Source organism: Chelon labrosus, assembly GCF_963514085.1.
Source record: "Chelon labrosus genome assembly, chromosome: 20".
In the NCBI taxonomy this organism is placed as follows: domain Eukaryota; kingdom Metazoa; phylum Chordata; class Actinopteri; order Mugiliformes; family Mugilidae; genus Chelon; species Chelon labrosus.
This window is the reverse complement of record NC_140353.1, coordinates 13645413-13717013: the sequence shown is the minus strand read 5'-3', so window position 1 is coordinate 13717013 and position 71601 is coordinate 13645413. Positions and strand designations below refer to the sequence as shown.

The following is a 71601-nucleotide window of genomic DNA, read 5'->3' as shown; positions in this document are numbered from 1 at the left end:
GTAAATTACATCCAGATGGGAGATTAAAGCTCGCTGAGTAGACGGCTGCCCCGAGCACCACTGGTCCTCCTCCTCCTCTGCAGGAGGAAGGAGAAATCCATATTTCCTGATTGCGATTGCGGCTCTCCCCTGGGCTGGGACATTACAACCAGAGAGAAATACCACAACAAGGCAAATAGGAGCCCTATCAGTCAGCAGGTCACTACCACTGCATGGAATCACAGGCAGACATCTGAAAGAAGAAAGATGTTCAAGAGCTGCATCTCGACAACACGAGCAGTCCTTTGATTCTGAGAAACTGAAACCCACAGCTGATAGTCACTGCAGACGCTCTAGACATTTAGGAAACCTTCCGCTTATGACACACCACCATAACAAGTGGAAGTGTGACGTCAAACCGGCTGACTTGGATAAAAATATGAGCAGGAATAAAAAAAAAAAAAAACGCCCAAGCAGACGTGCTCAACACAGATGGTCATACTAAAGTGTTGTTTTGCTGCTGGTGGCGATGTGAAGGAAGCACCTGTGTAACGCCATGTCCTCACAGATACTCCAGTGCTCGCTGCTCAGCACCATCAGAAACATGCTTTGCTGGCGAAGAGATTAGAGTGGCAAAGTCTGGTTTCTATGGCTTTATTCACGTGCAGCATTTAAAAACAGATACAAGGAGTTTTGCAAAACCAGAGAGGCTCATAGTCCTTATCATTTGCTGATTTTCTTAACATAATAGAAATATTTCTGAACAGTTCTGAATTACGCAACTGTCAATGAGTGATTTTCCCTGAAGCGCTGACTAATGAAGTCAAGTTTAGTTACGTTCATACAAGACTTCACCAGCATTTTACAAACATATTGAAAGTAAAATAGAGCAATTGTGCAAGAAGCATTCCAAGGAGTTTGGTTTAACTTCGGGAATTTAGTCAAATGGGCAGGAGGCGACAGGTGCTGTGTGAAAGGCAACTTATTTCAGAGCACACAAATCTGCAATACGCCGTGGCTTAAAAACACACACACACACACACACACACATGGTGTAACAGTGGGAGATTTATGCGCAAAGGAAATAACAGTGATACAGTGAATAGGAAGACGGAGAGTGTCAAGAAATGTGTGAACATTTCCTGGTCCTTCAGACAGCTTTAGTAACAGGGTGAGCAAGAGGACACTATTGTTCGGAAGGGAAACGCAGGTGCTTCCATTCTCAGTTGAGAGCCACACGGCCTATAAATGTGACCAGGTCATTTTAAGGAGAATGAATCACGGCATATATAAAAAGAACGCACGTATGACTGCGAATCACTGCTGGGATTCAGGTTTACGATGCTTTAATTAAAAAATGCTGCACACCTTTCTCCATGGTGCATCATTTGTGTACTCAGCCGCACTCAAATCACACTGTGCGATCTTTGTTCTGACGTCATTTCTACCTTTTAGAAATTAAACAGCAACAGTTAAAGCTCCACTGGACAACAACAACAAAAAAAAACTGCTATTAAAAAGTTGTAGTACACGAGTGGTTCCCAGCAGTGGGAGGCGCCTGAGTAGGTTATGGCACCAGTTGTGTAACAGCAATGTTCAGCTTCAGCAGTGGCCCTAAGTTGTAATTCATATCCCTCTCTCTTTCACAATTTTTCCTTTCTGTTTGTGCCCAATATGGAGGGAAACACGGACAGAACAGAGACTTTAATCGTTGCACCTCTTCTGGCTTAATCAAATACACTGCTGTTACACGCACCGCTGATGATGGGACATATGGTGGTGGACACTCCTTCCTCACACACCCACGTTGAGCTTCAATGTAAATCTCTTGTTGTACACTCGAATCGTTAAACAGCTGAAGTTAACCCCACCCCGCTCTTGGCCAAGTTTTATTGCAGACATGAATGGCTGCATGAGTCACGAGGCTGCTGTCAGCACCTCCAGCTGCGGCGGTTAAAAGAAATGATCAGTTTGGGGCTCACTTGTATGGGTAGAGAAACCTTAAGAAATACATTTAAAAATAGCAATCCCTTGTCTGATGGATCCGGTATGACCTACGTCAACCAGTGGACTAGGAGGGAGCTGCTGGTTTGGGTGTTGTTAGAAATTATGTAAGGTCTTTGGTCTTAAGCAGGAAAGGAAAACAAATCTTTTTAGACAGAGCTGATCTTTCCGTGTAAAGTAGACGACCGCGAGTTAAAGGATCATCCAGACCTCAGATCCTCTCAGACGGTGTGTGATCTGACAGATTGGATGTTGAATCCCAGAACTGTGCTGTTTACATTTGCCATCGGTCTTCAGGGCAGCAGGGGGCATTTAACCTGCTACAATGCCGAGGCCCCTGGATTTTGTCACTCATGTTTTGACTAAGCAGGCTATGAGCTGATTATGAGGATTAGAGGAAATGTGGTGATCCCATGCCGCTCCCACTCACTCTCAACTTAGCAACAGCTGCAAAGTCTCCGGTTTGAGAATCTGGTGGGACGTGGGGCTTTTTTTTCTCTTTTTTTTTTTTTTACAACTTTGAGAGCCTGACTGGGTCGACGTATAATACAATTCCATATGTGGCCTGCAGCCTGGCAGAAGGGGTCGATTCAACAGGCATCAGCAGTGTATGAAGTGTGACAGTGGCAGTGAAAGGACAAGAGAATGGCCTGGTTTTGCATTAAACATGAGAGTCACCAGAGAGAAAAGTGCCAGCTCCCAGCCACCTTGGGAGGAAATCAGAGACTGAGACGGTTCAAGGGCTGGAGCGTTAGATGGCACAAGTCCCACTGTCCGATGGCACATCCTCGTACAAGTATTTCTGGCACAACGCGGGCCTTTGAATGAGTCCTCACTCCAGTTTCAACTTTTCCTTGTTCTGGCCGATTTTCATTAAGGGACTCAAAGGCAATGCCAGGCAACAGAGAACAGACCAGCTTTGTACTCATCCACTGTTGCCTGACAGCGATATGACTGGCCTGAAATTAAGTTTCAATTGATTTCTACACACATACACTGGTTCATCTTCATCATTAAAATTCTTGCATGCATCCATTAAACATGCAGCTAAGGACAAACCAGGCAGGAAGGCAAAGCTGCAGATAAAAAATGATCCCGTTTCATACCATCCACTGTCACCAGTCAGACTAAACAGCTCACCAGGATCTGCTACTCTACAGCAAAGCTGGACAAAAAAACATAGACATTACCAAATGTTTATTGAAGATTCCCCCATTTATTTAGAGAGTGTCTCACCAACATGGCAATCAGAGCCTTTGATGGAAATCTCAAGTGAATAAAATAGGTCTCATCATACAAGAGTGAAAATAATCCATGTCTGTGAACGAGGCCTGTAAACTATGTAATTATGAGCTTAGTGCGCTTCGCCAACTATAACAGTGAGTCACTTTGCATCATGTCCTCCGCAGGGAGAGTGATGCAGTTTGTCACGTTCCATCTTATGAATGAACTGTGCTGGATGACGCTCATTCAAAGCGGTTTGAAAGTGTCAAGGAACAATGGATCACTTCTACTGGCCTCTGATGACTCCATATTTCTTTAGGACATGTTCGGACCGGACACGTTGGACTGTTTTAGTCAGCTCTGCTGTTTGAGAACGTGAAAATATTCACGTGAGTCTGATTTTGCGCTAAAACCGAAGACCCCTCCGTCCGTCCCCATCTCCTTTTGTTTCCCGTGCGTAAAGTTTCACCGTGTACGCAACTCCTTACCTGTGCAGGTGAGAACAGCAGATAAAGCGCCACCACGACCTCGATGACAAAACCGAGTTTCATTTCGGGATGTCTGCCTCCGGAGAGAGGGTGACGGATGCACACGACAAAACGAAATCCAACAAAAGTCCACAAGCTGCTCAGAAAAAAACGACGAAGATGATGCTGAGCGGGAATTTCCAAGTCATCTGCTCCCGGTTTAAAGCTGAGAGTGAGAGGAGTCACGTAGCTCCGCCGTCGCCGCGTGTAACCTGATGAAGTTGTGCTTATTAATGAATAAGGCCCCGGAGGCGAAGTGGAGGTGGTGAGGCAATAAAAGAAAGCTGCCAGAAAACGAAAGAGCTTTTTAATACGCACAGCACGCTTTTAAAAATCTAAAATCAAAGCTTCAAAAGAAGTAGTGGCAGCCAGTGTAGACAAAGCATATTTAGTGGAAACAAAGTTTTAAAAAAAAGTATTTTCTGTCCAAAAGTGAGGATCCTCTTCAGGGATACGCATAAAGTTGCGCGGAGAGTTTCAGTTTTCGCTCCTGCTCTGAGCTCCGGTCGGCAGAAAGAAACACTTGCGTCTAATTGTCCAACACTACCTTTTCACGGGCTGACCATTTAAATCTCCTCCCATTCACTGCCTTCCTCTCTGCTCTTCTCTCCACAGGACTCACTGATGTGGTTTTATAGCCCCTTTAGGCTGCAGCATATACTGGTAATTTATGTGATGCTGTAAATGGTTATCATTGCGCTTGTGCCACTGCTGCGGATGCTTTATTTGTGGATTCTAGACTATACAGCACAGGTGATTTACAGCGCAGAGTATACACAGACCGGCAGGGAAACATCTTCCGAGCACTTGGGACACTCTGAGAGAGTTATTCAGGCAAGGTAAACATTTAGAGATCTTTTTCACTGGTGACACGGGCGGTGCTGGCTCCAGAGAGTTTCCTCTGAGGCTTTAGTTGAGTTTGCAGAGACAGAAAGAGAGATTCCATTACTGTTGACACATAGACTTACTCCTCAGTGTGGGGCTTCTGTGTTTGCAGAAACCCTGGAACGAAAGGATTCCTTGTGGGCTTCCACACATTCCTTCAAGGCTGCTGAATAGCTGCACTGCCTTTTGCTATTGAACAGACCACACTCAGGAGTGTGGTGTTTCTAAACATCTCAGACACTTGAACACCCCCGCCCCATTACCAGTTTTGCCAGAGTATCAGTGAGCGCTAACAATCGAAGATGATGAAAGACATTTCCTCTAATTATGCCCGGCGACGACTCAGTTGTCTTTTCCTAAACTGTATCTCTACATGGCGATGATGGATGCTCTTTGAGGGAGCTGGGAACTGAACTCTGCAATTATTTTGTCTCGCTGCTTTCCTATGCGCAGCCATTGTCTGGTTAGTGAAAGTTTTTCCAACAATGTCAGTTTTCTTTTTCTGACTGTCTAATTATCCGTCATAGTGCAGTGACATTGCAAGTACAGATGAGGCGAACATGGCCCAGAAGCCATTTTCTCCCTCTCAAGTTGTGAAATTGTTGCCTCCACTTTTAGAAAAGGGGTTATGTAACGCCGTAATGATACAGTGCAAGTGAGCTTCAAGTTTTGCTTTCAAGATATTTTTAATAGAAGAGCAAGAGACCGTTGCATCTCCTCACTGCTCCGCCAGCCGCGCAGACTTTGTTTGCCCGTGCAACGGAGACAATCTCTCACCACTCTCTTGCCATCTGCTCAGTGATCTATCTGTGTTTGTGAGGGTGCACCGGCTGATAGGGCCTAATAAGATCACTCAAATCGTTTACACTATAAATACATGCTGATAAGACACGCAAGCCTGGTCTGAGCGATAATGTGTGCTGTCCGAATGTGTAACAACCTTAAGGGGTCTCTTTGCTTTTGTGAAAACCACAAAGCTCGATAGCCTCAACCATGCGTCTCCTTGGTTTGCATCTGCGACAAAAAAGTGTCCAAACATTTAACATTTGTCCCTATAAAGACTGAATCCGAGGGGACAGTATCTATTTAAATAATGCCTCTTTAATGAAAGGCAGTTTTTCAAAAGAAATTAGCTGCGGTGTCATTCCTACTGGGCTCATTATGATCAAAATATTAAAACTGTTTGAAAGTTTCAACTGAGCCAGGAATACAGGGCATTGGGTTTTTTGATAAGGCTTTCTGATTGAAGGACTGTCAGCTGTTTGAATAAATCACCAGTCTGCAGTGTCTCTTGATGTTGTGAAGACTAAACGAGTGGCTCTCAGGCGCTGGAGAGCAGAAGCAAGTAACATTTCCCTTTTTTGCGGTTGACCCCTCGTTTTCCCAGATCACGGAGTAAAAGGTAAACAGATGAACAACATTAATGATGTCCATTCATCATTGTTGGGGCGGCTTTGGTTTCCTCCACAGTGGGGCCTTTAAGGGGAAGGTGGAGAGCCAGAGAGCCCCTTACTTTGAATGATCTCATTAACAATAGTTAGAGGCCCACAGGGAGACCAGCATTGCTGCTAAAGACAGGAGTTAGACACAGTGTCACTGTAATGCTTGTAGATTCATTTATCTTCTGCCAAGCGTCTTTAAACGAAGTAGCTCAAAATGCGTGTGGTGCAAAAAAAAAAAAAAAAAAAAAAGAAGAAGCAAAGTATGAATGGGGCCTGCACAAGTGGATTCTGGGGGATGATGTAATATGATTTTAGTCATGATGGACCACCTGGACACCGGACTCAAACAGGATGAAGCAATAGTCCACACCCTGACCCTTTCTTCCTGTCATTAATTAGCTATGACGAACTATGAAGGTTTTGTCCCGGCACCGGCCTCATTATTGTGAAGAAAAACTATATTTGAAACAACTTGTAAATAGGAAGTGCTTCGGCTATGAGTAAACAAAGCTGCTTACCTTTGCCTTAGGTGATTAGCGTCATATCACAACAAGTTCATTCATTTCAAAGATGTCAAATCCTGTTTACACCTCGGAGCCACGCTGCCATATTTTTGTCTCTCAGGCACGTTTTTGTTCCAAGGTTGTCAGGTGTCATCCTGTTTTCATCCTCAGTCCGCGCCTGTGCGAGCATTGTCTCGCTTTTAGGAAGTCGGTCGACACGTTAACAGACAAATGGAAGTTATTTCAGTCTGGATGTCTCATGAATCAGCCATTGCAGAAGTCTCCAGATGCCGGTTTTCTTTAAACACCTGCGTCTTGGACATCACAATGTCAGGCGGCTGTTGCAGCCCGCAGGCTAAATGTGGACTTAATTCCTAACGTCAGGAGAAAATACAGCTCAATCTATTCAGCTATAGCAAACTGTGCAGCTTCCAATCAGTCATGAACAAAAGGAGAAATGAACAAAAAGATACTGTGCTCTAACTAAATGCTGACGAGACATTTTTAAAATATATTTATTTGCCCCATTTCTGAGATTTAGACGAGAAGACAGAGCACACTTACTTAGCTCTCTAAATAAGAGCTCTGTGTAAAGTCAGGAAGGGATTACTTTAGTATATTATAAAAACTAGAACCAGGAAAGAACAGTAAATAACATCCTCTTTGTAAGTAAAGAAATATTAATACTAAAAACCTTATTGTGATATTAAATAGATATTGCAAACGTGTTAATTTGTGGTTTCATGTGAAGCTATGTGCTAATCTGCATATAAATATACAGTATGTGAACCTAAGAAGTTGTTACAGGACCCAACGTCCTTATATATACATTATCTTTTTGTTGTTTATATAATGGAAAGACTGGCTCATAGTTACTGATCTGCAGAGAGACAGAAGCAGCTCTCTGAAAGGATGCCAAGTGTTTGTCTAAGATTAAATTTCATCACCTCCAGGAGCTGCAGGCGAAATTATAGAATGGGGAAAAACAACACCGAGAGTGAGTTATCATGGCTTCTGTCATTGCCAGTTGTAAAAGCTGTTAGCATTATAAATGAAGAGCAAGCGGTGCAAACTGTGCGGAAGTGGTCCCGCAGCCAGAGAGCAGGTTATAACTCAGGCCTGCAGTGATACTCAAAACTCCATTAAGAGGTCCCACATGTGGAGGACATTCACGGGTTCATGGGTTGACGCTGTTGGTGGTGGTTCAGCCTGGGCCATTAAACAGATAAATGAGATGTTTTTAACATCTCTCTCATGTTGAAGCACTCCCTTGAAATAATAGGCCCAAAATTACGTTAAATGTAAATATAATGTTCACTTCGGCGAGCCCCAGCAGGTGTACTGATCCTCAGTTTACTCTGTAAACAAGCGTTCTTGTAAACAGGTTTTTCGTCAGCTATCTGACATGTTATGAGAAGATCTAAAGGAGGCTGAGGCTCATGGACTTTACCTTTTAATAGCAGATGTTAAACTGGGATTGATTGGCAGGGAGATTAGATTTATTCTTAGAAGAGAGAGACGCTTAAGAAAACATGAACTCAATCAGGCAGCGAGATATACTGGACTGGAATCACATTTTAGTGCTGCAGTTTATTATTTCAGGGTACGGGAGTGGTTTTTTTAAAGACCTCAAATTAGTTTATTCGCCCTGGGGTTCTTTGCGTGGAGTTTTTAAAGATCTCCTCAGAAAATACATCTGCCACATATATAAAATAAACAGACAGTAGTACTGGCGGTGACTGTGTGATATTTGTGCAATTAGTATGAAAGTGGCATTTACATGTGATAATGATCTGTCGCCCAACGACTGCAAAACCAATAAAAGAAACCCAGTGTTCAGTGCTAATCCAATTCTGAAACACAATGGTTGCTCAGTGAACTTCTCCGGATTCATTCGTGTCGGCCAGTAACATGAACACAAACGTGCAGCCAGATCAGATTTTGGTCAGTTTGGTCAAACATAAACCAGCATGCTATAACTGATCTGGACATTTGTCACTAAGTTTTATTGCTGTGAATGAACCAGGTAGCTTTGTTTTAATCATGAAAAGAACAGAAATACATGTTTTTAAATGTGACTGAGCGGCAACTTTGCGCATTTGCACTTCATTTTAATGCGCTGACACTCACCCATTGGCAACATTATTGTAGGAATAGATCAGCATTTGGGGAGATAGATAAACCTAAATACTTGAAACAGCCTGACCCAGTCAAAGTTCATTCACTAACCAACATACAATATCTCATTTGTTTAACTGATGCAAAAATAAAACCAACAGTATGACAGATCCCGATTAAACGTATTAGCAAGATGGATAATTATGGCTGCACAAAGGCTGATCTTTAAAACATCAGGAACAATGACAAAAGCTGAAAATGACCATTTAATACGAACAAACTGACAGAGACAAGTTTTCAAAGGAGATGACTTGGAGGTATAAATGACCCGAACCCTAAGAGAAAAAGTACAGAAGCAGGCCGTGGCCTGAGCAAGTGTTAGGTGAAGTTCATCTGTGCGCAAGTGTTTACACAAACTGTAGCCAAGTCAAACTGCACACAGAGATTTATTTACATGTGGAGAAATACATTTACTCAAATAGCTATAGCTTGTAGAACAAGAAACTAGGAAATGGGAGCAGAGCAGAGAGGGGGTGGGTGGAGGTCAAAGAGCTAGGGAAAGTTAATAACTTGAAATAATAAATAATACATCCGACTGATGGGAATTTGGCGGCGGTTCAGTTTATTATCGTCAGATGATTCTTTGTGCTTCACAGAAACGGCCGAGAAACTTGTGCGGCGGTAGCTACTGGGACAGAAGTTTTAATTAGTCAGAACAATGCTTATGTTTATTGTTTTTACTCCCGCGATTAAGTGTCTGGTCTCGAAGTGTGGCCGTCAGGGAGATGGTGGAGACAACCAATCTCAGATGGCGCTCTGCCTCGAGGGGACAGATAAACAAGGACCACCAGGGTGGATAAAACAGCCACACAGTGACACCAGGTCTAACAGGATGGACATGCGCTATAAGTTAAAGCATATGCAGAGACGACTGACCGGTCCTGAATCAGATCCTCTCCTTGCTCAATTGAACGAGCCACTGTGACAGAATTAGTTTGACTTCCATTAGTAAGGGAGTCTTTCCAGTGGCTGAAGTGTAATTTTCCATTGCCCTAAATAAGAATATAAACAAATAAATACACACGTTCCAGGATGGTGAGGCAGGGGTTGTGAGAAAGGAGGTCAGCATCATTCTTTGTCTGACTGTGCAGTTTCTGATTTCATCTCTATTGCACAAGAACAAACCATCACACAAATGTCCCTTAAATATTTAGGAATGGCTGACTTCAGGGTTTAGGCTGTATTCCACACCCAAGTAAGCAATGATCATTAATGTGATGTTGAGATTTTTACAGCTCTTACATTACACCGCCCAACACTTTCACCATGCTTGGCTGTTCTCTTTTCTTTAGGGGCTGACTGTGAGGTCCTTCCAATACACATCTCTGATGAAGACCAGAACATCCATCCTGTCTCTGAGACTGTGACATCCCTGAAATATCAGGCGTGATTACAGGCATGACTGCTTTCAGACTATACAAAACTCTGCTACCAATGGTGAATGCTTTTTATCTCCTTGACGCTCTGCTTGGAAAATTATTGAAAACTAAAGCCAAACCGATCCCAGCTGTAAGATCAACAAAGCTCAGAACATGGGTCTTGTCTGGGTGTGCCGGAGCAGATCTCAAAGACTTGTTGGGGGTTAGGAGGTGTTGTGATAAGCTTTGAACCTCAGTGGAAAGAAGTGGTGTTGAATGAACACAGACCTCTAACTGTCTCCCCACACCCCAAACCGTGAACGAGTGAAAATGTGCAGTGCTAATCAGGTGAAAATAAACAGAGCAGCACCCCCGGGCATCATGGTAACAAGAGGAATGGCTGCAGGATGGTGGGGCCTTGACATCATGAGACACAGTCAATCCATATTCAGTTTTCTACGCTTAGATTTCCCCACAAAATAGGACGAGTTGCACGTGGAGGCATGAACACAATTAGACAAGTAATCACATTTTGTGTGCAAAACTGGCTTGTTGAGGGCAGAGACTCTCTTACTCAAATGGATTACTCTGGATTAAAGCCAACGAGGCCTGAGGGAGTCTGCTTACAAATGGTGAGCCTCGGAGGAGCCAGTGTAGTCTGTCTGGGGGACTCCTTCCAAATCTCCAGGATCGGGGGAAATTTCCCATAGAGATGAGAAGCAGATGTCTCTCTTTTTCGGTCTCACTCTCTTGCTGTCACACAGACTCTGTTTCTGTCTCCCTCCCTCGTACAGTCAAACCTGGCCCTCCTTCCCCCCAGGGATGGGGGGAGGAACATGAGCACCATGGGAAGGGTAGCTGTCCTTGAGCCCAGTCACATGACGAAGGAGCCGTTTTTGTGGGAGGCACTGCCTTTAGGTACAGATCTGTGAGCACATGGAGCCGGTCCAAGAGCTCCCAACTTTCTCATGGAAAAGGCAAACAAGGCGATTTGATAAAAACGTCATGTTCTGACGATTCCCACTTAAGATGGACAACTGCTGGCTTTAGGTGGACTGGAGTAAGTCTTTACTATTTTGTTCCCAGTGTTGATCTAGTGTGTGACCCCTGACTTCTGCCTGGAGGAGGACTCATGGACATCAGATGGGAGCGACTGGTCCACTCCCCCTCTTCTCATCCTGCATCTGGAGCTGCTGCTTTCTCAATAAATCCTCTCTGGCTCTGCCCATAATGCACCTGCAGCTCCCTGGGGCCCCATCCCCGGCTTCCCTAGAGCCCAGCTCCTTTGCTCCTGTGACTCAGTACTGACGTACATTCTGTGGCTCACAGCGTAAACAGACAGAAATGAACTGTGGGCCAGTCACCGGGTGTTTGGTTGTGGTCTGTAAACAGATCAGCAAGAGGAGGAACAGGAGCTCCCAGCGGAGATGAGACTGACTGGCTATCCTGAGGCGGGAGAGCAAAGGGACGAGATATAAGGCTTATGGTTGCCTGTTAAATGTCCAAGTTGCTGAGCCATCATCCAAGATAAGGTTTTTGGTGATTCTTTAGCTACCCTGACCCACAGGGTAACCCAGTGGTTAGAAAGATCATCCTTCAACCAGAGCACTAAGGTAAAGCTGCTCAGTTTAAAAAAAATAAAAAAAAATAAGTAAATGCTGCTGACTGATACGTCTTTTGGAAAGACAGCGAATCCCTACAAGTATCTTCAAAGCTGCTCTTTGGTTGAACCTGCAGTTTGAGTAAAAGCAAATGAGAACAAGTCTTTGGAGATAAATAATCAAGTCGGACAATAAACAAAATGACAAACGTTCATGTTATTAAAGGGGAACTCATCAATCTTACTCATCGGTTTGTTTACAGGTCTTGGGGAGTTCCCCAAGCCCAACGTGGAAAAAAAAAAAAACTTCAGAGGGAGGCATGTCTGATAAATTGCCTCAAGTGATGTTTACGTTTATAGCCAAAAAGTACAAATCTATACAATGATTACCTAGACATTTCTAGCCAACATCTTCTACACAGTGCCCTCAGATATCTGACCAGAAAGGCAGAAGTTAAGGTATAGAAGACAGATGATTATCAGTTCTGCTGCATTATTTCTGACCGTGCTGGTCCCAAATACGAGCGCTCATTTTGCTCCTTAAGTCCTAGACTGTTTTCTTCAAAGATCCATTTCAGAAACTCAGTCAGGAACCCTTATCCTTGTCCCCGGGCAAGAGTGTATTTTTCAGGGAGGGTGGAAAGGGTTAACAGCTAGTAAACAATCACGGCACGAACTTATGAGCATGTGAGAAAACGTATAGGATCATGGATGTTCACAGTATTTTGAGTTGGAAGCGAGAGACCGTATTTACAGCTCTTATCGACATCCGTGCACGCAAAGCAGGGCCTTGGTTACATTCCATTAAATAGTTTGTAAATACACTACAACTATCTTTACACCAATGCCTATCCATCAAATCTGTTTTTGGAAAAAAAAGGCATGTTTAAATTTTTTGATGAAAGCTTTTACTCCATGCATGTGAGGCGTGAAACGCTGGTGTCAATTAAAAGTGAAACCGTTTACAAAAATATAAACCCCACTACGCGGCACCGGGCTATAATGAGCAAAGCTCGCATGAGGCTAAAGCTCGAGTCATGGTTGAAGGTTATTGAGGAAGATTACTGAGTCTGGCGGTGTTAATAAGGCTGTGTTTACATTCTGTGGCTCAGTGTTTAAGTAGACCTGAATGACCCGGGATTAAAAGGAGGCTCGCGGTGGCTGCTCGATGGCAGACACACACGCATGACAAACTGGTGTTGATGTGGGGGGGGGGGTTGAAGGCTCAAGATGCACGGGGCGTCTTCATATCAGTAGAAGACATGTCAGCCACAGAACGGTTCTCTCATTAGTTACACTTATCATTTGGTAAATATAATAAATAACTTCACAGCTGCACCAGAAAAAAGCACACCGCAAAACCTGACCTGGCTAATAGAACTTGGATCACCGTGAACTTTAGCTGACGCTCAGCTAATGTCAGTACGGTGCACTCATGACAACAGATCTGATCATCTGTGATTAATGTTGCTTCAGTTTGACATTAGTCATTAAAGTAAAAGATCCCCCAAAGCGAGAATGTGTTTCACTTCAGTGAATGTGATGGTTACTACTAATAAACAAGGATTGTGCACCGCAAGTCAGATGAGGAGCTGTGTCAAATCTTAGCCGGAGGACGATAGGGAGAGATTTAATTGCACGTTACCATGCATGTTTTGATCCTGATTCTTAAGGTGGTAGTGCGGAATTAAAGAAAGACTGAGTGACTGATGAGAGCTTTAACATTTCCTGACAAATGACATTAAACATACACATGTAATGGCTGACGATAACGTGTGTCAAATCGCGTCTCTTCAAACAGAAATGCTGGTGTCAAAAGATTCTGATGATCATCAAGTGTCTTTGTGCCGATGATCAGAGGAGAATCACAGTCTATTGTTTACACCTGATTCTGTATTCTCCCAACACACAAAAGCAAGCACTTAGTAGTGAACTCATCTATCATTTTGACATATTTTGGAAGAGAACAATTGCCACTCTGCTCTAATGTTCCACTGTAACCCCTGGGGTCTCTCTATTCGCAGTCCAATACACCTGGCTGTAAAGAAACACAGGCCCACGGGCACCTGCACATCCAGCGCGCAGCAGATGGAGAGATTAATCACGCCGCAGCTGAATGCCGGTGATTTAAACTGTGACACTGTGGTCATAACACGCAGAAACATATATGCGGGATAGCCTGAAGAAATGGTGCAGCAGGGGACTAAATGGGCCATTATTTGGAATTCAATGCGCAAACCAAAGGGGGTTCCTCTTTCTCTTGAGAGGGGAAAGAGAAGTCCCACATCTGCCGCTTTTGATGGTGCAGCTACAAGTGGTTCCCCCCTCCCTCCCTCTTGACCTCCTCCCTGTGGTTTTCCTCCTCTTCTTATTATTCCTGCTTCCTCCTGAGAGGACATATTCCCACAGTGCGACCAGAAAGAATCTAGGTCCTTTCCATCGTGACTTTGTCCACTTTCACCGCAGAGATACTCGGCCACTTTACGGCTCTGCCGGGGGCGAGGTTAGGGAGACAAGCAAGGGGCTCGCCATCCCGAGGGACACGCCCACTCCTACCGCTGTCCCATCTGTCCTCAGTCTTCCACACGAACAGATAAACTCTGACATGGGTTCTTGTAAGTGAGTTTTACACACCAGCAATTATCCACGTGCCCCCCTCTTCCTGCACATTCTGCTCCCTGTGTCTCCTGGGAAGGCTCTTATCAATGTGAAGAAGTCACTGAAGGAAATGCCAGCTTAACTTGAGGAGCCTGCACACTGCTGTTCATCTTACTTCTACACTGACAAGGGATTTGGCCTACCGGCGCTGAGGGGAGAGGGGGGCGGCATGTCTTGTAACTATTAGACAGGGTGCCTTGTGGCATTGTGCATGGTGTGCTACAACATCTGACCTGTGCACTCTGCTGAGTCTAGGATCAGGTTACAGGCCTCACAGACATGGCACAGAGCTTGGAAGCAGGAACAGGCTGAGCATGCAAGCTTGGGAAATGTGCTCATGAATCGACAGACCTTTTTACTCTGGGCAGGAAGCACAAATCTGCAGATGTTGAACAGCTGTGAGGCATCAGACACTGCAGCATGGGAAATAAGTAATTGTGAAGTATAATATACAGTCCGCACACCACAGTTTTAAATCAAATAGCCCGCTGGACAGAGGCCTATTGTATGAATCGTCAAACTGACATGAACAAATTGGATTTGTGAATGGAGAGGCGTAGTAGTGGATATAACATTCACTGTTCATGTCTTGTGCATTTTTATGTGTATGTTCTAAACCTCTGTAAAGGGCACATCTGACAGTTGAAACACAGCATATTTATCTCCTGCTGTGGAAATGAGACAGAATCCAGGGTAAGTGGGGCAGAGACAAGAGAGCGCCGTAAATTCAAAGATGCACGCAGATAGGAGCAAAAATACTACACTGGTTGTCCTATCCGACGCAGATGGTATCTCAGATGATGTGATGCATACAAGCCAAGGGCGAGCCTCTTGAGAAATTTGCAATAAGTGAAAAAACTCAAATTAACAGACAACAAATGTCATTCCCATGAACTGTCTCGCGGAGGTCGAGATTTTGTTTGAAGTTGTTTTGGTCAGTTTTCTGCTGTCAGTTTGGAAATGATCAATCATACATGTAACTGGGCGTGTTTCCTTCTGAGAATGAATTTACCTTTAATCGCAAGCAGAAAATGGGAAACATTGTGCAGGACTTTACTGAAAGTCACAATAAGAAACACATGTTGTACTGCAGCATGAATATCAGAGTTTTGGAGCACAAGTAGAAAACAGGCTTAATGAAAAGATCTTTGCAGTCAAGACTAAAATATGAAAGTCTATTGTCATTTCGTGTTTTTGTTTTGCGAAGAAATCCTTGCTAATACTTTAATGACACATTCTTGTAAAAAGAATATCGCAAGCATCTGCTTGAAGCATATGTGATCTCAGTAGTACAACAAATTTAATAGCTTCAAAGCCTTTGAAAGCCAGCGGCTGTGAATTCATGAAAGCCTAACATGGTCTTATCAGATTGGTGAGTCAAGCTATTTAAAAAAAAAAGAAGAAGAAGAGGAACGGAAAAAAAAGCACCATAACAGTAATCATTCATCAGTAGTTATTAACATAATTCAGAATGAGCCATTAGGGACAGAAGGCATTTCTAGGTTCAGCAGTTCACAAACTATTCTGTGCTATTCAACAACAAAATTAATAAAATGCAGTAGGGCTGATCTTGTGTTTTCTTTTCCAATTAGAACATAAAGTGATATTGTTGCGTACATGAATAAAGCGTGTGCACCGAAGGTCCTCTGGCTGAATTATTCCATCCACGTTGAAACACGTGCGTTTATAGTTGAAATGTGGCTTAAATTGCTCAATGAGGTTTGATAAATTGTGCTATCACAGATAATTACAGCCTTAATCTGCCTCAATTTATTTAGCATTTCATTGTCACTTGCACTAGCTTGTAGAGACAGTATACTACACGCAACTATCTCAGTCTGTCAAAGGTAATATTGGTCGTGCTGTACTGATCCGTGTCTTCCATGTGACGTGCTTCATCTAGATTTTTATCTCTATAAATTGGCGTTTGGACTAAGTTCAGCTCAGGGAGACCTGGCACTCGCTGCAACATCTGAAATTACTGCTAATCTCAGTTCCCAGAACGCAGCTGGGAAACGCAAACTGGCTGTGCAGTTGGAGCAACCTCACTCGTTCAGCCACAAAATTGTGTTTTTCATAAGGTGCCAGTGCGATAAGTTTTGGCATGTGTAAAGAATTGTAGTCAGTTCGACCACAGAGAAGTGAGAAGCAGTGATTCCCCGTCGGATGATGAAGTCATGAGACTCCCGTTTACGCAAGAGAAGGTTTCATCTGCCCTTGAAGACAAGGTCATAGGATTCAGATTTAATTTGGTCAGCTCAAACAGGCAGCTAGTGTCAAACGATTGTTCATATGTGAGAAAGATAGGAATATATGCCATGTTTATCTATGTGAACACCAGGATTTGAACATAAATCTGATCTTTAAAACCATGTTTCATGTGTTCTCCGTGTTCGGCCTTTTTATCAGTTAATCCAGCTCTCACTCCTGCTCATAACATAAAAAATGACAGCTTTAAATCACCCAAAGGGAGCATGATGTTTAACCAGACACAGTCTTCTCTGTTTAACACAGTGAATCAGTTATCCTGCATTAAGTTGTTTCAGAAGAATGTGGACATTTACTTGGACTTCACTTGCATGTGATAGTAAAGATGACAGTTTTATTTATGTCATGGGAATGTTAGCACAGGACGATAATGTGGTGTACAGGACTGAGTTACACTTGAAGTGTCCTGTTTATGTAATGTGGAAGTGTAAAAGCCTTCTCTGTGTGGCGATATTATAATCATGAGGACGAGGTTATTGTACAGCTGAGCTTCCTTTTGGTCACATTGTGGGTTTTCCATGAGAATTTGAATCTTGTTTGCAAACCTCAGAGTCGTAATATAGTAATGAAGCATCTTTATAACATCTACTGACACAGGAGCCATACACACTCTACAAATTTAGTTATATTTTTGTTGTTTCTCATAGTTTTAACTGCATGAATATATTTTAGTTGTGCCCACCTTGACTAACTAAAGTTAAGAGAAATATAGGTTTGAATTTGTGATACAGTCACAATAAACTCTACTTGTGTGGCACTTCTAATGACCAGAACAAATGGGTCATTGACAGCTTAAATAAAAATGTAGACCATAAAAGCTGACCAGGTAACATAGAAGTAGTAAAAGGAACAAAAAAACAGCAGATTTACTGAATGAAACAAAGCTTTTCTCTTAAAGTGCATTAATATCTAAGTTACTCTGGTAAAGAGCTCCGCAGCTGCTGGGATCTAACAGAGAACACAGTTTCCTTTTGTGATGAGACTTTCTATGAGAAGAGTCAGGAGTTATTTCCAGAGGAACACAGGTAATACCGGGGCTAATGGAGAGGAAGTCATGAGGCCACCCATGTTAGGCCTTAAAATTAATTAGTACAACTTTAAAATCAGGTACGTGAGGCATGAGGTTTAAATTGGCTTCAAATCCAATCACTGGGCTCCCTGTAAGTTACATAGTATGGTGTGTAAGTGAGTTAGTAAAACAATGATAGTCACATAACTCCAGCAAGGAGGACTGATATAATGTAATAGTATGTAAACCCTAGATTCATTTTCATTCATTCATTCATCTTCTGTACCCGCTTATTCCTGTTAAGGGTCACGGGGTCTGCTGGAGCCTATCCCAGCTGTCATCAGGCGAGAGGCAGGGTACACCCTGGACATGTCGCCAGTCTATCGCAGGGCTAACACAGAGAGACAGACAACCATTCACACTCACATTCACACCTACAGCCAATTTAGAATCACCAATTAACCTAACAAGCATGTCTTTGGACGGTGAGAGGAAGCCGGAGTACCTGGAGAGAACCCAGCCTAGATTCAAACATTTCAGGTTCATATCTCTGCACCAGAATAATGCACATATCTTAAGTCTTTGTTATGTTACAAGAAGACAAATATTGTAGAGAACGGATGTTTGCATTGAAGTTCAGTCAACAAAGACTGTTCATTTAGTGACAAAAGTCTTTGTAACAAAGCTATTATATTTTTTAAGTAGATTTGGATTTTTCATAAATATTCATCGGACTCATTGAAGGAAAACAAGCTCTTAATGCTCCTGGTGGTTTCAACCTCTTCAAGTGTCATCTTGGAAAACGTACCATCAAAGCATGAAGAAAAAAACTAAATTAATTCTGTATGAAAGACAGACGTTTGAAAGCATTATATTATTAAACTACAGGCAATAAAACAGCTCTTGCGTCTTGTAGTGGAGGCTTCTGACAACAAAGATGCCATATTATATATATATATATATGAGTCCAAACTCAAGCAGTAAAACACATCTTGCATTAAGGTCACCTACATAAGTGAACATTAAATTTAATAAGTCAAGTCTGTGCGATTACAGCAAATGAATGCAGTTAACAGAAACATGAGACGTGCTGGCAGGCTTATCCATTGATGGTGTGTCTGCATCCTTATGAACACGCTGTGTCCAAAATAGGTGCAAAAACACATCCAGACCTAAACAGGCCACAACTTATTCTGCCTTTCCTGTATCTGAAACAAGATGGAAAATTTGAAGCGTCTTCTGCTGTCTTCTCCGTCGTCAGTGCCTCTGGGAGCTTGTCTTGTTTGTGATATTGGCAGGTTGACCAGAGGGTGGCACTCTGGTAACATCAGTAAAACGGCGGTAAACAACATAATCTTGGACATGGGAGGGTGGCTAAAAATAGCGCTACACTCACGTTATAGAACCAAGATGCCTTTGAGGAACAAAATGAACACCTGTCTTATTCATATGGCACGCTGCAGGAGGACGAGCATAAATAATGCTTTGCAAAACATGTGATTACAGGATTCCTATTGAGGTGTAATCACTATGAATAGGTCAAATTAAGTGTAATTAGTAAGATCTACATGCGAGACATCTGTAGACATTTAAGACATCAAGGCATACTGTACTATATTTGAAGTAGAATAGAATAGAATATAAAATAGACATAAAATACCAGTCTCCAGCATCCCTTTTTATTCTGGTGTTTGAGATTCAGTAGTGTGAAGAGAAAAAAATAAATAACACAAGCTCATTTTCAGTTCATTTGATGGCGCGTGTTAAAGGCTGCACTTACTCCACTTAAAATTTTAATGTTGAATTATGGTGCTGGTGTTGAACTAGACAGGGAACTGCTTGAAACAGAGCACGCACAGTCATTGTGTTTGATCTGTAAATGACATGCTCTGTGTTGTGAATGTCTACAGAAAAGTAAAGCGCTTCGTTCGAAATCCGGCAACGAAAACAGGATGTCGGAGCATTATTTCACCAAAATCACAGTGCATCCGTCAAAGTCAGCGTTGATGAAACATTGCACACAGCCAAAACAAGCGCATATCGATAATCTCATCGACATAAAGTGCTATTGGCCAGTTGATGACTGCCAAGCGGGTGCTTTCTCTGGGACCTCTTCCTGTTTCAGAAAACTCCTTAGGGACTCAGCTATCGGCGAGCATTGACCTTCTATAAACTCCCCTCTGCTGAGACAGTGGCCCTGAGATAGACTGTGACCCTGCACCTACACAGCTCGACGACCTAAGTGGTTTAATCAACCTTTGAGGAGGAAAGGGCCGTTATGGGTGACGTTTAAGGTTGCACAAGGTCAGAGGGGATGAACGGATCAATATTTTAAGGGATGATCTGGAACTTGAGAACCCACTCGCAAACCAGTGGAAATTCCCACGCAGATGTGCAACTTTGGCCCACTTACCAGTCATAAAAGAAGAGGTCCATAAAACTCTCTGAAGTTCTTAGCTTAGAAGATTAAAGGAAAGGCCTGACATTTTGTTAAAGAGTCGGATGAGAAGATTGATGCTAATAGCTGGTTAGCTTGTATTAGCAAGACTGGAAACAAGGGGAAACTATCCTGTAGGTCCACCACCATCGGGCCATGGACTGACTGGTATTTTCTGTGGATCCATAGAAACTATTTTATCCATCAAAAACTAATAACACTACAGACCAACTGCGAGGTTATTACACAGACCTTGGTAAATGGTGTCTCAAGTCAAAACAAGGGTAAAATCGGTACTGTACGTAACAAAATGTGCTTACCTGCTGTTTACTGTATATAAACATGGACATCATGGACATCATGGACGTCAGCTTTGGGTTTCCTGAAGGGTGGTTTTGTAGTTCAGTATGGCTGGCTCCGTCCATCACCATCTCGGCAACATCTGAGTCCCTAACTCCCAGCTAATGCAAAAATGGTCAAAATGGCGGGGTGTGCATGGAGCTGAGGATGCTTCAGCAACCTGTGAGGGCATCCACTTGTCACTCACAGGAGCCCTAAATTATGGATAAATTTAAACCTTAATATAATTTAAAGGATTATCCATAGAGACCAAGTTTTTGAACCAGGCAGTAAATGTTCTTATATTTTTAACATGGGGGCCTATGGGGATTGTTTTGCTTTTGGAGCCTGTCTCAAGTGGTCATTCAAGGAACTACAGTTATGGCTTTATTTTTTTTATTTTTTTTATTTTGCCACTGAGTGCCAGTCAAAATGTGTTGCATCTTGTTTTTTAATCCACGCCAAAAACAAACTGCAAAAAGGACAGACTTTGGTTTAACAGGGGTTCTGTCACAATGAAGTTGCCAGGCAACCACAAAGGAGACAAGGAAGTAAGCACAGTAGACTCAGGCTGCATCCATGATGGTGTGCTCCCCCGCTGGCAATAGCTTCACATCTTACCAGACAGACATGAAAAATGGTATCAAAGGTCTTTATGTAACTTTCTTCAAAAGCAAACGCACAAAATGCTGCACTGTTCCCTTAGCATAATAAGTTTTTGTGGCACAGTAATGTAACAGAACAGCTAAAACCACTATCTCTATGTGAAAGCATGTGAGGTGAGTATGAATGGGATTATCTCTGGTACTGCTGTTTGATCACTCTCATTTTTTTTTTTTTTTTAATCAGATTTCATTCTCAGAATTTCATTCTGCTGAAAAGGGGTGTCTTGTTATATTTTTACCCAGCGTTTGCTGACCAGCATGCCCTGGCAACAATTATTTCCCGTGCATGTGTGTGAGAGGAACCATTAATAATCCGTTTAAGCGATGACAATGGACGCAGTGTAACGGCTGGACCCTCTCGCTGAGGTTGATTCCGGCCACGCGTCTCAGCCATCTCGTCCTGGGCGCAGGCCACGGGAGACAACAAGGCAGCCTCCCTCACCATTCTTCATTAAAGAAGAAATGACAGCAGCTGATACGGGCCTCTACAGAGAATTTCTTCGATACCCTTTAATAGATCCTCCACTCAATACCATCAAGACCTTGAATTCCCTGGGTCAATGTGCTTCTGTTGGATCAGAGTTCAACGAGTTTGACTCTGAGAATTGACCCTCCTTATTAGACTGTGCGTAATGAGCTGTGTGCAAAGTAGCACTGGACTGAGGGTTCAACAGGGCCATTAACCCTAATGAATGAGTCCTGCAGAGGATGGAGGATACTACAGTGTTAAAAACAGAAAATCAAAAACTGTGCATATTTCTGCATACGTGCTGCTGCATGTTGGTTGGAAGTTTCAGTATTAAGGCCTGTTGAGTTGCAGCTCATCTGATGCCCCTGACCCAGATAGTGACATGATGGGATGCGGATTTTATTTAAAGATAATAGACATGCCTGTGTAATGTACGACTTGTGAAATGTGTTTAGCCATGTTCGCAGCATGACAGCCCGCCTTGATCCTAAAACTGATCAACAACTATTGGATGAATGGCCTTAAAGCTTTGTTCAGACATTCATGGTGATGATTCCCAGTCACCTATATGCTCTTGTGAGTTTCAGTTAGGTGCCACCACCATGAGGCTGACATTTGATGTTTTGAGAAATGTCCCAACCAACAGGGGTACACCCAAAGGACAGGAAATCAAGCAACCCTGAAGTAAAAGAGAAAGGGGGCCCTCAGATAGTACTTTTTGACATATTATAACACAGAGAAACTAGGATCACAACTGCCTACCATAAGTGAATGGAGCTAACATTTCATAACATTATGAAAACTGGTGATCCCTGGGTCGTCAAATTGCATCAAAATTTCAATTTGTCGACGGTTTGCAACAACAACAAATCTATAGCATCATTCAAGTTTAACTAAGACAGCAGACATGTACTGATGTAGCTTTGTAATACTACAGCGATGCTTTAAAGATCCATAAAGCATCACTGTAAGAGCCATAAGAGCTCTGAGATTAGCTTCTTGTGAGAGATGTCTTTGGATATTTGGGCTGATAACCTATCGACATGACCAGATTTTTACATATTTTTACCCTCATGGCCACACAAATGGTTTTAGAAATGTAATGTAAGACTTATCAATCATTCATCAGGCTTTTTTTAACAAAAGCGTTGTTAGGAAATACCACATTTTCACAGCTCATAACAGAATTGTTATGTACAGACATGTTCCTGTGAAAATTCCCTGAAAGGCTTGCAATCTGTTGAACATCTGTTGTGATAAACATCCTGAAATAATCTAAATTCAGAGCGGGCAAGAATGAGGCCGACCCCAAACCAATATCGATGGGAACATTACCCGCAATCCCACCTGGTCAATCACACTAAATGCCCCATCCCCGCTGCTGTCGTCCAGCCTTTGCTCCTCAGCACCCTCACACTACAGGCCTAATCCATCATCCTGACTGCAGCGAGGAGGGATGGAGCATGCAGAAAAGCTACACTGAGGGATTTAACATTGTTACCTCCAGAGGCCATAAATCTCCAGCGGCCGCCTCCCAGACCCAGCAGGTGAGATCAAGTTAAGCTTTGCCCAGAGGAAACCAGCATTCATACGGTTTTATAAAAGAAACGCCAAACACTTTGCACCACACTCGTGTGATTAAACGTGAGACATGAGGGATGGGTAGATGCCACTAAGAAATAACATCTACTTTTTTTCCTCAGATATGTTAATGTATTGTATAAATTTACGTTCTTAAGATATCTCAATGATAAATGACATCATTAAAGACTGGAATAAAGATCTAATCTGCCATTTAACTTGACAAACAGTGTGGCTAAATGGACAGAAGTCTTCTGTGCATATCCCAAAGGGGCACTTTAGGTTCTTAGGCATCTAAAATTTAGATTTTATTTCCCTTTCAGGTAATATGATGTGCACTTGTGCCCCTACAATGCAAATATTCAATAAGGTACACACATTAATACTATTCTGTGTGCCTCCTGTTGACAACCTTCTACTGACGACATGGAAATCGTTCACACTCATTTAGATTGGTGCATTGATTGACTTTTAGGTCAAAGGCTAAGTGCTTCATTATGTACAAGGCATATAGACTTATTGTTGTTTCCGTTTTGTTCGATGACGTGCTCCCGGATGCCCGCCATCAGTCAACAATAAATCATGTACACTTGCTTTACAATGCATGGCCACATACTGAGACAATGACCTTCGGTGGAGTGGATACCTAGACAGATGCTAATGAAAATTTCATGTGCAATCACGCTCCTGGTTAAACGTAGCAGACATGTGATATTGCTGCAGCACATGTGACAGTGGCGACTCAGGGCACTGCGGCGGATGGCATTTTGCAGTGTGTACTGTAAATACAGCACTTAAGAGTGTTCCACTAAAAGCATGTTCAAAGAGGCATGAAACATACAGCAGCGGGGAGTGGACTGGCACTATTGAGAGGCTAAGGTCTGTGAATCGTCTATTTTTAAAAACGCAGTCTGGTCATTGTATATTTTATTTATGAGAGGACTGGCATCCTTAAATGAGAGCAAGCAGGCTTGTTCACCAATTGCCTACTTGAGGCAACTTTTGTCACTGAAGAGGGAGGAGGAGGAGGAGGAGGAGGAGGAGGAAATCTTACAGACTGTCTGATGCTTTGTGAGACCTCATAAGAGACTTCATGACTGTGTTTATCATTGCATGGAGACAACAAAGAAAGGTCATACAGTATGAGGCTTCAAAGGAGGTTATGATATTTTATCTCGTCCACGGCCACAATAGATAAAGAGAGAAATCCACACTAGCTACTGTTGTGCAAGAGCCTCTAACTGCCTTTGCTCTCTTACTGGCATCATTGCACACTCATTACCTAAAGATTTGATTGTTTAAACTGTAAATCAACTCTGCCAAAATTATTTACACTTCAGTGCATTCCTTTTTCTCTTAAAACCATGCATTACCACAGAGACCCGGGGATCAAACGTATTAAATATTTAACAAGCTTTCAATTGTAACCTTTGCAGGCCAACATGCCATGCGACCACAGCTCACTATATTCAAATGACAACCCCCTTCCTATGGCCAACAGCCCTCTTTCTTTCTACCCTACAGCACGAGCCAGGTTATCTTTAGTGCACATTGAATATTTATACAGCAGGCGGCTGGGGAGTCGGTCACTGATCTCTAAGGTGACTTGCCGAGCCTCTTTGGGGGGTGCTGGTGTTGCTGGGGTTGGCCCGGGATGAAGTCACATGGGACATATTGTCTCCTCAGTGTGTCCTTTTATTCCACTCAGGCAAAGGATTATGTTTTATGGTGGAATGTCTACCGCAGGCACAGAGGAGAAGAGTCCATGAGGTATTACAGCGATATTATGGTGATACGGTCATTAGATGAATGTCCAAATAAAGTAGAAGGCACACTTCTCGCCCAAACTATTCAGCTCAGAACGAGTGCTGCTGTGCACCAATAGTAAAAACCCTCATCACACCAGCTTAGACAAGCAGTGGGAAATATTTAATGATCTAATGAACATGATAATTGGAGTTTTAGGTTCAGGCCCTTTGATTTATTCTCCTCAAATAACAGAGGTGAGAGGAAAGGAAGGTGAGACGATCTTCATTATGCACAGAGCATTCGCATCCGGAGATGCTCTGAATGATAATCATGTTGTCTGAGATTGAAGTCAGCCTCGCTGCTAGGGGACAATTAGAGACGATATTAAAGAAGAAGCGAGGAGGCCCTTTTTTTATATATTGCTCCAAGGACTGTGATTTCTTTGGAGATCACTTTGCAGTGAAACAGAAAAGTGTCTGAGCATTTAAAATCTGAAACTGCCAGGAGTTGCATTGTCGCAGCTCATGCCTACATTTCTTTCCTGATGTGGGTTGTAGCTGCGAAGAAATGAACACGCCGACTGCTGTCAGAGAGCAATTTTCCCTTTGAGGTGAACTCTTTTTAATGCATTAGCAGCTGAGAGAAAATAGTGACCTCGACGTGCACTGGTAATAGACCAACCCATGCACAAGATGTAGCTGTTCACATTCTGTATTGCATACACTGTATGCAAAGTAGGTAGGAAAGTGGGCGAGTGAAGTTTTTAACTTTTTTTGGACTGTAGCGGCACAGACTTGTAAGAAAGGGTCCAATAATAAATGAGCAATTCTCAAAAGGCGTGGAGAAAGTTTCTGAGCATTGGCATTTCATTGTTGTAGCCACAAAGCTGTCCATGAACTGAATGTGTGAGATAAGTGCTTTGGAGCACAGACAGACTGAAACAAAAGAACATGAGGTGGAGATTGGTTTAGTAAGTAAGACAGGGGGAGGAAGCACTTCTGGCGTCCAAGGGCATCATAAACCCCAGCATGTGTCTGCACAACAATGCCAATAGGGGCACAAATTCTCCACACACTGGGAATCGATTTCACACAGAGAGGGGAGGACTTGGAGAGAGGCGTATCGGAGAGACGCTGAAATACTGCATCTTGTGTTATTGGATTTGGAGCCCAGTTTGCTGCAATTTATTTATTTTTTTCCCGAGCATCTGCAAGCTGGGGGATCCAGTCAAGTGAAGCTTCCCTGAGCCAGCACGAAAACCTGTGGCCAGCTGAGAAAAAGAGATTGTTCTGGGGTTTACTTTATGATAAAATTCATAATAAGCGCTTGAAAATAGTACGGAAAAAGTAGTACGGTGTGGCGCGCAGCAATGTGCACAAACTTCCTAATCTGAGAGCTATTATAGTTGGAAGAAAACATTTCAAACAAGGGCTGAAAATAAAATATGGCCCACATTCAAGTGTAAAAAAGGAGTCAATAGCTGCAAAGCAATGTGTGTTTCTCAATCCCACATGCATATTTTATTTGGCACACAACAAGACATGGACAAACATCACTGAGAGGTCCAGCGGTAGTGTACGAGCATCAGCGAGCAAGAAGAACCTGAAAATAGAGTCTTAAAAATAAATTCTGATGCGTTCGGGGTTATTTTCTTGTGGCGTCAAATGAGACGTTAAGATTGCTTTCATCTATTTCTGACGCGTCTTTCCTGAAAGCTGCGCTGTTATTTTAGCCTGATTATCTGGATACGTGATTGATCTTGAGACAGAAAAGGGAACATTAAAGAGAACCAGATGATGAGTACTACCTAAAATATAACAGGAGTATCACAGTGATGCCAAAGGTCATGTTAGAATCAGAATTAGCTTTTTAAAAGAAATTTGACTCTAGTTTTATATTGGTCTGAGTAGATATAATAGGTAACAACAAGGGGAATATACAGTATACAAGTAGGGTGGACAGGACTGTTAAGCTGTCCATATACCTATAGGTTTGCTTGCCACTTCATTAGGTACACTAGTGGAAACAAATGCATTCTAAACGGACTCACATGAGGTTGCCAAAAATAATAGAAACATGTATCAGTACAACACAGTGCAATTCAATGCTACTACTAGTTTTCACTAGTGTACCCAATGAAGTGAAGTGAGTGTCAGTGCACACTGCTCCGACTGCAAACATAAAAGATAAAAAAATACCAAGCTGAAAAAGATGGAATGGAATATCAGTAATAATGACGACAATAACAAATGCAATCAAATGTTTTATTAATATTTTAGTGATGTAAATTGCCATAAGGCTTTTTGTTTTCAGGCACCTGTTCCTGAGGCTCTCACTCCAAACATTGGCTCCTCTTCTTTCCATTGCTGCTTGCAGCCAAGTTGTTCATCTCAGATCCAAAGCATGTGATAGTAGTGACACGCCCCCTAGTGTTTCATGTCCGCCTGGCTGCCGGAGTTTGATAACCTTGCTCTGCGTCCGGGAGCATCACTGAAGGAATGTGAACGTGGATTTTGGATGCTCTCCTCTCCGCTGCTAATTGTTGATGCCGCCCCGAGGGTCTCTCGCATGCTGATCAGGGCTCAACCCCGGTCTCTTCTCGTCCCCGTCCGCTCGGACCTGCAATGATAAGCGCCGAGAGTGTTTTGGAGAGCGGGGATCAGCCTTGCATCCGGCTGGAGCCCCTGAAGAACACGCACTTGCCGGGCAAGGCGACGCCGACCGATGGGGTGGACGGCAGCCCCAAAGTGACAGCCAACGGAGTGCACGACATCGAGGACCGGATTCTGAGGATCACCGGCTACTACGGCTACAACCCGGGCTACTCCAGTCACAAAAGTGAGTGAAAAAAATTGGAGAAAAAAAGTGATTTATCAGTGATTGTTTCATTCATTTGAGATTTGAACGCATCTATTAGGACGTTGTGACGGAAAGAAAACATGATGCATGGAATAATGTTTGTACAAATGCAGAGAGAAAAGATGTTGGTGATTCGTTGGCAAAGGTGTGTGGAAGAAACCATGCACGATTCATCTTCCTATGCAAATTACTTTTTCATTTTAATTAGGCCGTAGCAGAGATTCTCTATTACAAACTCAGCTAACTGGGTTTTAATTATGGCTATTAAGAAGCAGCATGGTGTCAATCACTGCCAATGAGGCTGGAGGATGGGTGATCCGCTGGTTCATCCATCTCTGAGACACGACGTAAGGAGAGAAAAGAGAGAGAGAGAGAGAGAGATGCAAAACAGATCTTGCTCTATTAGGCAATGCAATTACACACCACATAAGTGCCATGCACACAAATTATGCCGCCTTTTTCAAATTCAATTTCAAAGTCGATTGTTTGAACACTCCACATGTTGGTGAGGCCTCATGATGGATAGTTTATTCCAAGCACTTAATTAAAACACTAAATTTCCAAACTCCATCAGCTCCTCCTGTGATCCATGGGAATACTGGCTGCTTTCTCCAGGCATGCTTGAGAAATCTCAAGCGCCTTCGCTCCTTTCCCTATCATTTTCACTTGTCACCGTGCTTTTGATTGGTGGGGGCAAGTGCTGTGATTTCTGCTGACTCCGAGACAACGGCCCGAGGTTCAGGAGGAGGGAGCTGATGGTGCACTTTGCTCGGGGAGGATCTTTAAAAATCTTGCCCTCCAGTTCTGTGCAAGTGCAGCCAGGGAGATTACAACGGGAGAGAAGAACAACCGTTATTACTGCGCTCTGTGAAAAGCCAATTGGTGGCGTTACAAATAGCTCTTTAGTAATGAAGTCAGGTGTGCAGAGCAGGCTTTTAAAAGGCCCGAAGCACTGGAGCAGAAGCAGCTTCTCAGCTGCTGTGTTACATAAGAGGCATGTCCATTGTTTGATCACTCTTTACAGAAATGAACTGACACTTTTTTAATAAATTACCAAAAAACTGATTCAGATGCTGATACCTTTTACGTCAGTTGAACTAGACTCCCTCACATTTCCCTCTGATTGTTATGCAAAACCACAATTTCATGACTTAGAGAGAAAAGAGGTGCACTCTCAATGTCATGACCTAATCTGCTGCTGATATGCAGTGCCCCGGTGACACAATGCATTACTCTGACTAACATGTTTCAAGTCCCAAAGGAAATGTGGCCAGATAAGGTCTCATTCAATCAAGAGCAGCTCCAGCTGAGGCTGTTTCAGGCGAGCTAAGAGCACCTTGATGGATTTTTAGATAGAGGCCGAGGAAGAGGAAATGAGCCTGTCGCTCATTAACTGCCTCACGTTTATCAGGAGTGTCAGTTGCAGTAGATTAACCACGAATGCAATCTGACATTTCATTTGAGAAAATATCTGCTTGTCCAGATCAATTCGCTGAAAGGAAACCCGATTATTGAGGAGCGCCCAAAACTTTAAATTGGAGACAGATTGAACAATTCACGGGCCTCTAAGACAATGCCAACACTGTGTAACAAATACAGAGCTTTTGGAGAAAATTAAGTTTTCTACTATTGTCTGATGTGTGTGTTTTACATGTGAAATATAAAAAGTTGTGATCAAACAAGTCAAAACTAACACTGATTAAATAGCGTTTAATTTGTACTTTTTAACAGTTTAAACTGTTTAATTGCAATAGCGATACACGCTATCATGGACCGCTGAAATGTGCTTTGAACGTGCTTTAATGAACGTCCTTAAGTGCGTGTGACATGCACGCACGCTAAACTATTCATCAATTAACTGAGAACAAACAGAATAACCAATAAGAATAAAAAGGTGTTACTTGCAGCTCTAGTTTCCAGTTTACAGACCTCTGTCTTCCCCATCTCATTGTCTACTGTGTGCCTCAGCAGGGGGAAATGAAAGATGGGTCGTCATCTAGGATGTCATTTCAGGTGTAAGGAGCAGGTGCGGATTGCTGCAGCCATATCTAGTTTACAAAAGCTACTGTGTCATGTGAGAGGAGGCGTCATTTGATTTTGAAAGACATTTCCCATTACTCTGATAGAAAACGCCATCTGCACCCCTGTGTTCCTCCGTCAACCGAATTCTGTGCCTGCCACAGTCAACAGAAGGTATTCCTCAAGGCGGTGCACTGCCTGCACAGCTATTAAAAACGCTGTTGCTGGTGCTGTCACTACGTGTCGGACTAAATTACTTACGCACACGTTCATCCTCCTCTGAAATGTAGTTGTTATCGTGAAAAGGCACTTTCTTCACCGGTGCCCTCTGCCTGGAAGCATCGGTATCACTCACTTCGCTTTGTTTACACTGTGGATTGAGAATAACCTGTCCCTCAAGCTGCTGAGTACAATTTTCCACAAAGGATGAGACAAAGGAGCACGTAAATAGAACAGCAGGCTGATCCTGCCAAGCCTATGGGGTGATGATATATTTAGTAAGATCTTGTTGCCAGTTTGTTATTATTGCCACTAGCCATCTGTGTGTTCAAGATGCCTCTGAGGAGGATTGTGGACTACATTTGGAGACAAGGTCTAGGCTGTGACACATACAGTACAGTCATGAACATGATGATTATTTGTGATTACCAGAAAGTAAACACTACCACAGTACCAGTGCAATATTTCCTATTGCTCAACTTTATGTTGATAAAAGCATGAAATGCATGCAAGAGAAAAGTTGAAATGGACTTGACTTTAAGTCAGGAAAGTAAAAGGCAGCATACTCTGCAAGCACTAACAATGCAGCAAATGCTTCCTCAGCATCCCCTGAATATCATCACTGACCCTTGTTTTAAATGGCTAATTTAAAGTAAGTATGTGCTTGCACACTCCCCGCTGGGTAAATAGGTACAGTGCAGGAGAAATGACAGGTAATTGTTGTGGCAGCCCCTCTCAGCACTGGACCTTTGTTGTTCAGCGAAAATCACAGCAAGACAGCAGCACGCTCAGGCACTCAGAAGAAAATAATGAAGGAAGTACAGGAAAGATAACAACTTAACGCCATGCTGTGTGTTTTCATGCCATCTACACAGAGAGTCTAGAGACATAAACAAAAGAAGATGGTTTTGACTGCATACGTTCTTGTGCTTTTACAGGTAACTCACATTACCAGTTTTGAAACCATATAGAGAGAGTATTCATTGCAGGTGAATCATCCTTTTCTTCCTCAAACATTCTGTACGTGCACCTACTTATTTTGGACCGTCCCATTCCCATGCCTGCTCACTCTGCGCTATTTATAACCTGGGCCGACGAATGGGATATGAGCTTTGCTTGAATGACTCCTTGAGTGCTGCAAGCCTTACGTGCTCCTGGGACCAGTAGAAACATCCTGCAAGTAATAGATGGAGTATTTCTCCACAAAGGTACAGAGTCGCTTACCTGTGCTCGTGCCACAGCGCAGCTGGTCAGAGGTTGTAGTGCATATTGTACTGTATGGCAGGTGATTCATTGTTTTGGCTCGCACCAGCAATTTAAGGTATTACTAGAACTTGCAACAATTCAAAAGTAATATCTCAAGGCCTTTAGCGTGGTTAGCAGCGTAACACTGCCCCCTTGTGGTTTGTAAATCTCATAACAACAATAAACCTGTCACATTCACCAATTAAATACCAAACAGTGGTATCACACCAGTGCTAGTGTTTTCCAAAGTTTATATTGCATGGGAGTCGTTAGGGGATTATTTGTATGTGAAATGTGTATGCGTGTGTGTATGAATGCATTGCAATGGCACTATTGAGCTTTGCATGTAATTAATATACAAAAGTAATAAATAACTAAAGCAACGAGCTTTAATACACCAACAAAGAAATAGTATTTAATGAGGGCTGGCCATGTGATGACTGAGTTGCTCTTGTAGTCAGTATTAGTGCTGTGATTAATTAGGCACATTAGATTGGTGCACTTCTGTTTTGCAAGAGTATTTTTTTTTTCAGGTTATTTGCAAGATATTGGGAAAACACAATAATTTCTATCTATATCAACCTGTAAATAATGTCCACTACAGTTAAATAAATGCTTGATGGATTGGAATGAGTAGCTTGGACTTTTTAAAATATACAATTTAGTCCACTAACTCCAAAGTGTAATGGCTGAAGAGCAGGTGCATAAAAACCTTGACATATAAATTTGGCGCCCATTTAATATTTCTTCTGTATTCAGTCATGCTCACCACTAGGTGTCCTCCTCTCTCAGTTCTTACTGCTCTGGTTGAGTTGATGGTTTGAGGTCCAGTGACACACCTGACAGCCAGAAATTTGCTCAGAGTTTTTGCCCAGACCTCGTCTCAGGTCAAATCGGTGTCGTGCGTCGCTCTTCTTTGCTCCTGGTCCTCGTCGAGATGCGATGAGTAACAGAGAGGTGCTAAAGACAAAGAGCCTTCTACTACAAACTGAGGAGTGTTGGTTAATCTAAATGACAAAAGAGCCTGAATGGGCCGAGTGCGTCAGTGTGCACAAGAGAACCGCTGTTGCTATGGAGGTAAAGAGCGAGGATGCTGTGCTATATTGTGTTTGATCTGAAATGCGTGCAGAACATGTTATATACTCTCAGTTTGCAGTTTGTTAGTCACACCTAGATGTTATACAGCTTAAGTTTTTTTCTGATTTTAGCCGAAATAGTTTGATTCAAATTTAGGAGGTGAACTGGTGAACAATTAATGTTGAATTGTGGTGTTAAACATTGAAGAGAATGGAACGTGTTTCACTGAAATCAGTGATCAGTGCTGTTTTCCAGGTACTAATGCAAAAGGAAAAAAAAATAAATAAACACCATCTGCTGGTTGGAGCCGACCCTGTAATGTTTTAAACCAACATTAGATGTAGACAGAACAGAACAGAGAGAGAAATAATCTCCTCAAAACTTGAAGCCTTGGTCTAATATTTGAGATTGAACAGCGGCCTCGCATAGAGCCTCTACTCCAGGTATTTCTCTTAATCCGATAGTGATTAGCTTCCCGGGTTCTGCTGACTGGATGGTTTTTCTGTCCTCTCCTTGTCTAGCTGTTGGCTCCTCTCATTAGCAGAGCTATTTTTATGTTAACCCTCCTTGTCTCTGGGGAGGGGGGGTTCCATACCCCCAGCTTATCCCGTGCTTACACCTGACCAAACATTATTGCTTGCCACACATTTAATTACCGTAAACATTTCAAATAATGTCATCACTAAAACCTGTGTTTTAGAAAACCTGTAAAAACTTGATGTAAAGTTTTTCCAGAGTTGTCACGTTGACTGTATATACCAAGGTTTAATTGACTCTGAACTGAACCTCGGCTGACTCTCTGCCACTCCCCAGTAAAATGTCCTGATTTACTGTAGGCCTGTACTGTAAATAGCCTTTAAGTAGATATATTTTCTTTTATTTGTCAGTACGTGGTAACAGGTCATGACGTCTTAAAGGCGTCTATACGTCTTTAAAACATCATGCCGTCCTTAACGGAGCATTTACACGTCTTCTCAATAGGTTCTGGCTAACTTCTTGCCACAGATGACATATTCTGGCTGAGTTTGTCCTTTACTAAAACCAAAGTTAAGATAGCTCTCTTATCTCAGTACTTTATCTTACCATATTTCCTTACTTTTGTTTTTGATAGCAATGAGTAATCAGCACTTTGAGTGACCACAGAGAATCAGTAAGCATGCAGTTTTGGACTCCCCAAAATTAGCCTGCATTCAAACAAATATAGTCCCATTACCTTCGCTCTGCTGGAACGTGGCCCTGTTTTTTTCCTTTGTGACAAAGAGCCAAAACATAACTGTGCTGTTTTTCTGTTCTCTCACAGCCTGAAGGATGCTCTGACAAATATTCAGATCTGCTATGCTGTTTGTAGCTTCACCAGAACTTTGTCTGCTGTGCACTGAAAAGTAGAGACAGACAAGAAGAGGGGGGGCTCTCTGATGTAATAATGGAAAGCCTAGACTGCAAAATAGCACTCATTTTCTGTCTTTCAGGTCACCTCGCCACTGTCCCTGCTTGACTGGTGTAGATTTTACTGGTGAGGGATGCAAAACATAGACTATATTGAGATTCCATTACCCGGCTGTATAGCCTCTTGTATGCATGCACTAGGTATTGATACGTTGTTGATGTGGAGAACCAAGCAACATTTAAGTCCATTAACTCTTCAGATGAAACCACAACTCCAGATAGAATGACCGGACGGGTTTTTCTTGAAATGGAAAACTCCTGACCACGGTCCTGAGGCTGACTCACATCCTCACCCAGACTGACCCCCCCCCCTTGAATCCACATCACCAGTCAGAGGGTGTCCCTTCACTGTGCACTGTTCATAGCATCTCAGTGTTAATATTTAATGTAAAAATATTCCATTGACATTAAAGAACCTGTAGAAGTATCTACTTAGATGAAAGTAAAGAAACGCCAGTCAAAACTGCTTACGGTAAGTAAGACTGATTAAAGTAATGACATACTCTCCAGAAAGCAGAGCCTCCTCAGCCAAAACTCAATAACCACTTGCTATAAATAGACTGTTTGTGATTTAAAGTTGTAAACACCTCAAACACGGATCTGGTACCTTAAATGTGTTTTAAAAAACACAATGTTTTCTCCTACATGAGTGGAGTATGCATATACCATGTGGGGTTGCATTTAATAGTGCTGTGTAGACATGCTGCAGTGGAGTGGGGACTGTGTGGGTAGAGACATGGTTTTTGAATTTTTCGTTCACATGCTGGGGGCCACAAGAAAGAGCTCTGCTAATGATCTGACTCTCAAGGAGTAGTCAAGAGCAGGAGATGTGTCAAGAAAGGAGAGAGTCACTGGAAGACAGAGGACAAGAGTATACAGAGATAGCCGAGGAGGGACGGAGTGAGGGGAGCCTGGTCAGGTAGAAAGGGGAGGAGAGGAGCAAAGGAGGAAAGGAGGGGGCACAGCTAACACAGCATAATTAGCCCGGGCTGCTTGGTTACCTTCCAAACAAAGCTGCTGATTTGTGGAGCAAGGGAAGAGGAGGGGAAATGTGAGTGAGACAGAGAGAGGACAGAGGAGGGGGAGGATAGAAAGAGATGAGGGGAGTGATTGCACCATGCCACACACACTTGAAGCTCAGTCTCCCTTGGAGACAGTGGCAGCGCTGGATCAAGGCATGACAGTGCAACAGTAGAGTCTCCACTTCGCTGCACTTCCACTGAGCTATCTCCACTGAGCTGTGTCACTATCCAGACAGAAACAGAGCGCGAGCACCAGTTAACAGCGAGAGCGCTGGGCCGGAGAGGAACGGAGAGTCCGGACTGGAGTGCTGGGAAGAAGACAGAAGAGTTGACAGAGATCTGGGAGGAGGTGGGGGTGGTGGGGCAGTCAAGAGCGTGAAGTATAAGCGGAGGAGTCAGGAGTCTGAGGATGCACGGAGCTAGCGGGAGGAGCTGCTGAGCGTGCAGCATCCCAGGCACACTACTAGACTCACATTCAAATACACACACCTTCCAGGGGAGGACAGTGTGTGGGGGCCCCAGTGGAGAATGAAGAAGCACTCAGCCCGAGTGGCTCCTCTCAGCTCCTACAGCACTCAGGTTCTGACCTGCCCCAACTCTGAAGGTAAACTGAAAGAACCAGAGAGGCCCAAGATGCTGTTTATATTAAACTGTGTATACATTATGTGATTAGTTAGGAATTTAAATGTTGGCAGAATTAGATACTTAAAACTATAGAGTATTTTTATTTATATGGCAGAGTATATAGAGTGTAGTGATATGAAATACAAAGAGTGTGATATACTAAGTCTTAAGTCTATGCTGCATTTACTTGGAACATGTGACCTCAGAAATGAATGTCAGGCAAATGCTTTGAAACAGCTTTGTAACAGATTTATGTTGATGGATGTTCAGTCTCCTGCCTACAACGTTGAGAGGAAGTGGGAGAGAAGCAGCATATGTTCGGTTGTTTTTGGCTGCCCTTCGTGGCCCAGCACTCATGTAAAAAATAACAAACAGGCCCAAGTCAGCTGCTTTCACATCTGTTAGGCAGCTTCCTCTCATCTGATTGAGCGTCTCCACTCTCACAAAAGCCCTTCACCATGAACTTATGTAACAGAGATCTTAGAGTGATACCATATCTGTATCACCATATCCATGCCACCTCTTCTGACCTAATTTGGAAAAAGACTTAAAACATTTTGTAGTAAGCCTAGCTACCACCGTAGGCGCTACTGTGAGCTTCTTACTGGTTTCAGCGGGGCTCCATCAATCAGTGTCACTGGTGTACAGTTGGAGCATCATACTGCGTCACACAGAGTGGATAACCTTTGTAGTGAATGGCAGCAGCCCCGTGTTTTATCTAACGAGAATTAACACTTGCGCCAGTATCCTGTCAGTTCTTTCTCCTTTGACAGAGGTAGAACGGAGCTTGTCTCCATTTCAAATAAGCAGATATTCCAGCCCTTTTGTTAATATTTGGTTGTATATTTAGAGTCTGATAGACTGGCGACCGGACCAGGGTGTACCCCGCCTCTCGCCCGATGACAGCTGAGATAGGCTCCAGCAGACCCCACGACCCTTAACAGGAACAAGCGGTTACAGAAGATGAATGAATGAATGAATATTTAGAGTCCGTATTTTAATCTTCTCGATATTATATAATAAGGGCTGTACCGACTAGTTGACTAGTCGACTTTCCTGCTGTGCCATGATGCTTTAAGCAGGAAGTCGACTAGTCGCCGATCAGATAGATAGATAGATAGATAGATAGACAACTTTATTGATCCCTTAGGGAGGTTCCCACAGGGAAATTGACGTGACAATAATAACACGACGGCTCCGAGAAGGCAGGTGAGGAGCCCAGTGTGTCTTAAAGCAAACTAGCAGCGGTTCATCAAGAGTGTGGAAATATTTAACTTAAGATGAAGCCCATTCTTCCGTGACATGCAGAATATGTAACAAATGCACTACTGCATTACAAACTCATCTGAAAAGGCATCTACTAATGCTACCAGAGGAACGGTGCAGTCAATTGCCGTGACAGAGAGAAGAATCCACAATTTGTTGGTGAATTCATTCATTCATTCATTCATTCATTCATTCATTCATCTTCTGTACCCGCTTATTCCTGTTAAGGGTCGCAGGGGTCTGCTGGGGCCTATCCCACCTGTCATCGGGCGAGTGGCGGGGTACACCCTGGACAGGTCGCAGGGCCTTGTTGGTGAATTTCATTGTCTAAAGTCATTAGACCTTTAGCTGCTATACAGGGAAAAGGCTTTGGAGATATACCACTTTTTTATCTGTTAAGTACTATTAAATGCTATTGATGGTGCCGATTTATATAGGTTATACATATCTGTAGCGCACAGTATTGTTTACGTTCAGTTCTGTTGCGTTCTATTAGTCGACATTGTTGCTGTGGTTGTAGAGAGTGTTTTTTGTCCTTGATGTCAGTTAATGCACCATGAAAGAGACGGAAGTTATGGCAGAGCTGAGAGCCGCATATTATAAGTATCAGACTGACGGTGTTTATAGTGTTGACCACATATCACCACATATTAGTCGACTATAAAACATTGGAATTCGTTCAAACCTCATATAATCACATCTGGGACCTGACAAATCTGTTCATCATTCTGTAAAACCACCAGGGCTCACAATTATGCACCAAGTTATTTGTGACATTTGGCGCTCAGTTAAAAAGTCCAAGTACTTTTAGACTACTACCACTGAATTTGAGTTCTGTTACAATTAGCTACACTTACTCTGAGTCTCAAATTTAACCTCAAATAGCAGTTTTCTGCTTTAGTAGAGCATTTTTCTGCAATACTGTGCTGTCAGCCAGTGTATGGCAGTGATCCTTCTTTCTTTTGCAACTTTTTAGCACCAACATTAGTCAGCAATAACGCTGTCTGTTGTGAAAATGCAATTTCGGCCACGAGAGCTGGTTTCATGAAGCAGGGGGATAGTAGAGTTATTATATTACCGCATCTTGGCACCAGATCAGCCTGTAGTGGCTTTTTACCTCAGGGCAGAGGAGCTCGCATGCAACACTAAAAGCTTTAGGTTTTGTCTGTGCTGTGAAACGCAAACCGATGAAGAAAAGCAGACATAAATGACCAAATAAAGAGCTGCACCTCTGTTGCAGAAATATCAGATCTCCCTTTTCCAGCTTACCTCTAACAAGGGTCATTAGGCTGATTAAGAATCCTTGCTGTTACAGAATGTAATTAGACCAAATCCCTCTGTGATCCTGGAGAAACTAAACTGTATTATGTCGAACATTTTGTTTCTCCTCATACTGTGGATCTGCTCAGAGCAAAGTGAAATGTTGGACATGAGGGTTTTATCTTTGTGCTTCTTGAGGGCATGTTTACAGTCTGTCATCAACTGAAGTGGACTGAAAAAGTCTGAGTGTGTCAGACGAAGTCACTGTTATATTCTCTGGATGCTAATGGTTTCCTTTGTCACCCATAGTTTGAGGGTTGTTGGTAACTGCTCTCTAAGTGGTTATTTTCATTTCTGCACTGTGGACCATATAATTACATTATAATTTTACTGAAGGCCTTGGAATTTCTAAGATCTAAATACTTTTTCCATCACTGCATTCATGTGGCTCTCATCTGTGACTTGGGTACAGTTACAGCATCACTTACATCACTTAAATACTCTTACTTGGTGCCTATGATCTCAAGCTTTCATTCAAGCTTATAAAGTTAAGGTAGTAAGACCTTGGAGCTCTTTTATTGATAAATGAAGTTACTTATCTGTTGTCTGTGAAGGTTCTCAGTCATCCAGCTCATGGTATATCCAAAAACGTTAAAGAAAGGCAACTGGACTGGGAGAGTTTCTCAAAGACGTTTAGCTTCTTCAGTTCGAAGCCTTGTGCTTAAAGGTTTCATGGCTTCTTCCTCTCCTTGTGTCCAATAAACAGGATATCTGGCTATACTGAATGCATATTCTTATCAGTCATTGGTTCTTTGAAGAGTTGCGCTACACATTTTTATTTGTGATTACAGTCCACTTTCAAAATACATGTCACTGATTCTACTCCCAATGCCATACTGCTAATGTCTCCAAGCACCTAACAAATAAATTACTATCAGATGCAATAATGGCGTTACTGTAGAGGAGAGACACTACTGCTGCAAGTTTTAGTCTTCTCCAGTGTCTGTAGCCATGGTGGAAATGGCAGAGCTTTACGTGCTGAATTAGCAAAGAGAGCTTGGGCAGCGCCCGGCACATGTCATCTTTTATTCCTGCCCTGGTGTAAATTGATCACACTCTTGAAAGGTAAAGAACGCATCTGAGCTCTTTCCAGAAATGCTTCCACACTCACAGCACTTCACATATTATACAGCACAGTTAAAGCCCAGAAGCCACTTACTCCTGCAGTCCATTAGGGCACTGAGCCAGATATCCCGTGCGTCACTGGCATAAGATTAAAATAAATCTATCTACATGTTTATTTGGTGTTACTACATGTTGGCGTTTTGCTCTATAAGATTCTCATTCACGTGTTTCACCGTGCCCCACAGGAACCCTTTTCACGGCAGGAATGTAGCGCAACTTCCAAGGTTGACATGACTTTCTTGTGGAATGTCATGTGGTTAGGTTTAGTCTTGCTTTCTGGGCGTCAGGTTTCTGTGCACACCTGACTACAATGGCTGTACAGTAGATGCTGCATCATGAGGCGGCAAAGCTATTTATGACATGCACGGCCACCATGCTAACCCGACACATTTTGAACAAAGCCCTGGCTCGTGTGTTAGTGCCTTTGCAGCAAGAAATGCTAACTGAGGTAGTGATCACTGAGGACGAGTGATCAATAAATGCAGGATCCCAGCCAGGGAGTCATAGTGTGGGCAATATAGTGTAGCACATGCTAAGTTTAGACATTAGATTTTTAAAGGAACTCACCTCTGTGAAGGTTTTGCAGATAAAACAAATTTGGACAATGAATTTTCTTTGACTTTCTTCTTCCTTTCCTGTCTGTCATCAGGAGAGGATGGTTCAGAGTCGCATGCCGAGACACCTGGCAGTGAGACCAGCGGAGAGAGCCGGTCCTACCATAAGTGCACCAACACCGCTCTGAAGGTGCTGGGTGGTCTGCTCATGGTGCTGTGTGTTTCCTCCTCCTGGGTGGGCACGACTCAGGTGGTGAAGCTGACCTTCCAGTCATTCTCCTGTCCCTTCTTCATCTCCTGGTTCAGCAGCAACTGGAACATCCTCTTCTTTCCTATCTACTACTCGGGGCATGTAGTTACCACACGGGACAAGCAGACACCCATACAGAAATTCAGGTAAACTTCCAAAAAAAAAATTGCAATACGATTACACAGAATATGCGTGCTTACTAAAGTTATTTTTACGCTGTATTATCACTGTGGTGGAATCAAAAGTAAATAGACTTTTTTTTACAGTGAGCTTAGTATCACGTTACAACAAAAGCTCCATTAAAGGCCCCTGAAAGCTTTGCTGCTCTTTATATTCAGCTGCAACACATTTTAAATCACTTGACTATACTGTACAATAGGAGGAGCAACCAACATTTCCTTCCTCTAAGTATAGTCTTCCAAATTATGACAATTTTCTGAGAGGCAAAGAAGTCTGAGACAACTTTTTTTTCCTGTTGTGTTTCTTTCTAACAGGGAGTGCAGCAGGCTCTTTGGGGAGGATGGAATGACTCTCAAGCTTTTCGTAAAGAGGACGGCACCCTTCTCAATCCTGTGGACACTCACCAACTACCTGTACCTCTTAGCCTTGAAGAAACTGACCGCCACTGATGTCTCTGCCCTCTACTGCTGCCACAAGGCCTTTGTCTTTCTCCTGTCATGGATTGTCCTCAAGGATCGCTTCATGGGTGTTCGGGTCTGTATGAAAACATAAAAAAAATCATTTGTATTATTCTTTCCGCTGGTGCTGGTGTTATAGATGGCTCTGAATCTCTGTCTACAGATTGTGGCGGCCATAATGGCCATCACAGGTATCGTCATGATGGCTTATGCTGATGGTTTCCATGGTGATTCCTTTGTGGGTGTGGCACTGGCTGTGGGGTCAGCCTCAACTTCAGCTCTCTACAAGGTCAGACTGCCAAGAACATTGCAATTTGAAGTTTGTGTGATTGAAATACTCGCGTTAACTTCAAGTTTGTTATCATTTCCTCACAATCCAGGTGTTGTTCAAGATGTTCCTCGGCAGCGCCAACCTTGGAGAAGTGGCTCATTTTCTTTCCACCATGGGATTTTTCAACCTCATCTTCATCTCCTGCGTGCCCCTCATCCTCTACTTCACTAAAGTAGAGCACTGGGGCTCTCTGTCCTCACTGCCCTGGGGATACATGTGTGGACTGGCAGGACTGTGGCTGGGTAAGACTGCATGCACATCCTCGTCAAGAGGGAGACATGACATGTGTTTCAATGAACCAAGTGTTTTGAATTAAGTTTAAGGCTGCAACTATTCATTTCCAGTTCTTTTCAATTAATCACTAGATCTATAACATGTCATGAAATAATCAAAAATTCCTATCCAAATCTTTAGCTGATATTGTGATTATTTTGTCTGACATGAAGCGTATGCATTTCGTCCACCATATAGGCTAAAAGCTTCATATGTAAAAAAAAAAAAAAAAACACAATTTATTTTGAAGGTTGAAGGATGGGACATTCCCTGAAGAGTTGCAGTGGTACTATGAATGGTTGTACAAGCTTCTACGGAAAGCCAAGAAAGAATTTATTGATTCTATTAAATCTGTGCAAGAAATAGTCATTTGATTAATTAATTGTTGCAGCTTTGATTCACTTGTAATTTACGACGTCTTCCTCATCTCCTACAGTGTTCAACATCTTGGTCCATGTTGGAGTGGTGCTCACTTACCCCATTCTCATCTCCATAGGAACACTGCTCAGTGTGCCAGGCAATGCAGGTGAGGTTTCTTTTTAAGAATTAATTTCAACGGACTAATTTTTAATCCTTGATTACATTAACGACCGTGATTGTGGGGAAAGAGAGTAAATGACCACGCAGAATGTGGTTTTGTACTGAGAGGTCAGCACTTAAGGCCACTGTAGCGAACTGTTTACGCAGCAAGTCTGCCCCTCTCATCCTGGAAACCCAATCATCAATGTGCCTCGACAGACCCTGCAACTATCCTCTCGCTGAGGGAGGATCAGGTTGCCAAGGCGACACTAAATGCCTGCAGACGAGTTGTTTTCTTTAACAACGATGGACTGTATGAAGGTCAGTGGGTTACGCCAACTTGTCCCAGAGCTCCAAACCGCAAAGACACAGAGGATAAAGTGGATCACTTGTGCTGATTATAAGCCGCATTTGCTACTCTCATCCTCTACAGCCGCAGTGTCCTGTGGTTTATCTTACTTTATGTAATTAATCTTCATTTGTTTTCGTTTCTCCCCCATCCTCATTCCCCATCCTGCTCTTTGGCTCCCTCTTTTGTTCCCGTTTTTCTTTTTCCTGCTGTAGCCGTTGATGTTTTGAAACATGAGGTGATCTTCAGCGTGGTGCGCCTGGCAGCCACCTGCATCATCTGCCTGGGCTTCCTCCTCCTGCTGCTGCCTGAGGAGTGGGACTCAGTCACGCTGAGCTTCCTGACCACCATTGCAGACAAGAAGTCTGAGGAACACGGCGAGGAGCTCACAGAGTCCAGCGTCCACACTCGAAGCCGCAGTCGGGCAAATGGCACCGTCTCCATTCCCTTGGCGTGACGTCGCTCTGATGTTGACCGTCTGCTCATATTCCTCCAGTGCCCACCCATCCAGTAGTGGGATGTTCTGTCCAAAGGGACTCACTCATCAGGAAGACAGGAAGTATTGTCTTGAACTTCACTCTGGAGATGTACCTCAGTCTCTGTCACTTAACAACACAAAGGGGACATTTATGGATCATGCAAACTAAAAATAGCTGAAAGTGTTATTTACTTTCTTGAAATACTTGCCACGCTCCGTCCCTCGCACGCACCCAAAACTAAGAGCTGACTGGCTTCCCCTGATGTGCTCTGCGGACTGTATTCTGTGAATATAAATATTGGCAGGGCCAGTTTGGCTCAATCTTATATGTATTTATGATATTTATTTAGATCTGTATCAATAAGAGTATTAATTTTAAGTCTTACTGAATAGTATTATATACAAGAATGGCAATTATACTATGCGTAATGTACAGGCCCTTTTGATTTTCTAATAAAAGATGTAAAACCCTCCAAAAAGCAGTGCCTCCCTGTTCTCAATGTGTACTTGGTGTTAGTTGTTTATTGGTATTCTGGAAAATCTTTGTCGCTTGCATCAGAATTAACAAGGATACATGAATTTCCAGGTTATACAAAGTGTAAAAGAACATCATTGTCTCTAAACAGAGAACTGCAGTAAGCATATAGGTGCATTAACTGTGCAGCCTGGCATCCTACATGTACATTAACATACTACGATGACCCAGATGATAATCAAACATAGGAAAAAGATCCAGAAATACTAACAGTAGGGTATACGATTACGTTTTATAGTTAAAAGACACATAATACTGTGTACACAAAACCCTCTGTATAGGTTGTATGACCAGAATAGACAGAAAAAGACACATATTTATTAAAATACATATTAAAAGCTTGTGGGCTGAACTTTTATGGCTAGTATATTCATTTAATATATTTATATTTGATTATTTCTGGGCCAGTATTATTTCTGGGCTAGTTTAATAGAAAGTAGGACTCAGGTCAAGATATAGAAAGAGATGAGATGTGCTCACTATTTATAGCCCTATAAGAGTCAATATAAACCAGACTGCTGTTCTTTCAACCGCATACCGATGTATCATGTCCTAGTACTGTATTTTTAGCAGAACTATGTGGTGTGAACCACATAATATTAGTAATCTGCAAAGTGCATTGCATTGATTTAGCAGCGGTGACTTTGCAGAACTCTCCTTACTGTAATACATTATGCAGTGCTTTTCTGAGCTGCACTTAGCCTTCAGAGACGTACACACAGACAGAAAAAGACAGAGTTTACAAACGTCTTTCACAGATACAGACAATCTGTGGTAAAAATGAGTAAGTGTCTGGCATTGGTCAAAGCCCACAGGACTTGTTTGCCTGCAGAGCATAATGGTGTGATAGGCACTTGTCAAAATGACTTCCTAGTATCACATAGCACGGTGACTAAATTAGGTTTTGGTCCAAATGGCACTGTTGAGATGAGGAGGGTGTCAGTGGAATAATTTCTTTCGACATCACTCTTTGTCACACACACACACTCTCTCCCTGGAGTCACACCCACGGTGCCGTTATGGTGGAGTGCAGTCAGTGAGTTGAAATCTCTAATGAAGCATTTGCTGAGATGACAGTTTCAGTCAAACAGTTGTGGCGGTAGTTTAACATATTAAAATAAATGAGCCAGAAGAGGCAAAGGACTGTGTAATGTTCAAAGTTTAATTTATAAGGGCCACAGGCACCCAGATGGAGGCCGATAAAAGACACCAACAGAGGGGTCTTATAATGTAAATACTGCTTTAGCCAGAGCAACACGTGTTTTGCACACAATCCAAAATTACTTTGACAGAGAGGCGTAGAAAATAAAGGAGGAACCCCAAAACAGTGCAACAAGGTTTGTCCATAATGAATGTCAGTCAGTGTAATTTGCTAAAGGGGCCCTGGAATCAACATTTTGCAAAGTAACATGACACAACTAATAGTGTAAAGAACAAAATAAGCTAAAACACTGCATCATATTTAGCTGTATATAAAGGTAACGTAGCTGGAAACATCAGGACATCTGAAGGACAAAGGTGTGCACTGCCACAAGCAAACTGAGAAATTGTTGGTGCCCCGCAAAAAAAAAATAAAAAAATGGAGGGACCTAGATGGGTACCTTTGGGCATATTTTGCAATGGCAACCATAAACTTTCTTAAACCTATGAGGGCCCTACAGTGCATCATCAATACTTCCACATAGGTCTTTGTCTTGGGGCCCCCAGAACCTAGGATCGCCACTGCAAACAGAGCCAGTATTCAAAGGTCAATTTCACTGCCATGGCTGATGGGATATTTCAGTACAAACCAAACGTCTTCAGATTCCATCCTTTACACACAATCAGTCTCACCAGTAGCTGACAATAATTCATTCTTAACCAAAGCGGTGGATCAGTAGATGGACTGAATGACTTCATGAGCCATGGCTAATAACGTAATACATGAGGAGGACAAACAGTCCCCACATGATTTATACCAAAAGCAGAGAACGTTACTACTTGACAAGCAGCCACGATGACCCACGGCTGTAACAGCGTACTCATTGTGTTTTTATAAGCGCTGCTGGAATCATATTTTTCAGTCAGTTAACTACTCCCTACAATCCTGCCTCTCTCCTCGCCCCTCTGGGCTTTTACAAACTAAAGGGGGGGTGCAAGAAAAATAACAGGTTCTTTCAAGCATTAACTTATGAGTTACAAAGTAACCTGTAGGGAGAGTTGCCATAGAAACCACGCTCATTACAATGAATGTGCCAAGTACAGAGGCAGGGATGAAGTACGCACCTTTTCTTTTTACCACTATCAAAAGTGTTTGTTGCATTTGTATTTTGGCACCAGGCGGCGATGCTTCGGGACAAATATTAAGTCAGGCACCAGGGAAGACGTGAAGACCACCCGGTTTGCTTGAAAGCCACTGGAATAAATTTGGAAATGTGGAGAGTTTCTTCTCAGTGCAGTTATTCTGTAACTGATGTTGTTTTTTTTAGAGGCAAAAAGCCACAGGGACTGAACGATTGACAAGAAGACAATAAAAGGTGAGATTACCATTAAACTTTAAGAAGGTTATTAGCAACTATTTAACTTTACATGTCTACATGTAACTTATACTGGAGAAACACACATTTTAGCTTTTAAGCTGTTTGGATAGAGAAAAAGACAATGGGCTCTACGGACTCTAGACCCAGACTGCGTAAAGTGGCTCCATGTAATAGTTTGCAAGAACAAGGACAGCAGCCCAAACCACAGTGGACCTTTCCTGCTCTGCCACTCAGCATGGAGCAAGCATCAGGATCTCTGGGACAGAGGAGAACAACTTTGCCTCCACTGAAACAGGAAATAACTCTTTCCTCACTTTCAGGTTAGCCAAATTCCCACTTGTGCCGTTTCCTTTTTTTATATATATATATATCACTCCGTTTTGTAATACTGATTGTGTGTATGTGCTGTAAGAAACATGCTTTGCAGGAAGTTCACCCCCAGAACCAAAAATCAATTCAAGCATCATTCATTCTCATCCCCCCAGAAGACCCCAGGTTAGCATGACAAAATCAGATGCCTAATGCCGTTGACTAACTCACAATTGCTCTGGAACTTATAATTTTGCATTATTGTTTCTGGATGGTTGAGATTTTTACCCAGACATCCCGTCATTATCTCTCCTCAGGCACTGCAACCATTGGCCTTTGATATTAGCCACACAAATGCTGCCAATCAAATTCCCATGGTACTTCAAAGCAAGAAATATATCCCTGCTGACCATCCCGGCATCACCCTCATGCCATCTGAAACCCCTATAAGGAATTTCAATGTTTGTTGCAGGGCAGGGACCGCAGAGATGGGGGTGTCCATCAGTTTTTTACAGCCGGCCAGACAGGCACCAGGAGAACGGTTCAGGTAAAGCCTCTTGACAAAGTATGGACTAGGTGTAGTGCATCTATAACATCAATAATTCAGATCATACAGTTTTACAGTGGAAAAATTAAAGTGTGCTGCAGTGCTTGAGAGCGACAGAGAGAGCGAGTAGCGGGAAGATGGAGTAGAAAGGAAAAGATGGGGGTAGAGAGAGAGAGGGAGAGAGACAACTGTGAGATGAGCCCTTGTCCTCTCCCAGTGGATCTGATTAAAGTACCGCTGGAGTGGAAAGTGGGGTGGTCTACAACCATGACTGGCCCTCGATGGGATCTATTTTCAGGGTACAGGGAACAGAAAAGTCTCCACTATGAGATACAAACTTGCAGACACAAAGAAAACCATAGTCGTGACAGTTTCATGATAATTTTCAGCTACAAATACCACAAATCACACACAGTATTGGAAGCTTCTCATACTTTTTACAGTACAGCGTAGATGTAAATCAGATTACTTGTGGAGCTGTTGTGTTTGCAGGGAGGGTTTCTGGAGGCCCAGATAGCTGTCACCCAACAGACTCATCAACAACGCCAAGCCCACCTTTGGCGAGCCAGAGAGCAGAGAAGACAAAAGGTTGTCTACACAGCTAATGGTAGGCTCTGATATGATTATAACCGAAATCTAAGAGTGGCCTGGTGACAGATTTCAATAGGATTTGCTTATTTAATTTGTCCTTTTTTGTTGGGAGTCCCAAATGCAAAAGGGATCCAGCAGCTGAAGCTGGTGAGGAGGACCACAGAGAGGGATATCTTCTGGGATGAGACCACAGGAAACCATTTGGACCCCAGCTGCCTGTTGGAGCCTAAATATCTCCACGTCTTCAGTGTAGAGGGACTTTTTAACAAACAACTTCTGTTCAGAAAGGTTGACCTGATCGATAAAGATCAAGCACATAGCACAGGAGGAAAGAGCTGCTGAACAAACTAGACATGAAGGACTCATCGTGGACAAATGAAAGGAAAGACTAAAGCAAACTACATTGGTGTAGTTGGATGTGAGCTGAGTCAGTTTGAAGCTTTCAGCCTAGGGGGATAAGATGTACAAGAGGAATCTTAGAAGCTTTTGTAAGCTTTTGTATTTAGTAATCTGGATCAGAGCAGAGATAAAACAGAAGCTCAAGTAATGCAATTAATTACTCAAACAACTAAAGCACCATCTAAGACAAACTCACATTTACAAATCTAAGTTTCATTATCTCATATGGCTAGGGACTAAAATAAACTTGCAATGTGACCAAAACTCTTGATGTTCAGAACATACTGTAATCCCTTGCAGGGCTTTCTTGAGTTTATGGTGCCCCCTATGGGTAAAAGTGATGCACTAAAGACAGAAAAAACAGCATTTGAGGCGGTGGATGTGAACCTCATTAAGCATTCCTACAATATTGACGGCCAACTTCCAAAAATAAACTTTATATTTAGTTCAAAGAGTCACGACTGAAGCGGCTGGCTTTGTAGTTGCTTGTCTATTCTTCGTATATTTAGTATGGAAACCCGCACAAAAGAATCCTTCAGTATCCAAAGATATGTTGTTATTTGAAAGCAAATAAAAGCCTCTTGAAGAACAATTAGACTGAAAACAGGAAACCGCTAATTGCACCGTCATTCTTGAACTGGTCTCCCCGAGGCCGGCTCTTAGCAGACTTAAAGAGGCTGAGAGGAACTGGACTCCTACCAAACACCTGGGACCATGGCGGCTGACAAAAGCCTGGTCCTCGTGCGTGGCATGTTAGATGAACACTGCTCGGATCGCATCACACAGCAGGGGGGAATTAAATCAGAAAAGATAACCTGGCAGCCATTTCTATGATATGCATGTGCCCTGAAATGTATTTGAGATATAAAAGAAAATCTAACATGACTTTTTATTGTACTCTGCCACTGGGTGTCATTATTGGGCAGAGGGACACGGAGAAATATATTTTCACAGTTAAGTAGATACCAGTTGCAGTGTTTATAATAGTGTACCAAATTGTTTGGTGTGGAACATTTTAGTATGAAAGATCATTTTGCGCACATACAGCTATGCAACCTCACAATATTTTAGAATGAGTCAACAACAACGATTTACTTTTACATTTTGGCCCGTGTGATTTTTATTCTGATGATTACTGTACAAGACATGCTAATCCACCTCTTGTAAAGAAAGATGCAATAAATGAATGAATTCAATACTATTAAATGCCCAAAGATATGGACTGAAGGCACTGGAGCAGAACAACACATTAAAACGAGTCCATCTACTTAGCAAGCTATTCAATCAACAAAGCAAAGTCTCCCAGTGAGAGGCCACTGACTGCAGACTTGAGGAGCCAGACTGACCACATATTGGGATACTGAGGAGATTTAGAGTGGCCCAACTCTTCAAAAAAAAAAACTTCTCCTTTTCCAGTCCGCTAGCCACACACACTGGGCCTTAAAGCCAAATCGTCGTGGAGGGGGAGAGCCGAGAGGTCTCGGTGTCTGCCACTCCGCACTGCTACATAAAAAGAAGGTGAAGGATGCCGTGTGAGCAATTGGTTCCAATTGACAGAGGATTGGTCATGGTCAGCCTTCTGAGTGGAAATCCACGTGAGAATGTAGCATTTGGACCAGCAAGGGGCACAAGAGGCCAACGGCAGACAATGAGGCCACTCAGAGGAGTCTGGCTGCCGTGGAATAGTGGGGCACATTCTCCTCTGATTTAACCCTTCATCGGCTGGTTATTCATTCAAGTTAAAACAACAAGGTGGAGCTTATGTAGTGTAACTGTTACATAGTAACATGCACAGTTCAGGTCATGGTTAACTGTGGAAAACATTTGAAACCAAATGCAGATCTTCACGTTTTCTTTGTAATCAAGTCTCACCACAATCCACCATGATTGTGTTACATCAATGAAGTTCTTTAAGATCTGCATTAACCGAGTTAAAGCACCTCCACAACCTCAAGAAGAAACCCAACCATTACCAACCTTGTGACTTTTTCACCAATTAGGCAGGTCCTGCTCGCTGAAAGGGACCGGCTGCTTTCAAGTCTGAGAGGGCCAGAGGGTCAGTGCTCAATCACAGTCTGGTTGGAGAGGTTGTGTGTTTGAACCAGCCACTAGTTGACAGGGCAAGGATGGGGTCAAAAGAGGTGGGGGCGGAAGACTGGTGTGGGTAAGGACTCCTGCCAGCTCTAAAGAGAAGCCTTTTGTAGGCAAGACACTGGCCAGAGCAGCCAGGCCTTTCACAGGCCAGCCGCCCCTCTCCTCCAGGCCGACAACAGCTGATGACAAGGCCCCAGCTGCTAATTATCCGGCTGATGGAGAGTCACTGAAGTGGGACTGTCAGAGCAAGGGGTGGCCCTTGTGTGTACAATGGGATAAATTTGAGGGAGGGAGCTTTGGAGGATGAAAGAAGTTGAATAAAAGGGGGTAGGTATTTTTTTTTAAGGTAGTCAACTATCAACAAAATCGATACTTCTTCCAGTCAAAGTTTGCTCATTGTGAACTATTTTTTTTTTTTTTGTTTGTTTTACATGTGAACGTTAGACAATGTGTAACATTTCATTAGTGAATACTCCATGAGAACAACATAGCAACAAATTCATTAAATTGGGTCACATACTTTACGTGTGACATATACATATGTGCTTGCCAGTGTTTTCAGTCTCATTAATAAGCAGTGTTTCTCGTTACGGATCCACGCTACATCATCATCTGTCCGGAGGAGACAGGAGCAGTACCTGTTGAATTCCATATGAAGTACTGTTTGGACTGAAGTTCTCGGGCTGAGGACAAGACAGAGAGGCCAGATTCAGTTCCAAATAAGAGCAACATTAATTTGACACGGACACATTTTTTGCTATTTTAGCTGTTCACTGAAACACATTCAACTTGCAGTTATATAATGAATATAAATGAAGACTCTCGGCTTTAATATGAGGGTATTCACAACCAACCTGGAGAAAGGGTCTAGGAATTACAGCTCTTCAATATATAGCACCTTCTTTATGAAAGAATCAAAAATAATTGGACGGTTGACTGAACAAACATTTCATAGACACATGTGGAATATTCCTTCATTATTTCTTCATCAATTAAGCATGCAAAAAGTTGATTCCAGTTGCGTTTGCATTTGGAAATTGTTCCTATGAACCCAACATGCATTAAAAGCACCTCTATGTGAAAGTAAAGCAAGCCATTCTGCAATAACAAATCAGATATATCAGGAAGATATCAAGAAAATTAGGAGAGGCCAAATTTGAGGGGGAAAAAAAACAACTCTGCTCTGTGGACTTGCACAGGACAAAAAAAAAACGCTTGACAACATTCAGTCAAGTAAAGAACACTCTCCAGGAGGTGGGCATATCATTATCTAGAATCTACCATGAAGAGAAAACTTGACTGGAACAAAAACACCACAAGGTGCAAACCATTCATAAGTGACAACAATAGACAAAAATAAAAATCTAAAAAAAGGTTGTGGAAGGTCATTATATGGACAGATGAAACAAAAACTAACCTGTACGATAATGATAGGAAGGAGAAATTATGGAGACAGTTTGGAATGAATCATGATCAGAAGCACACAAGATCATCTGTAAAATGCAGATGATTGGATTGGCTCCATTATATAGTGGAGAATGACCCCAAAAAATACTGTGATGCAGCCCTGAAGTTTGTGAAAGTAAAGAAGTAGAAAATTCTACAATGAGTCAGTCACCTGGCCTCAACCTGATTGAGCTGCATTTCACTTGCTGAAGACAAAACTAACGGACAGACCCAAATACAACTAAAGACAACTGTGGTAGAGGTCTGGCAAAGCATCAGAAAAGAGGAAACCTGTTCGTTGGTTATGTCTAAGTGAACCTTTTACATATGATTATGTAAATTTGTACAATTACATTACACAACTCATAAACCTTTGATGTGATATTTTTGTACCACATCTTTAATTAAAGCTGAGAGTCTGCACACCAAGACACGTTCAGTAAACATTTCAGTAAACAGCTAAAACAGCAAAAACTGTGTCAGTGTCCTATAATACATGAACTTATATGAATATGCAGCAAACATTTTGACATAAAAATCTACTGTAAGCTTACATGTTACAATCCGCTGTTTGGTAGATGAATAAATCTGCACAGAATGCTGGTCAACCGAACACCCAGACAATGTCATGTCAGGCACTTTGAAATACAACTGTGAAGAAAAGAGTGAGATTATTAATCACTCCAGATAATATACAGTACGCTGATAAATTTCTCATCCATGACTGTATCCTTTCAGAAATCACCTCTAAATAAACAAAATGGATCATGTACTATAAATCAGAAATCCTGTCCTTAAGTTCAGTATGTGAAGACGACAAGCGCCATTTTGCTGATTCTTAGAGAACACAGTAACTTACTTTAATGTAGGCAGTAAGTCCTGTGCAGAGGGGATCAGAAGGTCCCATTGCCTGCCCTGAAAAGCTCATCTTGCCATCCATGGTGACTTCACGACTCTTAGGAAACTTTTGTCCTACATGTTCAAGAGAATAAAAGTACTCACTAGTTTATTTTTAAATATATGGCTGCAGTGAAAGTGTTTTTTAAACTGATGCTCAGGAGCAAATTGCTCACCCAGGGCCCAGACCAGCAGGTTCTTCTCCTTTGAAACATCCACCTGTCCAGAGTTCACCTTCACTTCCACGACGCCCATCTGATGCCTGCAGAAGACACAAAGAGCATGTATGCTGACGTTGTTGCAGAACACCTTGAAAACTGCAGATATTGACTGTATGGGTTTTGTCACCATGCAACAATTGTCTAAACAGTTAAAATAGCCCTCAACACACATTTCTGACAGGCAGGGTCCCATTTTATTCTCAAAGACAGAACAGAACAAGAGGCATTAAGCTATTTAATCCCGATGTGTCCTTTACCTGTTAAAGAATGGCAGGTGTGCTTCACAGTACTCAAAGTTGTTCTTCACACTCTCGTGAAGTTTGAGGCTCACAGACACACGGAGCTGGTTCTCCTCTTCCTTCAGTTGATATGTCCCGAGGATGGGAGGAACAGGGACCTGATGAAAAACTGGAATTTTAACAGGAATTCATAACAAACACATAAGCATAGGATTAAAAAGGTGTGTTACAACTTACCTGAGAAGTATAGCTGCATAGTCTGAAAGGCTCCAGAGGAGGAGAGAAGGGGAACTTATATGGCCCAGAGAAAGCTGAGCCGTCACAGTTATCCACACTGCTGGCAGTCAGGATGCTAGAATCCAGTGAGGTGACACAGGGATGGACCAGGATGTCCTGCAGTGGAGAGCCATTTGGTGGCAGTGAAAGGGTCACGGTCACATTTGGAAGCACCCCCTCCACTTCACACTGTTGACAGAAGGACAGAAAAGCAGAATTGTGGACGAGATACATGCAGAAAGTCATGAAATGCATTGCCCTCTTTTACACAGTGCACTCACTTTGCATGCCACGGTGCCATAAACATCCCACAGATCCTGCCTGCTCCGGTTGCCATACTGCATAGAGCGTACCGTTTCTAACAGTGCTACGTTCACCACAGCTCGACCTCTGTGTAGGCCTGTCTTCCAGGCTGGCTGCTTCTGGTTACCAGCAGAAATGGGCACAGTGGGTGTGGCAGTTGTCCCCAGTAGCGGCACATCAAGCGGTGCGCCAAATGGACAAACCTGCAAAAGAACTGCGGGCAGCATTGCCAGACGAGAGACCAGGCCCTCACTATCAGGCTTACTCCCTGAGCCAAGGAGAAATGTCTGCAGGCCTGTGAGGAGCGTGAGGCCCTGTGAAACTGACAGCAGGCTGGCCAGAGGTGGTCGTGCCTCAGGAGAAACATCCACTAAAGGCAGGCAAGCCAGGATAAGAGGCCCTTGCAAGATGGCCAACACCGGCCAAAGTACTCCCTTCTTAGGACCATCGACACGCAGCTCCATGGCTGGTGACCGCGGACGGTAAAGGCAATCATCTCTGAGAGCTACATAGGGCTTGTTTGAGTCCGATAGGCCCAGCTCTGTGAGCAGGAGCTGCAGGACAGTGCTTTCCTCTGGGACTGCTACATATGAGGAACCTGCCAGTATCTTTGCACGGTGCTCCACAGTAGAAAACCTCCTGTTGGGGGGGACAAAGCATAACAAAATACTGTCAGCTACGAGCAGCAGTTTATATTAACCTGCTGACAAATAGGAAATGTATTTGTAAGAACAATTGCAAGTTAGACACAAACCTTGAGAAGCGTATTGCCACATTTTCTCCCTTTTCATGAGAAATAATCCACAAAGCCCGCACAGTCATTTGTCCGACTGTAATAAAGTCCCCACCTCATCAAAAAAAATAATAATAATTAACTTCGAAAATTATATTCACATCTTGTCGCGCAGTCGTTAAATCCAGATATCTCTCCCTGTTTGGTACCTCACTAACACAGCGACTTACTTCCTGATCTTGTCTCATGTGACAACTACGGCCAATCAGCCGACATGTGCGCATGCGCACTTTCACGCAGCTGTCCCCACCCTTCTCTCTCATACAGGAAGCTGGATTACTAACCAGCTAGCTGTCAACAAAGGGCAAAACTGTGCGAAATCACCAGATCCATGTAGAAGTCCGGCTGCGTTGCCGACTCCGGGTTCCTTCTTCTAAACTGCATTTCGCTGCACCGCCAGCTGGATTATGAACATGGCGACGACCGCTCAGCTGTTCGAGGTAAAATGACTGCGGGTAGCTGAGTTAGCTATCAGGCTAGCTAAGTGGCTAACTGTTATTAACGGCAGTTTAACGGTTCTGGCCTTACTTCTGCTCACAGAGTGTGGGAACTAATAATAATAACTCAGACAGGCTTATTCGATAAAATGGAAAATGTTATTGACTGTTTTGTGCAGTACAATCTGCACAAGTATCTTCCATGAAACAATAACAGCTTCTCTCTAGGTTGTGTTCTTGTAGTCGTGTTTTTTATTTGCATATGGCAAGATAAGACTTCCTGCCTCTCCCATTAGGAGCCCTTTGATGCAGATGAGTACATTGAAAGGTTGGCGTGGAGGACTCCTGGAGGAGGCTCCAAAGGAGGAGCAGAGGCATTTGACCCCAAAAGGTAAAGGTGGTGCTTGTCATTCACATTTACAGTACATATCTCCTTTAAAATAAATATGAGCCTGTAAGTTAGTCATTTTAACCTGAAAACAAAGTCATAAACTGAATATATGAAATTAACAATCATCATTATATGCTGTGTTATATGTTCTTGCATCCACTGGGATTTATTGGGACGTTTTGCTTAGTGATACTAAATATAATATAACAATTACCTTATTTTTAATACTCAAAAGGTTTATTCATGAATAGTTTTTGCAACACAGTCTTTCTACGTCCTCTCTTTCCTATTTCACTGGCACAGGAGCAGTTTTCCATAATAATGCAAGCTTGTCGCAATTTCATTGACACTTCATCTTTTCACATGTGAATGAAATCAAGACATTTGTCTCCGTCAAGTCCTGTAATGCCAAGTGAGCCAGGAAATAAGTGTGGCGTTGTCTGCACATCTTGGCGACTTCTTCAGGTTTTCTTTTTCAGACTTACAGACTTGAAAATAATTAGATACGTGTTACCATTCACAACATAAATCCAGAATTTTTTTATTCAAACATGTGAATTTCAATTTTTTAAAGAATCTGTGTAAGTCCTCCTGAACTTATTAAAGCTCTCAATCTCTACAGCTACACTAATTTAGTTTTTTGATGGGTTGGAGAAAATTGAGAAATAAATATGTCCCTTCAAAAAAAAAAAATCCCTTTAAAAAATCCACATGTTCCCCCCCATCCTGTGTGTTATTATGTTTACACTTGGGCACAGAGTTGCATCTCGTAAGCAAAATGCCACAACAGTTTAACTATACCGTAGATCCATCCTGCCTTATCTACTTCCTCCACAAACTGTTGCCACCACCTCCTCGGAAGCTCTTAGCGAAGCGTCAGAGACAACATATCTGTGGAGGCCACCATACTGTGAGTCACCAGCCGGGGAATGAGTGTCTGTTGGGAAGGGATGGGAGACGTCTTTAAGCTGTAGCCAGTGCTGAGGGAATTAGTCAGAAGATTATACACTCATCATTTTGGGATGTTTCCTGCTCTGTGAAATGTGGTGCTGACTTAGAACATTTGCTCTGCCGTCCTGATGGCACTTAAAAATGCAGCTGACGAAGCTCCTAGTTTTCAGAGCTTCTTAAGTCTGGGGACCCAGGAATTAAGCATCTGGCACTGTTCTGTAACTATTTACTGTAACTGTGAGGTCAGTAGGACAGATTTAACCTTGGAGTACCCAATTACACCTCTAGACTGAGAATACACTTTTTTTGCATACTTTACTTGTTGTTTATTGAGGATCTACTATATATTCTTGGGACCAGTGGGATGTTTTGCATGTACATACCTTCTTTCCCCTGTGACAGGCTCCTAGAAGAGTTTGAGAACCACATCGAGGAGCTGAAGCAGCTGGATGAGAAGATCCAGCGGAGGGTGGAGAAGCTTGAGCATCAGTGCCATCGTGAGGCCAAGGAATTCGCCCACAAAGTGCAAGACTTGCAAAGAAGCAACCAGGTGAGCAGCATGGACAAAGAAACCCAGTGGCAGCCATCAAATTTCCTCTGTTTTTATTTCACGCCCTCTTTCTTCTGCATGATTTCAGGTGGCCTTTCAGCATTTCCAAGAGCTCGACGAGCACATCAGCTATGTGGCCACCAAGGTTTGCCACCTTGGCGACCAGTTGGAGGGGGTGAACACGCCTCGCCAGAGGGCCGTGGAAGCTCAGCGTCTGATGACCTATTTCAACGAGTTCTTGGATGGAGACCTACGCAGTGACGTCTTCAATAATCCAGACAAGGTGAGTATGCCGTGCATTCCTTCCATTCATGTGAGTAGAGGTGTGTGTGTGTGTGTGTGTGTGACCAGTGATATGGGGGGCCCCCACAGTGATACTGCTGGAGGTAAGAATGAACAGGATTACGAGGTAAAGCATCCATATTAATTTGTCAAGTTTATCCCTTAAGTTGGATCCCTCGGCTAATTTGGATTAATAAACTGTCATTTGCTGTCTGACAATAGCTGCCTGATTGACTAGCATGGGTGTCAACACGCTCATGTCAAACTTAATTGCATTTACAGTAGGTTGTCTGGGAGCGAGAATTTGGTCGGGCCTTAGTTTTGTGTGGCACTACTGCAGGAAAGCGCTTGTAGCGTGATGGTACATGTAAGGGCAGCCGTAACATGCATGCTAGAAGATGAGATACACTTCTGTGTAGTTTCTTCCTACTCAAAGGCCATGTTGGTTTTAGACAGGTGACCTAAAGAGTTTGATTCTGCAGTTTTGGAGTGACAGCAGAGATATTGGGATTAATTCCTGTTCGCAGAAACATCATTAGAGGATGCGGAGAACTGAGTCTGGGGGTCAATCCCAGAGACGAAAGCTGGAGATGGAGCTAGTTTTCTGGAAAGGCGTGCAGAAATATCTGGCCAGATTCTGTTTCCTGAGCATACCTCCAGACGAGGGGGAAAGAGGAAAGCTGCAAGTGAATAGCTGAAGGGGGATGGCTTTGCTAATCCTTCTGAAAGGGAGGGCTGGGCCGCCAGCGTGGAGACAAGTGCTGCTAAACCCTGACTGCAGGGAGACGGCTACATTACTTACATGGGATTTAGCTAATCTTAGCTGGGGGACAGATACTTAGAAAACCTTCGCCGAGCAGAAAGGCTGGATCCTCCTCACGGGAGCAGAGTAATGATGTTAGCTGAGGCAGGCATCTGCGGGAACAGAGGAGTTGCGGACGGCGGGCCTTTCGTTGGTCTGGGGCTTTTTCAGCCAGCGTGTATGTCAGGAGGGGCGGGGGGAGGGGGGTTCTCGACAGGGCCCCCTTTTTTAGACAGATATCCCTGGCCGGACAGATTATTGAAGGCGATTTAGACTCCTGTGGGATTACAGCCCATTCAGAAAAGGCATGCCAATAAAGAGTTGGATGTGCTGCTAAGTCAGGACTGCTGCTGCTGCTGCTGCCGATGCCCAGGTGAGCGCAGCCTGTCTGTTATCAGCTCCCTGTTCAACACGGGGAGGTGGAGGAGGGCTGCTCTAAGATGATGATCCCCCCCAAGTGGAGACACTGCCGGCGGCCTGCCCACTTTCTGTCTGGATGTCCACCTCACATGGTCCTCTCGTGCTCTCTCTCTTTGCCCCTCACCTGACATCATCACTCTCTCACACACAAAGACACACACACACACACTAACTTTTTTTCTTTCTTTTTCTCTCTCTCTCTCTCTCTCTCCTTCAGATTAAGGAAGCTGCTGATATAATTCAGAAGCTGCATCTCATTGCCCAGGAGCTGCCATTCGACAGGTGAGTCAGGCATCCTGGAGGCAGCTTTAGACCAGAGCACTGTCAAACAAGAGGAAGGTGGTGTATTAGCTATGCTGTCTATTCCTTGCAGTGTTAAGCCCACCAAAAACCACCACCAAGCATCACAGCCCTTTGATTGAATTTCATTTCTTAAAAATAAAAACTTTTTCTTTCACTTTTTCACCTGATTAAAAACTGTAATGTTCTCCTTGATGGTTTATTATGTTTCTCTCCTGACAGATTTGCAGATGTCAAGGCAAAAATTGCAAGTAAGTTTGTGACGATACTCATCAGCTACTGTATGACGCTCTAAACAGTCTCATGTTATGAATTTGCTACATATTCCATTATTTTCTGTTCGTTTCCCAGGTAAATACCATGATCTGGAGCGGCAGTTAATCCAGGAGTTCACTGCGGCCCAACGCAGGGGTGAGATTGGACGTATGCGGGAGGTGGCAGCAGTTCTATTACACTTCAAGGTGACATAGAAGAGCCATCACAGTTTGCACATTTGACCTAATCTTTAGACTTTATTTGGTCTCCTCTTGTGGTAATTGAAATAGCCACCCAATTCAGGATCTACTAGTGTGTGTAGTTTGTTTTAAATGTACAAAAATGTCAGTAATATCTTTGTCTTTTGTTAAAGGGCTATGCACACTGTGTGGACGTCTACATCAAGCAATGTCAGGAGGTGAGTGTAGAAAGTTTCTCTTACACATAATATTCCACTTCTCTTTAGGCTGCAGACGTTTACATTCTGTTTGTGTGTCCTTGTTAGGGTGCCTACGTGAGGAATGATGTGTTTGAAGACACTGCGGCCCTCTGTCAGAGGGTCAACAAGCAGGTGGGCGAGGTCTTCAGCAGTCCAGAGACTGTCATGGCCAAACTCATCCAGAACATCTTTGAGAACAAACTGCAGGTATTTCTTCTGCAATGAACCGTTCGTTGAGTCTTACTCAGGTCTACATCATCTGTTTGGCTGAATTTAACTGGCTTTGTGTCTGCAGGCACATGTCAGGGAAAAACTGGACGAGACTCGACACTCTGATGTAGAACAGTACCTCAAGAACCTCTACGACCTTTACACGAAGTAATGAACTTGTTCACTTGGAATTTAAATCACTTTCTGCACCTGGCAGCCGTTGATCTTATTTTTGTGTCTGACAATGCTTGCTTTTTCCAGGACCACAGCATTAGCCACGAAGCTGACAGAGTTCAACCTGGGCTCAGACAAGCATACTTTCTTGTCCAAGCTGATAAAGAGCATATTTTCTTCATACTTGGAGAGTTACATCGACATGGAGAGGGATTACCTCCGCACTCGAGGTGCCATGATTCTGCAGCGATACTATGACTCCAAGAACCACCAGAAACGGACAATTGGCAGTGGCAGGTCAGGCTCTTTACACATGTGGTTTTTACGCAAAGAGAGGACTGACTGTTGTAAAACAATCAACAACTATGTCTTTCTACAGTATTCAAGAGCTGAAGGAGCGGATCAGACAGCGCACCAACCTTCCACTGGGCCCCATCATGGACACCCATGGGGAGACCTTTCTATCCCCAGAGCTGGTTGTCAATTTGTTGCAGGAAACACGCCACGCCTTTGAGAGGTGTCACAGGGTGAGGCTGCTCTGTAGATTGGATAGATGTGCACCGAAGTATACGTCTGCTCTGTGATAAAGTTAAATCTTTATGTTTTTTTTATGTTAAACAGCTTTCAGATCCTTCTGACCTGCCCAAGAATGCCTTCTCAATCTTCCTGCTGCTGGTTGACCATCTGTGTGTGGACCACATTGACTATGCCCTGGAGATTGGCCTCTCAGGTAGATCCCACTAAGCTCATTAAAACCATCATGTTTGCTTTGTGCTGCAACTGTTAAGAACATAAAACCAACAAACTGCAGTAAGTAGAAAACCAACCTCTTAGAGCACTGCTCACTGTAGCAGGATCCCAACCAAGCAGCAAACTCCAGGGGCGAAAGATGTTCCTCAAAGCGATACACCTCTGTTTTAAAATGCTCCGTCTTGGCTCTACTCAGGCTCTACCTTTTGAATTAGCTGGGAGTTACACAGAGTCAGGCACTGCCAAGATGGTGACGGCCATAGCCAGCCACGTTGAGCTTCAAAACTGCTCTTCACTAAACCTATGGGTGATATCCCAGAGAGTTCGTCCATTCAGGTGGTCCTTGTTGACTCAAGTTTTTCAGTTGAACAGTTGACAGAGTATCAGCAGTTATCTTCATGCAAGTTCCATAATCCTGAATTCAAAGTCTTGTTTTACACAAAAACCAGATGGTCAAGTAGGAAGACATTCTGCTATTAACATATCCAGTCTTAACAAAACGCAACAACAGCAACTGAGGCTGAAGCAGATTGTCTTCATGTATGTTGTGTATACCATTTTTCATATGTCCAGCTCATGCATTTACCAGTGACTCAAAACCTCCTGAATACACTGCTAAATGCTATTAACCAAAGAATACACGAGTTCTGTCCTCTGAGGAAAAATAAATCTCCATTTCTTGGCGGCATGGGAAGGATGCTTTGATCAGTGTCTTGTGACTTATTTGTGAAAGATGCGGCAGATCGGAGATGTCACCACAGTTGCTTTGGTTTGACACCTGATGGAAAACACCTGCTGTGACACAGTTTACTGCCGTTACCCACATGTGCCAGCATGCTGCTATGGACGCTATCCTTTGATATAACCAACAGATTTATGGCACTTTAATTAATTATAACAAACAGAGAAAATGTCCAAGTTCACTTGATGCAAAGCGGGCCGTGCTTCATTTCGTTACATTTAGTATGGGGCTGTATAATGAGGACACAGCTTATCATTTTCAGGCAGCTACAGTGGAACTAAACATGCGTTTGGTGCATCTATTTCATGCATGGCCGTAGACAGCAGGTTCTTTGTGAAGCTTTCACAGAATTTTTGGTTTGTTGTCTGACTTATTTCCTTCTCTCTCTCTCTCTCTCTCTTCAATCTGCAGCTATTCCCTCAGCCGATGCCAAGAATGCCAACCTATACTTCCTGGATGTGGTTCAACAAGCAAACTCTATCTTCCACTTGTTTGACAAGCAGTTTAACGACCAGCTCATGCCTCTCATAAGGTAAGTCGAGGGCTGAAGGTCAAAATGCTCTTTTAAAAGGTCTTCATTCTGACTGTACCTTTCCACATCTGTCACCAGCTCGTCTCCAAAGTTAGCAGAATGTTTGCACAAGAAGAAAGAGGTGATAGAACAGATGGAAGTGAAACTGGACACAGGAATCGACAGGTCCGTATGAAGCCAATTTTACGCGTGTTTTGTTATTTATGTGTGGAAACCAAAACCCGTAATGGAGCAACAAAATGTCTTTAAAACACAATATGTTCTGCTGCACACAGAACACTAAACTGCATGGTGGGACAGATGAAGCACATCTTGGCAACGGAGCAAAAGAAGACTGATTTCAAGCCCGAGGATGAGAACAACGTCATGATTCAGTACACTACAGTAAGAGAGAGAAAAGGCCTCAGCTGAACTCAATGAGCTCACATGCAAAACAAAACAAATCAGTGAAAACAACTTGTAAATCACTTACACACCTTGTTGTTCTAAGAGTAAACAATGTATGCCAGTTTTGTGAGAAGGCTTTCTATGTTTCCCTGTGTGCATTTCCACCTGGCAGGCCTGCTCCAAGGTATGTGCCTACGTCAGTAGGCAGGTGGAGCACGTGCGGAAGTCCATGGATGGGAAAAATGTGGACACGGTGCTGACGGAGTTGGGCGTCCGTTTCCACCGGCTCATCCACGAGCATCTACAGCAATACAGCTACAGCTCCATGGGAGGCATGCTGGCCATCTGCGACGTGGCTGAATACCGACGATGCGCCAAGGACTTCAGGGTGAGCGGGGGGCATAGGTCCAGGATGCAGTGGTCACAGGGCAAACATGGCTCTGCCTACAAAGGCTCTGCCTGTGATTTGTTATTAAATAAACTGATCGGGTCATTCTGTAATCCCTTGGTAATTTCACACATTCCCTGCAAATAAGGAATGCATTACTTCATCATTTATTTGCATATTTCCAGATCCCAACGTGTATGCCATTTTATTTTGTTGAATTAGTTATTTTACTTAACATCAATATAATTTATTTGATCAAAATAACAGTGGATAGGACAGGGGGCTTTTGAAAGTAATAAACAGTGGTGCCTAAAATGTGTACAGTATACCTTTCATATGGTGTAAGTGCTTTTGTGTGTCTCTTTCCTTCAGGTCCCTCTGGTGCTGCAGCTCTTTGACACACTCCACGCCCTCTGTAACCTCCTGGTGGTTGCCCCTGACAACCTGAAACAGGTGTGTTCAGGTGAGCAGCTCACCAATCTGGACAGGAACCTCTTGCACGCCTTCGTCCAGCTCCGAGTGGACTACCGTTCAGCCAGACTGGGCCGACACTTCAGTTAGTGACTGATTTGACACTTCGCTCTGCTCCGTCCAGTAAATTACGCTTTGATGAGATGATGCACCTTCCAGATACCCATTACCATTTCAGAGAATGCATCAGTCTGGCTCCAGCACACAGACTGAACTGGGAATGCTGAGAGTGCATCTTGGAAACCAAGGCCCCTGAATGTGGGAAATGTGCATTTTACCTTTTTTCCGGTTAATTTCTCCAAGCGGAAGAAATTTAAATGTCTATTGACTTAGGATTTCATTTGTTTTTAAATACTAATCCATTACCAATCCATGTGGCAAAGATACTATTACAAGTAAATGGACAATACTGATTTCTGTGCTTATGTTTAAAAAACACTTTTTTTGATTGTGCCAAATATATAAATTCTGTGGCTGCATTTGTGCACAGGAATAGACCCTGAAGCTGCTTTAAAGGGAGACTGTCAGATATCAGGCCTTCAGTAGCAGTGCGTATTGGAAACAGCTTCCCCCTGTAATGAACTGTAGGAGGCTTGACAGACACCGCCCGACCAAGCATGAGAGCAGCTCTGTCTGGCTGACAGAGACACATGACCACCTCTGTAACCTTTGACCCATGACCCATGAGTAGAGGTCAAGAGGCCATCACAGAGAAGTGTGATCTGAACTATAAACAGGTCGGAGAACCTCTCTGGAGGTTTGGGTGGTCCCCTCATGGCTCAGATGATTGGTGAGATGGGTCACTGAGTATGTGTCGCTGTAATTGCACAGATCAACACTTGCTCATCCAGTGGTGTGCACAGTCCAAAGACATTGTTGGCCTGATCTGCAGTGTTTCTGGGTCAGGGGACATTGAAACGTTGACCTCTGATGATTAGGGAAACAAACTAGAAGGGACTTCTTCACACAGGGCTTTTTGGGGGTTCACATCAATTGTCTCTTGGACAAGAAGAAAGGCTGTGTCTCAGATGCCTGAAACTGTCTCCTTACACACTGTACTGTTGTTTACCTTGATTTAGTGACTCAATAAAAAAGATGATACATTTTATTATTGTCTATCCATACATATCCTTCATTAATGGGGAGCTAGCTGTGAGTCGAAAGTTGGGCCGGGTCTCTCTGCGAATGTCACTTTCAAAGTGAGATGAAACATTCTTGCTTTCTGTAGAAGTCATCAAGTATTCATAGGAATTCTTGCCACCAGAGTAAAGTTCTTTCTTAGACTTCAGGAAGTGAGCAGAGCCAGAGGGGATTAGATATCTACGAGTTGATGAATTGTGTGCAGTAGTCATGGACTGGGAGAGAGCCGGGGAGATAGAGACGGCTGAGAGCTCAGTTCCAGCGCCGGCTGGTTAGTGTTGTGTAGAAGGTACACACAGTGCTGTGCAAGTTCAAACAACATAATTAATTAGGCTAATATTAATATTATCAATGCCACATAAATTCAATTCTCTCAGCCCTAATCACAACTGGATAGCTTGTAAAAATTATTTTGTTAGGCCCTGATGCAAACAGCGAGTCATTTCCAAACATTTGAAAACTATTTGTTTTTGCGGCGATTAATGTGCGTGGCACGGGAAGGGGTTGGGGGAGCGGAGCCGGGCCAGAGACGATAACTGGTGTGGAGACGAAGGCAGAGGCGCAGCGCGGCCCCAGGGACTCCCAGCACAGGCACATGGAAGAGGGGGAGGGATGTGGTTTTTGGGGTGGGTGTTTGAGCAGGTGGAGGGGATTAGTAATACTGTCAACACTGGAGAGCTGGATAAGACTGTCCTCTCTTACTCGTCAGTGTGAGCGGCTCTTGCATACACATTCAGAAACATAAAGACCCCGACACATGCAAACATACGCCGGTGTCAGGACAAGAGAGGAAAACTTGCGGTTGAACTGACCGTGGATAAGTTGCTCCACCTTTGGTTCCTGTTTAAGTTTTTTTTCCTGTTAATCATCCACAGCCTTTGAGAAACAAAAACTCAATAATCAGGATGCGGTTTATTTCCTCTGGTCAGTCACATACTAGAAAACCTTAACAGTATCACTGTGATTAACTCTAAATAAGGAGCAGAATCATGATCCCTATCAACACACCTGTATCAGTCTGGAGAGGGATAACCTTTACTTTGTGTCTAACCTTTTATTGAACTACGAAAGGTAAGAAAACTACAGTTAGATCAAGCATCAACAGTGCTTCTGCTTTTACTAAAACTCCTTGATTTCAGTTAGCAAATTTGGATTTCTCCGTCTAAATCTTTATTTGCACTGATCTGTAGTTTTAAAGGGGGCTCTCTCATGTGCAAATTCAAGTTATCTGCCAAGTTACAGGTAAGACTGCAAATTCTGCAGCCGAATCCTCTCTTGCATAGATCGTGGATCCCTCCCCTTTTGTTTACCCCTTTTTCATGCATCTCCCTCTCCGTCTCCTCCGCCAAATCACCAACCATAGTTTTCCTGTTTGTCCACTCTTTCTGCACACCCGACTAGTCTTCCCAGCATCCCATAAATCCTTGCTTTCGGCGCATTGCTGCTCCCCCATCTAGGCCGGCCCTCTCTCTGCCTCCTGGAGCACTGACAATAAAGCATTACAGCAGTCAATCCATGTCAACAACAGCTTTGCTTAATTCCTGCTAAACACGTTTAAACTAAATCTTCACCTAATGATGCATAATGATTTGCTCTTTAGCGTGCTGGTGGCTCATATCAATTTACCCGCCACTGGAAAGATGACGCAGGTGGACTCGCCGTCGAAAACAGTCAGGGATAGTGTTAAGGATCCCCCTGTTAAAATTAGACAATTATGACTCGACCCATTTTAGCATTAAAGAGACGTGTGTGGTTAAATGTCCTTACTTTTTTAAAAATGATTTTATTTTTTTTGCCATTCAAAGATTATTAAAAAAATAACCCTGTTCAGTTACTTATATACATTTATGCTGAATATTCACAGAATATCCTTTGTGGTCATTTTCAAATCTATTCTCTAGGATTCCTTTGTGAGATATTTTCACATCGTGGGCACGCAGCCAGGCCCTCTGATGTGATGCAGATGTTGCCCTGGCCTTGACCTCCTGCCCATACGAGGCCGGGGCCAAAAAGGCACAGGTGCCACGCCACCTTCAGTCTTGGGCAGCTGAGGGCTGCACTGTGCAGGATGTGACCGGTGCCAACTCTCCTCCTTTGCTCAGTTTTCTCATCATCGGGGTCTAGTCTTGTGGGGCTTTAAGAAACTCTCCCTCGATTCCCGCATTCATACACAGCCATCCCTTCGATCACGCTAAACTGTCCCCCCTTTTTTTTTTTTTGCCACCTTCCCCCGCCTCCTATAAAAAAATAAAAAATAAAACACGATTAATTCTCTGCCGTAGTGGAGTGTTTTCCACTGCTATTTCCTGGCCCGGTGCCTGTGCCTCGCTCTCTCTTGGCTGGGTTTGTCTGGTTGACTGCTCCACAGGAACAGACTGGCACTCTAGCTGAGGGCTCCAGGGTCTGCACACACAACCCACTAAACATGTCTCCGTGTGAGGAGCTGCACTACTTCCTAAATATGAAGTAGGAAGCCTGATTTCCAGAAATATTGAGCACATTTCAGATAATATTATCATGCAATTGTAATGTAATAACTTTGTGCTTTATTATTATAGTCTGTTATTAAGTGTCATGACTAATAGTATGGTATATAAAATTATAGTACAGGTCCAAAATGCATCCTTGCACTCTTGCCATTATGATAAAAAAACTGATGAAAATATATGTAGATTGGCGCATTTGTACAAATGTGCTGTACATAAAACTTTGTACTACATGTTAAAAGCATACAGTATAAAAGCAAATTGATTCTGATGGTTATGGGACGTCAGTGCTAAACACATTCACTCACAGGGCAAACAAACATCTGTTACGTTTGTAAGGCCTATGGCCCTCCTAACCCACTGATGTTGAACCAAGCCTGCGCACATGCCAGAGAAACAAATGAGGTCTCTCTCTCCTCCACTGAAGATGAAACACTGCATCACCAAAGCATGTGCATTTGTCTAATCAAGCTTTTGCCTGCGGCTACGGCGAATGTAAATGAATAGGCTTGTGCGTGCCAGCCTCTATTTCTGTTCAGACCGGCTGCGTGTTTGATGATGAAACGCTGCAGTGAACATCAGACAGAAGGGGGCACTAGTGCTCCAGTGTTGCTCTCCTCCCCCGTGGAGCCCTCTCTTCCTCAGAGCTTCTCACAATGGGGATCTGCCTAAGGGGGGAAATGTTGCTTTTTTAGGTCTGTGAGCCCATATCCCTTAATCCCCAGCCATGATTGACAATCATGATTTAGGGTATATGGTGTCCCATTCTAATCCACGAGCAATGATTTCATTTGCATACCTTCCGTACGTGGCCTCATTTTGGAGGAAACGGCTGCCTTTGTAAGTGATACAGAAAGAGAGAGGAAGAAAGCTGAGGAGAGTGAGAGCAAGATAGAGAATAAGGAGGAGAAAGAGAATGGATGGGGGAATGTTTGTGGGGTTTTTTGTCTTCTTTTTTTTTGCCAGGAGAAAGATGAGAGGAGCCTCCGTGCCTAGGCAAACACTCTCATATATATAAATATATATATATATATATATATATATATGTATTTCCTCTGCAGCACTTTCCCCAGACACACTGTCACACAAAACACTCAAACTCACAGTAACCCTAACAAGTATACTGAGAAATGTAAAGATGTACGTAGACACAGAGGAACACACAGAGATGCTCCCTCACACGATGCAAAACTAAATTGCTATTTGCTCATTTTATAACCAAGTCAGGCTTAATTATAATCATGGGAGTTTGGGAGTTACCGTATAATCTCTAGAAGGTATTAAGAATTTCCCAGAGCACAGCACAGTGGAAAAGAAACAAATACAAATACGTACAATTATTTCCCAGTCATAACACCCAGGGGAGTGTGAATCAAATAATGCTCAGTGTGCCCACAGAGACCATTCATCCTCGCTTTTATCTACTGAGGAAGTGGAGCAGAAGTGAAACACTGGATAAAAGGTCAAAAGGGTCACATTTCTGTGTAAGGTGAAGGAACAAATTAGGAAGATCGGTATCATTCGCTGATATAGTTTTACTTTCGATACTTCATGTGCCAGCTGTCTTTTAAATATATTGTTAATGTATACAGTATTATCAATACAACATAAATAATGGTTGATAAATTATTATCATCACTATGTCATAATTATTATACACATTAAAACTACTTTCTACATCTGTAGATATTTACAGTATATTTAAAACAAACAAAAAAATAGGAAATATATCATTATTATATAATTATAATGAAATGAGCAAAACTACTGGATCTTTTGGGGATATTATATATTTATTTTATTTATTTTGGCAAAAGTATTACAAAAAAAAACAAAGAAAAAAAGGGGGAAAATAGAAAAATGATATATATATATTAAAAGAAATAGTTTGATCACTACTAGTGGCATATCAATATAAATCCTAGCCTTATTTTAATATGCAGTAAATTCATCAAGCTGCAGGTGGGTCAGACATAATTCACATTTAAATTCTGTAAATATATCAAAGACACACCTCAGATTAGAAACTGGAATAAAAGTGTATAAAATAAAATGTTAAAATAAAGTTTAGCTAGATAAAATGCAAAATAATAATAATAATAATAATAATGAAACCCACACGTTTAAAAATATATAGCTGATCTATAGACGTAGTAAATGATATTTAAAATACATATTTAACATATTTCAAATATTCCAAAATCAATTAAGTAATTTTCAAAACCAATACAATAGTCTGACCTATATTTATCTGATCGTGAGGCTCCAAGGCAAAGCGACCAAGGTTGCGCTTGTAACAGAGGGAAGAGATAGTGAAGGACCCTTAAATAATCCCCAGCAGCAGCAGCAGCAGCAGCAGCACATACTGTACCATCAATCCATCTCTTACTGACTGAGCCTGGTCAGGTCTCTGTGACAGAGGACTCCTCTATGGAACAATAACAGTCTGATAATCTCCTCTTATCTCTAGTGTGTTTAGTGCCTGGTTAACAGGCTGTCTACTTGATGGGTGCCTCTCCACCTCGGCCATATAGGGGAGTGTATCTGGAACTGGTGTCCTAGTGGTGAATGAAGGCTACACTAGAAAACTACTAGCAAAAAAATAATAATCTTTTTAATATATTTTTGAAGTATATTGCGCAAAACAAAAAAAAAAGTGTTATCGGTCACACGTCAAAGAAATATTTAAACAAACTGTTCTCCACTACACACGTCTAAGATGACAATGAGGGCAGGTGTACGTGAATTTCCCTCCCCCAGCCCAGTTCTCATCCAGGACGTCAGTGTGGGAGGTGGTGTGGCATTAGGCCGCCCGAGGGTGTGAGGACTTGAGCATCTCGCCCATCATCCCACCACCTCCATGGGCCATCCCACCCTCTCTACAATTAGTGCTGTTTACCAGGCCCGGCCTAATTGATTCCGTCTCTTTATCTTTTTACCTCCTTAATTTTGTTATTAAGTGTGCGGCAGAGGCGCGAAAGCTCCTCTTTTTCCCATTTTAAGAAATTATACTCTTGTACTTGATCCAGCTAACAGGATTTTCTTAAATTACTTTATAAAAGACCATCTTTTAACTTTCTTCTTTCTCTCTCTATCCATTCATTAGCAGGTCTGCCTCAAGGCCTGCTCACATCAATTTCTTGGGTTAAAGTTACAAACTTAGGCAGCTCAGCTCGACGCTCACGGTGGTTTTTGTGGACGAGAGGGGGTGGCTGTGGGTGGAATGGGGACGAATTATTAATTTCTGAAGTATTAGAAAAATAAAGAGATTGAATTAAGAGTATTGGTCCTCTGTTATCCAGCATGGCTAGCCTCAGGGACTTACTGTGGTGGAGGACATTATGCAAATGCTCTCCCTCACTCTCTCTGTCATAGCCTGCTATCTTCCATTCTCTCTTACTCCCTCCCTCCCTCCTTTCACCCTTTCTCTCTCTTTCTCTCTCTGTTGCAGTCAATCTCTGCTCCCCTATAATCTTTCTCTCTCTCTCTCTCTCTCTCTCTCTGTCTCTTTAATCTCCATCAGTCAGCAGAGACGGTGTAGAGAGAGTGTCTCTTGTCGAAACAGCTCCTCTCTGACTTTCTCATTCATGAAGTGCTGGTTCCCCCAAATCTCCAAAAGCAAAATTAATGGTGCTAGACAGCCAGTGTTCCTAACAAAAATCTAGATTTGAAAGGCGCTAGAAACTAGTTCTTCATCTTCACATTCTCTATCACTTCATCAAAAGTGTGGTGCATGTATACTAGATTCATTAAGAGTGGAGTTATCTCTCATTACCATCAATAGGCTCCTTCAAGAGGTGTTTGCGTTCCGGGGGCAGCACGCGAGGCAGCAGAATCTTTACTTTCTTTACAGCTTTTAAAGGGATATCCTGTGACATCTTTTTTAAAGAAGAACAATTTTACACATCAAATATGTACAGATTTGTAGGACGTACTGCTGCGTGAAAACGTATGAACCATTTTGTGGCTCCAGAGGAAGCTGTGGAAAAAATCAGATTACTTTAAGTGGTGTCATTTGAGTCAGCACCGGCTGGGGCAGTTTGAAAGTAAAGGAAATCTGTGGTTATAATGAAGTGAGCTTATCAGACCCCAGTAGATGCAGGAGGCTAGCGGCTCAAGGCTACATTAGCTGCTAATAGGATAAAGCACACCTGAAGTCGTTGTTAGTCTGACAATGATACGCACTGATCAGCCATAACATAATGACTGACTGGTCATAATGACTGGTCATGTGAATGAAACTGATTATCTCATTTCACTTCACCCATCGCAGAAGAGCACCTAAGCTACAAACTTTTTGAAGTCTCCTGAGCGCCCTCAGCCCCTTTGTGTCTTCTGATTATCTCATTATCATGGCACCTGTCAGAGGGTGGGATATATTAGTGAAGTGAACATTTTTCCATCAAACTTAGAAGCAGCAAAAATGGACAAGTGGAAGGATCTGACCGACTTTGACAAGGGCTGCATTTTGATGGCTTGACGAGTGGGTCGGAGCATCTGCAAAACTACTTTTCTTGTTAGATGTTTCCAGTCTGCACTGGTCAGTACCTATCAAAAGTGGTCCAAGGAACAAAAAGTGGTTAATTGGTGACAGGGTCATGGGCAGCCAAGGCTCACATGAAGAGAGAAGGTTGGCCGGTGGGGTTCAATCCTGGCTGATAGAAAGGTTTCAGAACACACAATGGATCACAGATTGTTTTGTGTGGGGCTGCATAGTGACAGACAGTCAGGGTGCCCTCGCTGACCCCTGTACACTGTCGAAAGCTTCTACAATGGACACATGAAGATCAGAGCAAGACCATGGAGCGATGAAAGAAGATGTTCCATTGTTTTTTTGCATTATTTGAACTGTGTGCATGTGCGCCACTTATCTGGGGAACACGTGGCACCGGGATGCAAGGAACACCCCCTTGCCGTTGCCATGGGGGCGTGCTTGTTCTGCAACAATGTTCAGGTGGTGGTATGATCAAAGTAACAGCCACATAAATGCCAGGGCCCCGGTTTCCCAGGAGAACATTGCATTATAATGCGATAATGAGTGTTATTCACTTCATTGGTTGGTGGTTTTAATGTTGTGGCTGATCGGTGTATAAGTAAACTGATATGTTGGAGTAAATCAAATGTGGAAGTCTTTTACACTGGGAGCAGTCGGGTGTGGCAGGAATGGTAGAAGTGGAAGGTGGTCGGAGTGGAAGTAGTAGATTTTGCTATAGGTGTCCTCGCTATTGAATATTAAACAAATGTTCCTTCATCAAGGGTCAAGAGTCTTTGTTTATTGCACATGTGAACAATTTTTGAATAAAATAATCTGATTGGATCAATACACACAGTGCCTGATAAAACATTAAAGAAAAAAAAAAGGAATAATAAAAATATGTATACGCCTACAAAAATCTAGGAAGATACAGATAATCAATTGTCCACGCCTCCCTATTGCTCTTAGGATTCAGCTACGCTAGAGCCTGATCACTTTCGTTTGAAGACAAGCAAGTAAAGACAGGTTAAATGCAGTCATTATCTATATGATCCATAAAAACGCAGATATCCAAGGCTGATGTGCAAAACTTTGGTCAATATTGATGCTTATTCAAGGAGGCTGATGAGACCAGTTAATTAAGCCTTAATGGAGAAGGAAGAAAAAAGAAGGGGCAGGATGATAAGAGGAGGGAGGCTGAAAGGGGAGGTGGAGAGGAGGAAGAGCAGGAGGAGGAGGAGGGCAGCGAGGCATGGTGTCAGTAACATGGCCAGTAATCTTACAGCAGGAGGGGGAGAGGTTCCCAGCAGCACCGGTGGCATCCTGCTCCAGCGGCATACGCGGCACTAGAGGCAGAGCAGA

At 42.9% G+C, this 71601-nt stretch overlaps 4 protein-coding genes across 5 annotated transcripts in view; 2 read left to right on the top strand and 2 right to left on the bottom strand.

Moving 5' to 3' along the window:
* The window catches only part of pgfb (placental growth factor b), a 13866-nt gene extending 9856 nt beyond the window's left edge, over window positions 1-4010 (bottom strand). Inside the window, exon 1 of the mRNA XM_084569868.1 lies at window positions 3696-4010. Coding sequence (XP_084425994.1) covers window positions 3696-3758 — 63 coding nt within the window. The 5' untranslated portion in view covers window positions 3759-4010. The remainder of the gene's footprint in view (window positions 1-3695) is intronic.
* A 31163-nt stretch (window positions 4011-35173) lies between these two features.
* Window positions 35174-43258, top strand: slc35f4 (solute carrier family 35 member F4). The gene is made up of 7 exons (XM_084569596.1): window positions 35174-35366; window positions 39747-40047; window positions 40396-40615; window positions 40703-40828; window positions 40920-41112; window positions 41580-41669; window positions 42227-43258. Exons 1-7 carry the CDS (start codon window positions 35291-35293, stop codon window positions 42466-42468), a joined length of 1248 nt encoding a protein of 415 aa, XP_084425722.1. The 5' UTR covers window positions 35174-35290; the 3' UTR covers window positions 42469-43258.
* Window positions 43259-48470: 5212 nt separating this feature from the next.
* Window positions 48471-53752, bottom strand: ap5m1 (adaptor related protein complex 5 subunit mu 1). The gene is made up of 8 exons (XM_084569595.1): window positions 53620-53752; window positions 52844-53504; window positions 52524-52751; window positions 52305-52444; window positions 52003-52088; window positions 51789-51901; window positions 51484-51580; window positions 48471-50166 (listed from the first exon to the last, which is right to left on the bottom strand). Exons 1-8 carry the CDS (start codon window positions 53685-53687, stop codon window positions 50084-50086), a joined length of 1476 nt encoding a protein of 491 aa, XP_084425721.1. The 5' UTR covers window positions 53688-53752; the 3' UTR covers window positions 48471-50083.
* A 174-nt stretch (window positions 53753-53926) lies between these two features.
* Window positions 53927-63327, top strand: exoc5 (exocyst complex component 5). 2 transcript variants are annotated; one of them, XM_084569593.1, is made up of 18 exons: window positions 53927-54098; window positions 54392-54486; window positions 55840-55987; window positions 56076-56270; window positions 57709-57773; window positions 58014-58042; window positions 58143-58252; window positions 58420-58464; window positions 58552-58692; window positions 58781-58863; window positions 58957-59166; window positions 59249-59396; window positions 59491-59599; window positions 60773-60893; window positions 60972-61058; window positions 61169-61277; window positions 61453-61668; window positions 62041-63327. In XM_084569593.1, the coding sequence occupies exons 1-18, from the start codon at window positions 54066-54068 to the stop codon at window positions 62227-62229; spliced, it is 2133 nt and encodes a 710-aa protein (XP_084425719.1). In that variant the 5' UTR covers window positions 53927-54065; the 3' UTR covers window positions 62230-63327. The 2 variants fall into 2 exon arrangements, with proteins under 2 accessions (XP_084425719.1, XP_084425720.1); XM_084569594.1 differs by lacking the exon at window positions 53927-54098 and having other exon boundaries at window positions 54457-54486; window positions 55293-55987.
* The last annotated feature ends 8274 nt before the right edge of the window (window positions 63328-71601 follow it).

Excerpts from the sequence above, each read along its gene's own strand:
- exoc5 (XM_084569593.1), top strand. The coding sequence starts at position 54,066 with ATGAACATGGCGACGACCGCTCAGCTGTTCGAG. Across the intron at positions 58,253-58,419 it reads CAGTTCTATTACACTTCAAG|GGCTATGCACACTGTGTGGA; the intron begins GTGACATAGAAG and ends CTTTTGTTAAAG. Across the intron at positions 61,059-61,168 it reads CTGGACACAGGAATCGACAG|AACACTAAACTGCATGGTGG; the intron begins GTCCGTATGAAG and ends TGCTGCACACAG.
- slc35f4 (XM_084569596.1), top strand. The coding sequence starts at position 35,291 with ATGAAGAAGCACTCAGCCCGAGTGGCTCCTCTCAGCTCCTACAGCACT. Across the intron at positions 35,367-39,746 it reads GACCTGCCCCAACTCTGAAG|GAGAGGATGGTTCAGAGTCG; the intron begins GTAAACTGAAAG and ends GTCTGTCATCAG. Across the intron at positions 40,829-40,919 it reads CAACTTCAGCTCTCTACAAG|GTGTTGTTCAAGATGTTCCT; the intron begins GTCAGACTGCCA and ends CTCACAATCCAG.
- ap5m1 (XM_084569595.1), bottom strand. The coding sequence starts at position 53,687 with ATGACTGTGCGGGCTTTGTGGATTATTTCTCATGAAAAGGGAGAAAAT. Across the intron at positions 51,902-52,002 it reads CCTGCTGGTCTGGGCCCTGG|GACAAAAGTTTCCTAAGAGT; the intron begins GTGAGCAATTTG and ends TTGAACATGTAG. Across the intron at positions 50,167-51,483 it reads CAAACAGCGGATTGTAACAT|CCCGAGAACTTCAGTCCAAA; the intron begins GTAAGCTTACAG and ends TCTTGTCCTCAG.